Here is a 72,089-nt window from a genome sequence, read left to right as displayed (position 1 = left end):
GGTTGGTGTGTGGCTTCCACACCTAATGAAACCTGAAAACTCTACCGACAATTTCGTCTCTGCCAGAGCGTCATATCATAAATATGACACAGTCCCCTGCCTTCAGGCAGAATAAGGGCACCCATTGTGCTACAGTATTTCTACAAAAGATGCATCTGGAAGAATTGGTGGTGACTTTTCGAAATTCTAAGAACACGTGAGCACGTGCTGCTAATATACATTAGCGGTCACGTACGCACCAGAATTTTGTACATCCTTAGCCTCCATGAAAGTCTAATGAGACAGCTGTATAGCAAGGTGGCTGCACTCATTTAATTACAAGCTTAACAATCGAATTGCAACGTCTAAGGACAAAAAACAAGCGTCCTTGAAGAACAAGGTGCTTCAGGTACTCGAGAACTAACAACAGAGAACTAACTGTTGACCATTATCAGCTCTTCTGGTAATCATCAGTAGTGGGGCCACGCGTGTAACATCTGCTTAGACCTGGAGAATATGCAACGCTTGAATGCGGCCGATGTAGTTTACCGCGGATTTGTGCACCGGCTCAAAAAGTATGACGCCGGGATTTTCAGTGGTATAATCACATAAATAGAGGTCGCTCTGCTATCACACGTTTCCATTACTTAAAGTGAACTTAAACAAACAACCTAAACAGAGCAGGGGGCCATCAGTGCCGCAATAGAGCGATAAAAGACCGCTTTCACTGATCAAAGCGTCTAAAAGAAATTGGCTGCAATCTACGCTGTTAATGTGGTTGGAAAACAAAGCATTAAACGACACCCACAACAATTGCAAATGCGACGTCATTTCAATTCACACTCGTGGCTCTACAAAAAGCGAAACCGGAGATTCTGCCAGCCGTTACCTGGAATTCACATGTGGCGGCGTCCCGAACGCACAAGCAGCGTCGGCCACGGCCGGGCTAGAGCGGTGCACGCCGCTGCTATGCCCGGCCATGAGTCGGGAGAAAGAAAACAGAGAGGGGCGTCTGTCGAAGGGCTAGACAGCGGAACCTAGCCATCCTGATGTGCTAGCTCGGGCCTACACCACCGCGCGAAAGAAGCGCAGACACCGAAACAATTTGGCATGTCAGCTTAGTCATCCCCTTTTATACCGATTTAAACAAGTTAGTTTAGTAAGTTTGACAATTGGGAGAAAGCTGAGAAAACTTTTATAATCGCTATTTATCAGAACGGATTGCTACTTTCGTGTTTTTTAATTATTCTTAAACCACAACCGAATTGGCAATCACTAATTTCGAAAACGGAGTCCCATTCTTGCCAAGCAGTGCGTAAAAGGTAGCGTTTCTCTAGCGGCCAGATGTCTGTACGTGGTTTGTACATTTTTTTTCCGCCCTGCAAAGCAATCCTTAACGTATGTTTGCCGTACCAGTACTTAATTCTTTCGGGTGCGGGTTACCCTGGAGGTGAGGTACTGTCGAACAAGTTAATCAAGCCGTGCGAAGGCACCGCGTAATGGACGCGAAGCTGCATCAAAACAGGCCCAAAACAACGGTCCCTAAAGCAGGCGACAAAGCCGTACCGCCGAAACGCCCCTGCCGGCGAGCAGGAACTTATGAGCGGAGAACGCTGGGTAAATTCGCTGCGCCATCTCTAGTGTTCTCCGTGAGTGAATCCCTCCGGTCCCACTCCCTCCCCCCGCCACCTCCTCCAACCCGTTGGGAGTTTGTTGTCCCGCTTGCCACGAAAGAACGGTTGGCTGGTAGAGCTAGAAAGCTTTGCTTTAAAAATGCAAGCACGTAGAGAAAGTAGCTTCAAAGAAAAAAAGCATGTTCTGCAGTTCTTTTGTGATAACGAGTCACGCGCTAAGCGTCACACTTCCTGAGCCGCTGCTCAAAGCTTGGCCTAACTGCACTGCGGCGGCCGAAATGGTTGAGCTATCGTTCGGTCATACGCAGAACCTAGTCGCTTGGGGCGCTGATTATCATCAAAAGAGTTGAACCCCCTCTCTGGTTAGTTCCATAGTGCCTCGCTGAGCGGTGCCCACGTCGCGAAAGGAGCAGTTCCGCCCGCCCCTCGTGTGTTGCCCCTTAAATTGAGAGTGACAGTATGCAATTTTCATTTCGCCCGTAGTTTCACGATGATTTGTTGGTAGATAAACACCTCGACCAACTAGAGGACTAATGGAAGGAAAAAGACACATGCTGTCGCAATGCCATCATTGTTGTCTTCATGAGTTTAATTTATGTTATTGCTAAAGAACTTGTTCTTTCCTGCGCGTAATAACCATTTCACAGCCGGGGCTCCCGAAATAAATGTAAGCTCGGCCACATCCCTACGTCGCCCGCTACAATTGGTTCCTACGGGATGTTATCAATTAGGATTACTGACTAGGAGACATGAACGCTACCCACTCTCGCAGACCTTACGAAATAGATCCCGTTTAGCTCTCGGAAGATCCCCGCCGTATGGTTCCTTCCCACAGGAAGCCATTTTTACGTCACAGCATCCATTCTCAGTGTTCGTGTTACCAGGCAGCAGTCACCGAAGGACCTCACTGGACAGATCCAGCGTCCGACACATGAAACGCGCGCATACGTTTTTATGAAGGCCACGGTATCGAAACACAACAGAAAACGATCGCAACGGAACGTTGAGACTTGGTTTTAGCGGTAAAAATGGACGAACACAAGAGTACAAGACAGGCGCTAAGTAGCACTGGTTTTATTGCTAATGACGAGCAACAATATATGTAGCACAAGACAGAATAAACATGCAGAGATGAGCTGTGCGCACAACTTCACAAACCACTTGGGGCGGCCACGGGAGGGCTGTGTCAAACCAACTCATTTCGCAGGCATACGAGATTCTGACACATCGCTAACACAATCGCATCGTTTCTAATGCAAAGGAGTATATGTCTTCACTCCCCCCCTACCTCCCCCCCCCCCCCAAATTTTTCATTCAGGTGAAGCAGATTTACTCGGCGCCGCTCCGGGGCTCCTCCTCGCCACCCCCAACCCCTCTTTTACAACGGTTATCACAACCACGCTTTCCCTCGCCACCACTGAGGCCTCTTTCACAAGTTGCGCAGGCGGCTGACAGCAGCTGTTATCAGACGATTGAGGAGAACCAACACCAGCTCGAATGGGTGTAACGACGCCCATAAGCCGTCTTCACCACCGCCACCGATGTTGAAGTCCCGGCCGTTGCCGCTTCAGATTGAACCTCGCCCACTATCCGCGCGCCACTGTCGGTTGAAAGCAACTTACCCCGTCGGAACGCCGGCGTAAGCACATTATTCTTCTTTAGCTTGAAAGCCAAATTAAACCATTGTCGCGTCGGCGGCTATCGTTGACAAGCTGGTCATACTTCTTCTGGCGAAGAAAAATAATACATCTTAGTTTGGTCGCATATAAAGTCTTTCTCTCTACTACCTGAAGTCCAGGAGCACCAGACGGTGAGACGAACAACGAACAGGGGATAAGAATACTAGTAGTAGTCAAACGGCATGTCCAGGGGACGGATAACATCCTGGAAGTAGCGACACCCCATTTACCGAATTAGAAGTAACATTAGCTGTGGGTAACCTTAGGAAAGATATAACGCCAGGACCGGACAAGCTTAAAACCACTGTTATCTAAGCAGTCTTCAGGAAACACAAACAGTTCTTTTTGGATTTATTTAACGCCTGCTTTATGAACGGTTATTTTCCAGAAAGATGGACGGAATCAAAGGTAATACTTATCCCCAAAACAAGACCAGACGAGACATGCGAGGAAAGTAAATTTCGCCCAATAGCTATTAATTCCATCCTAGGTAAAGTTCTGGAGAAGTTAGTTAAGGACCGACTATATCCCCACCTCTATAAAAATAACCTTTTTAGTAAATATCAGTATCGCTTTACTCATAATACATCAACAATAGAGGGTTTACAAGAAATAAAAAAGAGGGCTACAAGAGCGAAACTAGACAAAACCAACACCTTAATCGTGTCTTTGGACATTAAGAACGCATTCAACTCTATTAACCCAGTTATAGTAACAAAAAAAACTAGAAGAATACAAGTGTTACAGTGATTTAATTAAACTAACACATAGTCTACTTACAAGGAGGAAGATTGTCTACGAATCTGACAATATTAAGGTTAAAAGGCATTAGACGTGGGCTCGCCACAAGGCTCATCACTTAGCCCACTTTACTGGAATATCACCATAGCTGATTAACTAGGCAAAGAACTCCCATACGAAACCTACATCCAAGCTTTTGCAGATGATATAGTAATCATCGTTCAGTTTAAATCAAGAAAAGATGCAGAAGAAAAAACAAACAGAGTATTAAAAATAACTAATGACTGGGCTGTAAGCAAAGGAACAACAATGAATTATGACAAATCACAAGCAATGATAATAGGAAAACAGTATGGAACCCATCCACCTATACTCCAAATAGGTTTAAGCAGAATAAGAACAGTCAACGAAATGAAGTTACTCGGTGTAAAAATAGATAATAAGTTAACATTTTTACCTCATCTAAAATATCTAAAAGAAAAAATAGCTAAGATAACATACCACCTGAATAGGACGCTAAACTACGACAAGAGTTCAAAAAGAGAATTAGAGCGAGTTATGTATAAGAGAGGCATTGAAATAATTCTTACCTACGCAGCACCGGTGTGGTACAGTCAGAAGGTAGCTATTTTAAGGAAACTACAGACGATCCAAAGGTTACCGTTACTAATGATAACGAAAGCTTTTAAAACAACATCAAACCTTTCCTCAAGCATTATGGCAAAAATCCCGCCAGTGTATCTAACAATTGAAAAAGAAATTTCACAATATGGACCACTAAAGGGGCAAAACATTTTCACGTGACGACAAGCTATACAGAAGTAATCAAATCAGGAAAAATACGATTTCTGGACAGATCACCCAGCAAATAAAAGCGGTATTATAATCACTCCCACAGAAGAAATAGTAGACTACCGTATATATACGGATGGTTCAAAGACGAAGTCAAGGGTTTGACGGACAACCGTCTGGTCGGGAGGGTACATTTGAGAGAGAAAGAAGGCACCGACCAAGTAACGAAAAAGAAAAAGAAAAACTTAAAAGACGTTTCGGCTCCCGCACGGGAGCCTTGTTCACAATGAAATTTATTGCAGAGAAAAACGGCCTTAAGTAGGCTTTAAAACATGACGTAGGCAGCGTGCATACATTGGGTGCAAGGTTCCGATGTTGCGATTGAGGGTGTTAGGCGTCTTTTCAGTTTTTCTTTTTCTTTTTCGTTACTTGGTCGGTGCCCTCTTTCTCTCTCAAATGGTTCAAAGACGGAAAAAGAAGTAGGAAAGCGTTTGTAATATTGAAAAATAACAACCATATAGTAAGAAAGGAAAACTTTGAGCTTCCAGAATACAGTTCCAACTACGAAGCTGATCAAATAGCCATTAAAAAGGCAATATAATTTATAATAACAAACAAAGCAAACAAGAGCCATCAACTATTTACCGATAGTTGGTCGGTACTCCAAACACTAAAAAACCCACTTAACACAAATCGAATAATGAACGAATTAAAACTAGTCTTTAGAGAGAATGCAGGAGTAAGTATAAAACTCAGTTATGTAAAAGGACACAGCTCCTCAATAGGCAATAACTTTGCGGATGAACTGGTGAAAGAAGCCGCAAGAAACGGAGAACCAACTTTTGTTCCAATAACAAAATCCTTCATTTCGAAACATTTATATACAAAGTTAAACCAGGAGTGGAATAAGGTGTGGAATAAAGATGGCAAAACAAGTTATACTCATAGGTGGATTAAGAACGTAAATCTTATTCCCGACCACTTTCCTACAAACTTCTACTCTTCCCAAGCCCTGAAAGGGCATGGTAGATTCCCGTTTTATTTTTTAAGATTCAGAATAACACAGGCATCTACATGCAAGTGTAGCAAGGATATAGAGGACTTTGATCATTATATAACAGAATGCCCACTCTTAAAAAAATGAAAGGAAAAGACTCGTTAAAAAACTAGCAGAGCACTTAGAGAACGGGAAACCGGTAATAATTAAGAAAGAGGAGACAAGATTAATTTTAGAAGAGATGGTTTTAAAAATTAACGAATTCATTCTACAAGCATAAGAATGCACCAAACATAACAGAACACGAACACGATCAATCACGACAATATAAAAGATGGGATATGATACGGGGATGGAGCAGAAACACCATTTGGTGAGGCTTCCTCCGCCCACATCTCCAGTCATTCCCTTCTTACACCATAAAAACACAAGGAAACCAATCAGAACACCAACAACACATAATCACAAACCATCAGGCGTAACAGACTTATAAACCCGGTCAAGTCAGGTCATGAACAAATCATGAAGAACAAGACCAACAAACCAAGATCAAAGAATCAAGAATCAAGTAAAGTTCAAGAACAAGAACAAACAAGACAAGACAAGACGTCTACCAAGGATACAAGTCGACAGTGAAGATAAATTTTTAGAACGAAGTGTTCTTAAGGTTTAGTGTTTGTTATTTTTCTTTTAATACTTGTAGAGTTTTCTGATTTTTCGTTTCAAACCAAGAAATTTTCTTTTCATGTTCAAAAAAAAAGCCCGCTGATAGTTTTCCCGTTCTCGGGCGGTGGTCGCTGATCTATCTTCTCTTCCCCATTACCCCTTCCTTTTCCTGCCCCAACCACCTCTGTACCACTACCTCAACACATATTTCTACCCCCTGCCCTTCCCTTTCACTCCCTGCGATACATAAGTGATGCAGGCTGGGAACCTCTTTCCCTCTCAATGTCACCTCACCTCACCTCCATCCGCCAGTATATTTCACGCCTAATTGGGCGTCTATCCCCCGTTGCCGGTTGCAGGTATACGCGTGCACGGAATGGGGGAGAAGGGGGTGGGGCATGCACGCCCAGCAGGGCTTAATGCAGCTACTGATCACATAACCGTTGTGGTGGGACTATCGGCAGTAGCGCCCAAGCGCAACAAAATGGAATAAACGTGTTTCCAATCCACCCCGTCGTGGTGGTGGAAGATTTAAACGTGGCAGACCCATGGCTGAATGCGCCCACTCAGCTGTTCTCAAAAAATGAGCGGTTTGGGTCTGGGTTGGTGTGTTGCACAGAAAGAGATGCCTACGACTGGCAGCGAAAGGGAAAACCACGTGTGGTTCCAATACTATAGAGGTCGAAGCCCTCGAGGTGTTCACTCGCTATGGGACGGACGCATGTCGCTCGCTTGGAAGAGCGGAAACGTAAGAAACATCAGTCCGAACCCAAGGGTGAATGCGAACGAAAGCCATGGTGAGCGGCTGCCGCCGCCGTTACCGCCTCAAGTTCAAGCTGGACATGTAGTTGCGAATCCCTCCTGGATGAACTGGCCCGCTTGAACCACCAACATGGGCCAATACCACTCGTCGAGCTTAAAGGACTTGAAGAGCGACACGTTCGACAGTATCTTTAACTTCTAAGCAACTGTGCATGACCGGTTGCCGGTGTATGCGTGCATAGGTTGGGAAAGAAGGGTGGTGGGGTGTGTGTGGGCACGCGCAGATATAGGTTTCATACCCTTACTGATGACATGTTCATTGTGTTGGCGTGATGTTCAACGTGGCCGTCAAACAGCCAAATGCGAACGGTCCGGTGTCATACGTGGTAGACTGGATTGGATTGGCTTGTTACACAAACAGTAAGATGCCTACGATGCGGGAGGGAAGGAGATAGCTCTACGTTTGTCCGCTAGGATAAAGCTCGGGTCTTTTCCAAATTTCATTCATGTAATTGGCTAGGAAGCAAGCTCAGTCTTAAATTGCAAACAAACATGTTTTGTTTCGTGCAATCCGTAAAAGTCACGCTGCTTTGCAGGTCATCCTTCTTTACAGAGTGGAAGGGCACTAAATGTTTTTGTATAAGGCACGCCTGGCATGACTTGCATAAATGGAAAACAATTTAGCTCATAGATGTAGTTGGTGTACTTTGAAGCCTACTGCGTGAACTGCGAAACTTTCATCAGCCGTTTTTGTGTCCCGGGATAGACTCCTCGCGGAGTCTTTTTGATTATTTCTTGTAAGGTCGTTCTTGAAGCACGCAAAAATCCCCACTCCGTAATAACAGCGGCTTAGTGTTTGGCGCACTACAAAATTTTTAATGTGGGGTTAAAATTTTTATCTCTGCGCACGGAGTGAGAACAACATAGGAGGGGCAACGGCATTTCTTAGCGCGGGCTGATAACGTCCCAAGTTCTTGGCCAAGGCTAATTTGCGACACCGGGTGGGGGCGAGGAAACGGCACCACAGCCGCTATGGGGATTTTACTTCGAAGCCATAGTGGCCGCTATGATTTTGTCCATCAGCTGCCGCTAACGTCCGCTTCACCTACGGAGCTAGGAAGCATTATAGACCGCGTCGTTTATATTGTGGCATTATCTGGTCACTAGTCCGCACCCTCCGCAATGAGTCGTTCAACCACCGATATATATTCTCACTCCGAGTGGTTGCGGTACGGCAGATTTTAGGCATCTTCTGCTGTGTCTAAATGCAGCTCGAATCTAGAATTGCTTGAGCAAGTGTACTTCGGCGCGTACCATCATGACGTTTTCTCATGACGTCACAGCGAGAAGGGTACTGACGAAGTGCTGATGCGGGTTGTGGAGTGACGCACGTACGTAAAAACGACCGCATTCAGGTTTTTGCTAACAGCCGAGCATTGCGGATATCCCAGAATAAAATACTGTGGCAATAATATAACGGGAAGTAGGGAGATTCACCTCTGGTTGCCGGAGGCGCAGACGCCGATTAAACCAATGGAGTGCTAAATACGGCGCATCCGATTTTCAGCATCGCGTGTGTCTTAGGTATTCCTTTCCCGGTGCTCTTTTTACGAGGCCCGTGTGCACGTGTTATAGTGAAAGCTTTCCGCAAAAGTGAAGAAGTCATTATAGGTCATCCCCTGTGTCACTTTAGTTTGATCTACCACTTAATGAAGCAGCACGAGTACCGACGACACCCTCGCACGGTAGGTTATGTGGCGCCTGCGCGTAGCAAATTGCGGCAAAAAATGTCGTTAAGTGCTCGTTCTACTGTGGTTAATTTATTAATGTTGCCAAGAGTGCAACCACTCTCGTCAAGGGGAATGCAGTTCAGCGGAACGTAGACGGAGGTAAAAAGGTGTTCAGCCGTTGCTCTGCCGCAGTGGAGTGGGTTTCAGATGCGCCGATTGACTACCAAAAATTTATTATAAATTACCGCTCAATGGCGTTGCCTTAGTGAAAGTGGCAACATCCTCTCCAACGCGTTCCGGAAGAACACGGGGCACAGGTCTTTCAGTATATACACATGTGTGGGTCATTGGTTATTGACCTTTTGTAACCCCCCACCCATGGGTCACCCGTGGACAACCTTCTATCACATCTGGTCACAGCTCTACACATGCTAACAGCGGGTGAGGATTTGTAAGAGCTGGTGGGGGACACCAGACCCACCAATGGCGAGCGAGTGTGTCGTCACCATGTTCATACAAAACACGATGGAGAGGCCACTGACTCACAGGAACTCACCCACCAATCAGTTGCTCTAACTGTGAGCATCCATTGTTCCGCATGCCTTTGGCCAGGTCTCCTCGGGTGTTCCTGGTCCCACCTCTATATCGCCCCCTGAACAGGATACGGCACTGCCCGGTGCAAGTAAAAGCCAATGCTTGTGACAGTTTAACGCGTGTAATTTCGCGCTTAACAGTGAGCGTGTGCTCACGTATCCTCTCCTACCGGGAGCCAATCAATTGGACGTTTGCGTGCACAAAGTTTTGAAATACAGCACGCAACGCCCTACTAGCAGAGCAAAGTCGTGCAAGGTAAAAACGAAGTGGAACAATCCTGGAAGCAGCAACGCTGTTTCTTATAACGATAGCCTCATTATTGTGCATAGCTTCAATGCGCACCATCTCCCGTGAAACCGCATTGCTGTATCACCATCACTTCGGGGGGCAAAAGAGAACGCATGACATGCGAAACTACCCTCTGATCGCTCACCAATCATGCCTTTTCAGTAAACACATGACGAAAAGCTAACCAGAAAAATGCTTTACTGAATGGTGTAACAACGAAGACATTTCAATAGACCGCCCCTCAGAAACACCACAGGGAGTTGAATGGTGACAGAGAAACCAATAAAAAATATGGTGTGTATACTATCACAACCGAAGTAAAATACTTGAACTTGCAGAAGGCGAGGGTTTAAAAGGAGACATTATATGAACTTATAAATTTAACATATTTGACAGCCCTTGTTATGCATTGTAAATTGCGAAGGTGGAACAAACTTTTTTTAACAAACGGTGCGGGGGTTGGAGCTGTTTCTCCGGCGGGTGGAATACTTAATTTTATCTATCTCTTGAACGTGGCTGCCTTCCGGGCACGAGAGGCCAGAGTCTTCCACTCGTCGAGTCGGGATGTGGTCAGTGCAGCCTCGCACGGCTAACTAATTGTGGGAAGGGTTGGAGGGGAGCTATGGGGTGTTCTGCATCCCGATGTCATGTGAGGAAAATTGGTTGGTGTGGTTGGTCACGTTGAGTAAATTCAGTTGGGACCATGAGGTGCAGGGATGCTCTGTACGATAAAGTGTGTTTTATGCGGCATAAAGTGGCCTCATCTACATTGGTGAAACTTTTGCGAGGAGAGTATATAGCGTCAGAGTGGGCAATGGCGAAGGATGTCACCGAAGCGTGGGGGGTGCAGGTTCTAGCGCATTGTACGGTTAGATATCTTTCTCTGGGCCCGGGTGTTGGCGCACGGGCACCAGTGTGAGCCGCCCCACTCGCCTACAAGGACTTGTGTCGAGGGGTCCTGGAGCTGTGAACTTCCGGGAGTGCGTTGAGTACATTGTAAGTGCGTAGTGCTATTTGGATATGCAGCCTTCAATAATCTCACAGCAGCTAATTTGAAAGTAGGGGATCGCTCTGATAAATTCTGTGCCGGTATCTGCTACTTTGGCTGGCTGTAGGACTCTGTTTGGATGTACGAAGTAGCAGAGGAAGCTGAGCGTGTAACTCCTTAAGTTTACAAACGCGAGGTCGCAGCTTTTTTTGTAGAGGTGGACGGTGGTGTTGGTGAAGCATGTATAGGGCCTTTTTGGTATTCGGTGGAGAGGGAATTTTCCCATGCTTAGCCTCGGCCTGCATGTTGCTTGTAAGCATCTCTTGAAATATCGGATAGATGTTCAGTTCTATTTTTGTGAGATTGTATGGTTTGAGTCGATGGAGGGATATCGTAGCCGAATGTTTGTAGAACGTGCCGGCCGGGTATGTGAGCTTTAGATGTCCTACTCGGCTTGCTCCATTGGCCTCAACGAGTTATTTCTTAGTATTCTAGACCCGTAGTTGGAGGAGTGGTTATTTCGCGGTGGTAGTTGGAATTTCTAGGGACTAACCTGGTGACTTTTTAAAACTTAATGTCGGCTTATGTACGTTCATACGGTCAAACTGAGAGGCAGGGGGAGCCATATGTGCTTGCACCATTTGTACGGTGTCTTTTCTTCGAAACATTGGCATTGACTCATGATGTCGCAAATGATGGGAGTCGTTTGGGATACCATATATGTTTCAGTTTATATATGGTATGAGCCCGCCCCCGTCCGGTTGCAGTCTAAGGCTGAGGACACGTAGAGCGATTACCTTGAGTAAAGGGATGCGATAGATTGTTAGGGCAGTGTCTGGCTTCTGGGGGCGACATCGGATATAGTTCTTGTTGGGAGAATGAATAAGGCTGATTTCTGTAGTGCATATTGGGGACCCGCCAGTGTAGATACGTTATGGTGGCGGAGATGGGTTCGTCAAGTGGGTCTTGGTTTTCTGGGGAGACGGTGGCAGCCAAAAATCCAGGGTTGCCACCATTCAGAACACACCACCATACCACTTGCCACCATAGCTAACTTGCATAGTACATCATAGCGCAGGATTTAAGCTCGGTATGGTGGCGATTTGACGTGAGGGCTCGGAAGATGCCGGGTTGATAAGGAGAGATAATATGGCCGATCTTTCGGGGTTCCGCGGGGTAGTATGAAAAATTTGTATTGGCCAAGAATCCGAACCGTGTGCTAGGGCTGTGGATCGTGTATGAATGCATGCATCAATCGATCAATCAATCAATCAATCAATCAATCAATCAATCAATCAATCAATCAATCAATCAATCAATCAATCAATCAATCAATCAATCAAATAAAGCTCTAATTAAAACAACATGTGCTGTTTTTGGGCACCCCGGATACCCGGATCGGGATACCCGGACCGGGATCACCTGGCTGCGCAGGCTCTCTTAAGAGGCTAAGCTAGAACATTCGGTACTTGCTGATCACCCGCTCCGTCCATTGCAGTATGAATGGGTTTTGGATTGGTTGCAGATTTGCGGTTTGTGAGGAAAGCTCAAATATTTCAGGTTGCTTGGAATCATTTGGTAGTTAGCAGTCATTGAAGAGTGGCTGCTTGTGTTACTCGGTCGAATGCTCCCGTTACATCCAGGGAGAGAATGCCACTGGGGTGTGTATTGGTCAGCTGGTAGACAGCTGGCTCTCTAACAGTTTCAAAATATATCTTATGTTGATAAGTAACAGCAGAACGCAGGGATAGAATCTGGGAAGTGGTTTGAGCCGTCGAGTAGATTTGTAGTTCTGGCATAAACCTACGCCCCGTATCCTTGACGTTTTGTGCTAAAGCGGAAAAGCATGATTGTATATTTGAGATCGCCGGACGCGCTTACTTTGCCTTAACGGCGTTTTCGAAGGGGTTATTAATATCTCCGCCAGAGGTTTCTTGCATCGCGATCAGTCTGAAAGCTTTCGAACGACCTTTATCTGTTTCTTGCGCGTTGCGCGGCTGCTCGTTTCGTTCGGCGTCTAATGTTGAGCTAGCGGCGACGCTAAATGTAGTCTTTTGTTTGTTCGCCCGTTTGGTGGCGTTCTTCGCTCTATCTCTGTGTTGTCTTTGCTCGGATGACCGCACCTCGCTTATGCCGAGTTAGAGCTCGCAGTGTTGAACTCGTCATCCTGTGGAGCGCTTCCAAACGGTCCAGCTCCACCTACAGCGCAGTTTAAGCTTTTACTTTGCAACGCTTCGTGCTATGGAACACCTCGTCGTATAGACTGCTTCCGAAGAGCCGTTAGTGTTACGGATGCCGCCTATTCTCTCGACGAGCCATTTTTACCTTTCCGCTTAAAGGGCAACATGGCAGATAAAAAAACGTCGGCGAGACAATATTTTGTCGCGTTATATAGGCAAATGAATTGTGATAATACTTTTGGTTCATCGGTCTTCTGCAACACTGCTCGGGTTGACGGATACCAACACCCTCCTACAAGTACACTTGCTAACGGCCTTTCACAAATTCGAGGATTTGGTGAAATATACCTCCTGGGTGACAGCGGTTGTATTTCCACCTTAACCTGGTCCATATAGAACTTTTCTAGGTGGTTTTTACTTAGCCTCATGATAATCAAGAGTAGGCGCACAGCTGGAGCTAATTTCACGAAGGGTCGGTTTATTTACTTGACGTCAGCGTAGTAAAAATAGTTTTCATATCAAGAAATCTTGTGGGTGTTGCAGCTTCATAGTCTCTAGGAATACTCTGCCGTTTCAAGGTCTTTTGAAGTATCGATTTCCGCATTGTACAGTGAAAGACCATCGCCGGCTGCTTTAAAAGAACGTGTGACTTCGATTCCTCGTTAAAGGAGCCATGAAGAGAAAATGCAAGTTTGTTTTATTCGAAAGATTTCGTATTTTATACTGCCACCCGCGCCTGTCCGCATAGAAACGATGCTCTATTCACTGAGAAATTATTCAATTTAGGTTAACATTTTGATTTTCCTGCTAAATCGTTTGTTTTCTGGGTCTGCAGTGACATCACAGGAAGCGACCGCTCTGCAGCCTAGAGTACCTTGATTCACGCGTACGCCGTACAGGGTAGAGACTGAGACTACCTGAGACTACCGCAATCGTTGCGCTACCCATAAATAAGCAAAATGTTTATTAGTGGCACCCGTGATCGTCATTGACGCTTTTTTGAAGAAAGGCGTGTCGTCTTTTTTATGTGTAAGGCCATGTGAAGGATGGGCGAACCAACCCCTCATGCGCAGCAAGTCGCGTCGCATAGCCGTATCTCCACAAACACGTGCGAGTACGGCCGTCCAGCGTCAGCCACCATCGACGTTGCGTACGCCTGACGTTGCGAAATTTTAAAACGCTGACGTTAGCCAAAATAAACGCTTCCGTGTTTTTTCAGCGTACTAAAAAGCAGGTACAGGGTCATAATAAGAGGGGCTATGCACATAGTACTGTACAAGGCTCACACAAATATATCGCTGAGTACTGCGCCAGGTATTCAACCACCGAAACCGAAGCGAACTATACATTTGGGGTCGCCGGGTAGCATTCTTTTTTAAGTACGGAGTGGTCTAGTCGCCGGCTTGTCGTCGTAGCCCGTCTCTAGTAACGCGTAATACGTTACGTCACGGGTGACGCACCCAAACAGGTGCTTCGAAAAGATCACCGCCGCTCCCGGTCTGAGTCGCACCTGGTGCACTCGCGTTACGAAAACGATGTGAAACACAATGGGCCCCACAGGACCGGGTTCGCTGTGTGCAAATGTGTTTTGGCTGGTCTTTGCACGGCGCCGATTCTAGGGAGGCTGCAGTTGCTAAACCGCAAATAAGTACACAGTAATATAAAATGAAGGAAATATATCATGAATTGACCCGTTAAATAACTCAAGTAATGAAAACTCAATCCAGTATTTATTTATGTGCGTTTTCAGGTGCAACGGCGCTTCTCGTGACTACTTGCGGTATCAACGCCAGGCTGGTACTGAAACTATTCAAGAGAGGACGAACAGCCCTTCTAGCAAATCACTGCGACGCAATTGAAAGCTCACACGTGCAGTGAACGTGCAGTGAAAGCTTACACGTGCAGTGCAGTGAAACGTGCAGGCTTAATTATGTTCTTTGGCGTTCAAACATGACACTACAAATTTTTTCAGTTAGGTTATTATACACGTTGGCAGGCCTCTTGCTAAAATTTTTGCCCCGAAATTTAAATCACTTACACTGTAAATTGCGCGGAACAGCCAGTGGCGCCGACACCTGTTTTTATGTTTTCGATATTTTCTACCCTATTTTACAAAAACCACGCGTAAGAGCACTCCGTTTGTGTTCTCAGTGAGCCAATCTATCGATCTAGAGGACCTTGCATTTTGACTTGCGGGTTTCTTTATAGACAAATTGGGAACTTCGTACATTTAAAAGGCTGCTCTCAAACAATCCACACAAAATAAAGCGTAGCGCCGGCAAAAATGCAAAGTTTCTGATATATCACAAAAGTACTCGCTGTCATAGCATGTAAGCACCACATGTGCGGGAGCCCTTATCTTGAAGCATCGACTGTCGACCTTTCCACACGTGCGGACATGACACAGTTCGTAGACTTGTATTTCCTCTGTGGCAGGGTATTCCGAAATGCTATGAGTACGACATTAAGGATCCGTTATCGACCTCTTTAAATAAGGGTTCGTTTTTGATTTTTCCATTTGTTAATGGCTGCCATATACGCAAGAAGGACTTCCGGTAATCAAACTTATGGAGCATCCGGTTAAAATATTTTTCCAGCACATCCGTCCAGCCTAAATCAAAAACCCCGTTTGCGAACGTTCTCTCAGCGCATAGTTCTCGTTACTTGAATCAAGCTGCGGCAGAGGGAAATTTTCAAACCTCAACCAACGTGAAGCCGAGAGACAGCACGGATGTACACCTCCATTTAACGTGTAATGATCACCAGGTATGTGTTGCATGTCATTCAATAGTTTCAATCTGCGCAGAAGAGAGGCTATATTTAAACAATTACGCTCAGATACGTTTTAAACGTGTTCTTTTAAAACGCGTAGTTTGCTAATCCAACATACTATTCCGGACTCCTGAGTAAGGTAGCTTATGCGTGCTCTGATTGAAATGAGAGCCCTCATGTTTGCTGCGGAGACTTGTTAAAATAGCCTGGCTGCTTTACAAGATCGCACATTACCTCCGCGCGAGTATCTAGTATATTTTCTGCTATTTCACGCATATTTTAAACACGATAGCAATTACAGACTTATCTTCCCGGGCCTTCCATCTCTCTTCTCGCACGTCTACAATCTTGAGAGGTTACCTGAAAAAAAAAAAACACCTCTGCATGACTGGTTGTCGGCGTTGCCAGGGAGCAGAGTTTCTACAGGACCTTCGCGACATTTGTAGGGCAGTCTTCCATGGAGCCTACGATACGGTATAATAGGTTTAGGAACATCTGTGCGAGGTGGCTCTGGTTGAGATATCTATAGTTGAGGCAACTATCGCGCGTTTTTGGTTTCTTCGTGCCTAATGTCATCCCTTTATAAGAGCCTTTTGTCTAGTGAATCTTGTCGATTTTCTTCCTAGTAATATTGTTTCGTCTAAATTTTCCTCACGACCATCCTTGTGGGGTTTCATGCATGAGGTGTGTTCTTCTTCCACTGACTGTTTGCGGTGTCGCGCAAAACACTAACCAGATGTAATATCAGTGTTGTATCCTGAACCCCTCTACAAATCTCTTTGGTATGGTTTAGCCGGTCATGATGTCCTAAAGCAAGCTTGTAAAATGCCTCTTTCACCATGTACAAAATCTTTCTTTTTCAAGCTACATACGGAAACCTTGCCCGTTAAAACATAACTGCGCAGTGGGAACATTTTTTTGCCCTTGTTAACTGTAGACTTTCGGAAGTTTCCGAAAGAACTGAACATTGTTTATTGACTGCCAAGACACTCATTTGTTCTGGTATGCGCTTCAACGGACACTCTGACATTATTTTGAATTACCACTCCACACTGTGCCGTACTTTGTAACTCCCGGTGGTGATGTGCCTTATGACCTGTTTTTTCCTATGGTTCTGCACATTTTATGGAAAACGCGAATATTAGACAGAAACGCAGAGCCGATAGTAACGCCTAAGCTGCACCTTATTGAAATAATAGTCAAGGTAAAAGGCTACTATGACCAAAATTATTGGACACCTGACTGGTGCCCGGTTTTGCCTTTCTCTGTATCACTGGCCCCTCACTAGCGGGAACAGTTGTGAATGTGTCTCGCCGAATTCAGGATTACCCGTTTTAGCCTTTATAGTAAGCGCCAACAGTTGTAAAACAGTTCTTGTAAACATGTTTCCCTACATTTGAAATGAACATCCTAAGAAAATAAGAAAAATAGGTCGCTATGGCCGAATGGTCTGGAACACTGGGTGCGTTCTTCTGCAATTCCCGGGTTTCAACTCCCGATACCGCATGTTTTGCTTGTTTGAAGTTATTTTTTTTGTTTTTCGGTAATGTTTTCTATACTGATTCACAATTTTTCTGTGCAACCTTCATAATCCACGAGCGAATTTGCAGAATGCGTGCATACTGACACTGACGCCCTGGCGAGATCTAATTGGCGCGCTGTTTACGTAAGCACCGACTGCTTCCGGGCACATTGCCGAATAAGTTGAATCTCGGCATGGTGCGAACATTTCTTTTCTGAGACAGGCACGAGCTAGGCACGCTGAAAAGGTGGGGCAAAGCACCTCGAATTAGAGCATCTCTGTTGAGGCTTAGGGCGTTGAGCGAACGGCCTGTGACCGTTTTGATTCAAAGCCGTGCTATCAGGCTTCTCTCACGCATTCTACAGCCGACAACATGACAGATGCACGGTATACCCCGATTATTGAGCTATGGGGAATTTCCTAACAAAGATTACGTCGGATGCCAAGCATGTTTTTTTTTTCAGAGAACCGAAACCGAAACTGGTTTAACTTGCGATCTAGGGCATCCCCTATCACATCGCACATCGCATGCACGTCACTGCTGTTGCCACCCCCGCAAATTTCGCATGGTTTTTTTCTTCTTTTAGGCTTTATAAATTAAATACTGCTTTATCGACCGGATAAACGGTGAAACTTTGCTTACTTGAGCCGGTCTACGCAATGCAGACCGAAGCAGAAGTTTGACAATGTCGCTTCAGTGTCTTTGTAAAGCCAGAGTGAACACCTGGATAAAACTTTCATTCCGGCTGTGTGTTGGGCCCACAACGTTACAATCTTTGTATGTGGGTTAAGGCATCATTACGAGCAGTTTTATTCTGTCGTTCCAGAATGATTTTTGTGTGGATGTCATTCCTGAGCGTCACCTTGGCTCAAAATTTTGGAAACTACAACGTTCCGCCCCACATTGTGTTCATCCTGGCTGATGACCTGGTAAGCAATTTACGAAAATGGGAGGTGGTCAGCATGCGGATTTTTGTCATCTAGAATGTTCAGTCTTAGGTTTGTTTGCTGGACTTCTTTCGAAACAGTGTGATACGAATACGGGATGTTGCCTTGTCAGAAAATGTTTCTGGGAAAATCAGGCTCACCATAGTGCACTTGTTTTTTTCCCGACAGGCTTCAGAGCCACTTATTGCAAGCTTCACTAGTGGATAAAAAGTTTCAAGCCACTGGGAAATATCACCTATGTAGAAAATATATCGCATAACGTTTTCTCTCCTTCGGAGAGTGCCTTGTTTCTGTTACCAGTGACAGAGAACTCAGTTTATCTGAATGGTGCCATTTTATCGGAAAATGATAGGCGTAAGATGCTCCTCCCCAACAAGTCTCAAATAGTGGACTAAGAGTATACAAATCTGAAAGTATATAATTTGCATCAGGTACTTTTATATTCTCTCTTGTGGCCTTTAGTTGCACATTTCTGAATCATACTTATATTATAGCCTACAGACAAATAGAAATGTGGTGCTCATTTTTTGCACCGAAAATTTGATCGAGAACAGAAAATAAATACAATGAACATTCCATTATTGCGCAACTGCAGGCTTCGCAGGGGTTGCCCTATACCCAGCCCAGCCTATACAGAGTGGGGCCTGTAATGACCTTGGCCTGGACTCTGCCCTATGCGGCACAGTCTAGGCCCCGTGCTTTTTGACGTCAAAAAAAGACCCCTTTCTGAATGGCTTCCAATGTTTGCGACGAAAGTGACAGCCAATAAAAGCACGTACTGGCACAGCTGGCTACGATTGAGTAAACTTGAGAATACAGCCAAGGTTGGCTCTGGATGCTTAATGACAGGCTTTTCAATGTTAAAAAATAGAAGGCACCCAGCACAGAGAAATGAAAGCTTTAATTTCTTGTTTTTTGGCAAACAATGCGTGGTTCGTCCTCCTACAGAAGCCGGAAAAGATAAAAAATATACGATATATGAGGTAAAACAAAATGTTAATCCGTCTATGGTAAATACTTCGTGTTTAAGAACAAACGGCCTTAACTCTTGTTCAAGCACAGGAACTTTTAAAGCAATATATCAAGCTGCGTGGTAAAAATTCTCACGTAAACTTTAAATACGCTGGATAGGATACCAATAACTTCATTATTTTTATTATGATACTGGTTACCGCCATTTGCAGTCACATTTACGATTCGCAATGCAATTTTTTAAGAGAATTGTGAGTTCGCGGAACACAGCCGTTGCTCTCGCCTCGCGCATACTATTACACCTGTCGCATCAACAAGTGTTGTTAAGACGAACAAAATAATCGATATCGTAGACTGTTGACAGACTTATAGGCCTTTAATAGGTGTGATGCTTTCGACGTGCATTCGAAATTGACCGTTTTTAAGCGCAACACAAACCGTAATGCAAGTAAGATAAGCCGTTGTGCATTTTTTCTTGCCGGGACGTTTCTGGAAGAATCTTGTTTATCAATAACAGAACCAGCGGCTGGCAGTCCTACCCATAGGTGTGCTAAATAACCGCTTTATTTCTGCCCCGACCTGCATCTGCCTAAATAGAACTGTGTGTATTTAAAGCTCGCAAATTTAAAGCAAAGAATTGTTCAGACACGCCCGTATTCTGACCCATTGCGCAGGGCTGGGCAGACACAAGCCTGCATGGGTTGTCGCAGATACCAACGCCCAATTTGGATACTCTTGCCAGTGCGGGCATCTTATTGAACAACTACTACACGCAACCCCTGTGCTCGCCGTCCAGGGCATCGATAATGACCGGACTCTATAGTGTCCACAATGGTGGGTGGCCAATACTCCGCCTTCAGTGCTTACCCGGCAATACGACTGTTACGTCGGGAGACACGTTTGCTTTGTTTCAGACTGCTTGTTCTCAACCTGTGTGGCCATTGAAACCGACAATTCTCGGAAACCGTTTTACTTAGCCGTTGGCGTCTGTATTGGGCGTGAAATTTGTTCCGAAGCATTCAATAAATGTTGAATGCTTCGTGCGTCAGTGCGCACGGGCATGCTTTCAGAACTCGGACAACAAACATTCATTTTCAGGCTAGGGTTCAAATCCTAACAGCAATCTATTCCAAGTGCGAGATCTAGAAGATACATCTCGAACGATACATTTCGAGTTAAACGGACAAAGTGGCACAAGTGAGGCAGAAACATATAGCAAAGGAAACAAAAGATAGGGGTGCAGAGAGGGAGGTCTTGGTGCCTGACATATTTTTCCTTCCACCAAAACGCTACTTGTTGAGTATACAAAATTCGGGTCTTCTGTTTCGAGAGGATCAGTCATTTTTTTCATACCAGCGAAGGATATTCAGATCATCAACAGAGAGGTCAGCACTCCTTGCTCTCAGTAGTGGGACGGCTCAACGAAGAAGGCGGTGCATCCTAGATCCGGAACAGGCCAACCAGTTACAAAGGTATCCCATACGCGCATTTTGGGACTTACAATCCCCCAAAATAGATCAGGCCTCCACACCACAGCCCCCCTACAAAGTACGCTCAGTCAATGGTTTACTTAATACACCGCGTATCAAATCGACGCTTCGGATTGCAAGAGTCGGACACCTTGCGCACGGTGCACGCCATGCTACTCAGCCGAATCGCCTACGCTGCACCATACTTGGCTCTCAAAAAGAATGAGAAGGCACGATTCGAATATCTTTATCCGACAAGCCTATAAGGCTGCCTTAGGATTGCCCTCCACGACGTCGACAAAGAAATTACTTCAGTTTGGATTGCACAATACCTGGGAATAGAAATCGTCTGGGGTCCAGGACACACATCACTCGCCGGTAATGAGGCGGCCAATGCCGCTAGCCGCGCGCACGTACACCGGGCCATTATCTACGAGAGACAAACATCGCCTGCTGTTCCCAAAGCAGAACCTCTCGTAATATATGGACATATTCTCGCCCACTACCGTCAAAGCAGAAGAATATCCCCGTCTTTACATATTCAGTTATCGAGACAAGAAGACACCAGCCTGAGAAAAATACAAACAAACCCTTATACTCATTGCACCCTTCTTCACGCCATCTACCCCACCATATACCCGGCCACCTGTAATTTCTGTCCCTTGCCCGGCACCCTATACCACCAAGTATGGGAGTGCGGAAAAACCACAGACCTACACCCCAAACTTTCCCCCTCTTACGAACAGTGGGCAGCCTGCCTGAAAAGTCCGGACCCTGGGACCCAGTGCATACTGGGGTAGAGGGACTGGACGGCTAGCCAAGGCTAGGGCATCCCGGACTAGGAACATCCCCACCAGGCGGGTGCCCTAGTAGCAGCACCAGCGCTCGTGAAATAAATAATTATTCCTTCTCAACACCAATCACTGAATGTACCCTGTCTCTATTGACCCGGCCAACTAAAGTAGTTTTACAAGAGCGAGAGAGGTGTATTAAAATGGTATTTTTAAGAGCTTTTAGAGGTAAGAAAAACGTCGCTAAATGTTTTCCTGTGGCTCGTAGTTCCCCATTAACCACAATATCTAACCATTTACGATTGATAAGTTTGTATACAAGACATACAGTCGAGGTTGGATGTAGTTTTGCACATATTGCTGAGGACTGTATTGAAGCAAGTCATAAATTCAACATGTTTGCTCTGAATTGTGTGAATAGGAAAAATATGGCAACTGCAGGTTTGTACCGATTAGGAAAGTCATACCTGTAGGCTTACTGAATGCTCAAATTCGGCGAAGAAGCTTCCTTTACGGTGCGTAATCTTAATGTTGCGAAACGTTATTATTACAGGTTTGCATTCCCTTCCCTTAGCGCCTGCGCAGACGGCAGGTTTGCCGTTCAAGTTCAAGCTTTTACCGGAATATCTCAAGAACCTTGGATACGAAAGGCACTTGGTCGGAAAGGTACAGAAATGTAACATTTATAAAAGTGTGCAGTCAAAAGCGAAGACCGAAATGGAAACCTTTATTTGCAGAGGCGATATTATGGCGTCCGCGCAACTATGAGCGGTGGGGTGGCAGTCATTTCGCCTCATGGATAATTTTTGCTATAGTCTTACTTGTCAGAAACGCCGTTCTCAAAAGGCAATTTATAGTTAACCATTTCTAGTGGTTTCGAGTTTCTTGTCGCGTGGAAACAGAATTACTTTGGCCACCAGCGGTACTCTGATATATCATTTCAACAAACCAGGTTGTCCAGACTTTTTTGCTGTACAATAAAAGTAATGCTCATTGTAAGCCACATATGATACGCATTAAGGTATTTATTTATTTATTTATTTATTTATTTATTTATTTATTTATTTATTTATTTATTTATTTATTTATTTATCTATACAATACTGCAGGCCTTGGGCGGCCCAAGCAGAAGTGGTTTGTTTATACATCAATGAGGTAAACCAGTTGTAAACAAGAAAAAGAAAGAAGAGGAAGAAAAAAATAAATTAAATTGTAAGCATAAAGAATTATGCAATTAACAATTGAAGAAAACACAAGAGAACAAGAACGGGCGTATCAGTCCATATTTCAGATATATTGCTCATACGGAGGTAGGAAACGAGGCAGCAAAAAAAAAAAAGCGACGCAAGGGAGCAATGATCATACACAGCAGCACAGCTTTTACACAACTAGATATGGAAAACCAATCAGGGGATGTTGCCAACGTTACATTTTATTCTACGAGCAATTCTACAAAAGCAATCGAACAAACATCGAGCAATCGAGCTTGCATGGGGCAGAAGTAGTTTAGTGAAGTGACTAGTCAGTAGAGCGTCCGACAGGTTGCCATGCTCAACAGAGAAGGCAGCGGGGCAGTGTTTGCTATCTATCATCTGTATTCAGTGCCCACACACTATGGCATGACTAATGCACACAATGCTAAACAGGTTGCATTCATGCATAGAGTCCAGGAAAAACGACATACTGCAACTCTCTGCCAGCAGCAGCAATTTTTTAAAAAGAAGGTTTATTTCATAAACGCAATACAAAGATATCCGTATACTGACAAGGGTCCCAGATTCAAGAGACTGAAATGGGACCACCCGCTGCGGTGGCTCAGTGGCTAAGGCGTTGCGCTGCTCAGCACGAGGTCGCGGGTTCGATTCTCGGCCGCGGCGGCCGCTTTTCTGATGGAGGCGAAAAGCAAAAACGCCCGTGTGTACGAGATTTCGGATCACGTAAAAGATCCGTAAGTGGTCAAAATCAATTCGGAGCCATCCACTACGGCGCGCCTCATCACCAGCGTTGCGTCGGCGCGTAAACACCCTACAATCAATCAATCAATCAATCAATCAATCAATCAATCAATCAATCAATCAATCAATCAATCAATCAATCAATCAATCAATCAATCAATCAATCAATCAATCAATCAATCAATCTGAAAGGGGACCCTCGATTTTGAATACATACAATAATTGCACTGAAGCAGCGATTGGGCACAAGAGCCCATCGGATCAGTACGCAGTGTAAACTGAAATGGAAAATAATCCAGTTGTGTACATACCTACATACCCTCAAAAAGGTAGCGCGACCTCATACAAGTAGTTAAATCATTTCGTGAACAAAAATAGGAAATAAAGGCATATGAGAACACCAGGATATTACGCAATAGATAAAAACAAAAAACAAGGTATTTATTAAAGCAAAAGAAATTCTCTGAGATTTTTTTAAAACAAGTAAGGGCGGGGATGATCTAACAGCTATTGGTAAATTATTCCAAAATGTGACAGCTGCAAAACCAGAGGCTTTCTTCCCGTAATTAGTGTGAACCGTCGGTAGCAAGAAATTGTTATTGCTTGAAAACTCAGTGCCGCTTTTGCTGGGCAAAACAGTAACATCGATAAAGTTATATGAAAAGTTGCAGTGCAGCATTTTATAACCAAAAAAACATTCCGAAGCTATAGTGAAATAGCGCTTTGATTGATAGTATGTTATTCTCACGCAGTAGCCCTGAGACAGAGGAGCGAGATGAACTGAATGCTATAATGCGAATAAATTGGTGTTGAACATGTTGCACAAATGTAGCGTGAGAAGAGTACGTGTCGCCCAAAGAGACAATGCCGTAATGAAAATGGCTGTTAACGAAAGCAAAATGCAAAGAAAATAAAGTTGTATGAAGAAAGAAGCGGCGAGCCTTAATTAAACCTCGTATGCCGAAAACTGTTTCCCGCTTGAGAATAGAAAAATGAGAACAAAAGTTAAGGTGAGGGTGAGGAAAAAAACGTGATGGGTTTCTGATAAGACTCTGAATTTAGTTTTTTTTTTTCAGGGTTACTCACTAAAAAGTTGTCGCGGCACCACTTTACAATGTTAATTAGTACTGCATTCAAGTATGACATGAAGCAATTTAATAATTTATCAGAGGAAGGAATGGTGGTATCATCCGTATACAAGACGCAATGAGAAGAATTAACGCATTCCGGAAGGTCATTAATATACAAAATCAACAGTAAAGGACCTAAAAATGACCTATGGGGCACACCTTCGTTAAATGTTCTAGTTCCAGAAAAAGCGTTATCCACATATACAGAGTATTGTCTGTTAAGTAAATAGTTTTCCAGATACATTAGTGGTGGTCGTGCTATGGCGTAACCTTCCAATTTTTCAAACAAGATATTATGCTTAATCGTGTCAAACGCCTTTGTAAAGTACAAAAAAGCGAACCCACAAAATGTCCAGTGTAAATGGATTTTTGATGAAATGCTTTAGGGAAAGAAATGCGTGGTTTGTAGAACGTCCAGACCGGAAACAGAATTGACATGGAATCAATAGATCAAATTTATTAAAATAGCTATTCAGACGCTTGCAAATATCTGTTTGATTAGTTTGCTCAGAGATGAAAGAATGGAAATTCGGCGGTAATTGCACATTGAAAACCGATCACTTTTTTTGAAAACAGGTATAAGTTTTGTTTTCTTCGGGAAGGATTGAAAAGGGCAACACTTATAGACAAGATTTATTTTATGACTGAGTGTATTTACGACTAAATCGGAAACTAACTCCAAAGGACCAATAGAAATATTATCTAGACCTGGGCTAGTGTTTTTCAGCACTTCTGCTGTAAGTGGAAATAAAAAGAACGATTGGCTAGCACGGCGCAAACAACGTTGTGCATTCAAAGACTGGAGGGTACTGTTATAAACGGACGAAAAAAATCGCAACAGGCATTGGCAATGTGAGTGGGTTCCTCCAAGGTTACTTCATTGGGGGTAATGTTTGGTATTAAGAAATTAACTGTAGCCGTTTTAAGGAAGGTATTCAAGAGATTTCATTGTTTTCTGTGGTCCTTTTTGTGTCTAGAAAAAAAGAACCGCTAGCTAGATCCGCTAGAACCGCTTAGCTAGATATGAACCGCTTAGCTAGTGCTTTGAAATCTAGAACCGCTTAGCTGGATTGGAATCAAAGGGCTGTCTCTCCGTTTACTCGTACAGATTATCTGTTTTTTGTATGCTTACTAATAGCCCTTTAGCCATCCATGGATTGTGCGGATAACCGAATCTTTTTTTATATTCAACCGTTGTGGTACTGAAGGGCTAGTTAAAATTACTTTTCTTGTGCTCATGTTTGACTTAATTAAACGCGGAAGCATTCAATATTGCGCTATTTTTAAGTTGTCCTTACGTTGTAGTACAATCGCTAAATTGTAACACGTTCATATCTTTTCTTGTGCATTTGCCTTTCCCTGCAGTGGCATCTGGGCTACAGCAGCCTAAACTACACGCCCACTTACCGGGGTTTCGAAAGCTTCTACGGCATGTACACTGGTCCCACGGATTACTACAATCCCACCATGACATGGGTTGGTACATAGAATCATGAGCCTCTATTTTGAAATTTCAGAACTCCATACTCGAAGCACATCACGCATTTTAGGGCATATCAACTGCTAAGTATCCATGGTCCGGCCTATAGAACACACCTAACGCTTAATTTGGTGTATAGGCTAAATCTGGCGCTTGTGCACCGGGTTTTTAGGATGTACCTGAGGTTTGCATCGCTTTTTCAAGCAGACTTATTCATAAATAAGTTTATTTTCAATAACGTTTATGATGCACCGCAATTTGTATATAAAACACGTTGTTTATAGAATGTCTATGACCCTATTTGTGATAAAATTTGAAGGTTTATCGTAAAACCGAACATTTTCCTAGGAAATAGGCCTACCATGAGCAAACACTCAAACTAAATTGGGCTTCTTATTACCATGCAATGCTGCTGATGTACTATTGAGCATCTAGTAATGCCACGCGTCCCACGCAGCAAAAAAATGAGGCTCGGGTTGAGGCATTCGATGCCTGCACAATATTTTTCCAAAACCAAACCTTAAACATACGGGATCATAGCAAATGAACCAGCATATCACACGACGCAAAAAGACAAGCTCAACCCCACACTATCAAAAATCTAGTCAGAAAGTCACTATAAAGCATTAACTGTCTATGCCAAAGTGGAACAAGTCCTACCGCCTGTAGCACGACGAACCCGCTGCTATGCCGATGACGTAACCCGGTGAGTTGGCTGCCTTACGCGTAGACGCACGTAGCAGCACGTCGCGATGGCTCGTGCTGGCCGCTAGTGGTCTGGGTGACCGGGGTGCGATGCCACAGGTTCCTTGAGGAGCACGGCTCAGCAGGAGGCCAGCAGTGCCAAGCCGCTGGTAATAGGTGGTTCCGAGCTGCCCGCTGCCAACGGTGCGATGCCGCTGGTACGTTGTAGGGCACAGCCCGACATGTCGCCGTCTTTGCGATGCCGCCGGTGCGCTCTCAAGAGAGGCCACTTTCAGTGCTCAGGGGGCTCAATACCGGTCCGCAAGCTCATCCCGCTGTTGGCACTACCACCTGGTAGCCCCGATGCTCGACCCGAACTTGCGACCATTCCTCCCAAGACCTCGTTCCACCCTCCCTACTCCAACCTGGTCGTCAACCTCTTCAGCTCGCATTGTACCGTGTGAGGCTCCCATTTGTTGGTCCACCTAACTTCCTCCATCTCTTCGATTGCCCTGTGTATCTTCTTCATTGGTCCCTTCCGAATCCTTCTAACCATCCCGTAAGCTGAACCTTCTTTCTCGTCGTCTTTTCTTCAATCATCTTATTCTCGGGGCAATCACCCTTAAGTATGGGCTCGTCGTCCTTTTCTAACCCCACACCTTCTTACCACGTGAAAAGTAACTTCCTATGTTGTAGTTTTTTTAAGGTTGTTTTCCTTTCTCTGCAGTTTAGTTTCGAGTACTCCATCTGGGACTAATTCCAAGGGAGCTAAAATTTTGTTGATGCAAAGAGTGTCAACGTAGTTGCCGTATTTTGGTTTCCTCGTGTCGTCTTGTGCGTATCGTTACAAAGGTTATGGTATAGTGTTTAGGGAAAAGGAATCAAACTGAGGCTTTACGCAGCAATGTTACATTTGCGCTGTGACGCCCTTCGCAGTGATGAAATGCACTAAAATTTATTATATACGACACTCTTCATTCTGAGACAAAATCTACATACATTTCCGCATAAGATAGAAAGCCTTAATTAGCGCACTGCCCAAAAAACCGTCGTCGTTGTGGTATTTGTTACTGCCCGGTACGGAAAATGGCCGCCGCTGGAAAGAGGAGATACAAAACACGTTTTAGTTAATACGTCATTTGAACTCGTGTCTCCAGAGTTGGAACCAAGTCTCTTACCACTGCGCTATATATGCGCCTTCCAAAGAGCCGGACAAAAATTAAGGCTTGTTGCGTGACAAGTCTACGTATGACACCACCGTCGTTATACGTATGACACCGCCGTTGAACAGGTGCTCGTCAGCGCAAGAAACATTTTGCGCAATAGACTATGAAATAAAACCGAAGAATGAGACGCAAAACCCACGTAGCTGTAAATACGTCTGTCAATGTAACTGGCGCCAAAAGACGACGAAACCATATCGACGAGAAGGAGGGTGACAAACAGGAAGAAAATCTTTTCTTGTAGCCTGCCAAAATTAAAAGTGTACTAAGAAAGAGACGCAAATGCGCTATTCGCCCCGAGCGCGAACACAGTCGGCCCCTGGCGGCGGCGGGACGAACCGCTCCTTGTGTGGATGGCGCTCTCGCGTCGTCTGCTTTTTTACGTTGCGTGTGGCGCAAGACGCGCGCTGCACCCGACAAAACAACCAATATGTGTGCTCGTTTGGCACTAAGCAATGACATAGTTACCTCTGCTTGCGCATGTCCTCTAGAAACGCAATAATCACCGGCCGTTGCGGGCTAATGCGCTGGTTTAATTACACGAAACATCTTCGCCCTGGTCACCGCTTGAGTGTGAAACGTGTTATAAACATTGCTTCCACACATTGCACTTTTCTTATTGTTGAGTGCAGTCGTCTGCTATTTCGTGAACGTCGAAGGGTGCTTTTTGAAGGTGGCGTGAAGATTATTTAAAGGATAAAAGTTTAGTACGCGAAACGTGTAAGAAGCGACAAGACCTGTGCATACGCGAGCAAATTCCAGACCCTTGTAAAATTGTGCTGTGTCCTTACAGAAATAAGAAACAAACAAAAACATTGCACACGACTCGTGCGCTATCGCCCATACATTACCGGACACGTATTTTACACCCGCAAGCGCCTGTGTGATCGTGTCCTTCCCATACCTTTTCTAAAATAAATACTATTTTTGGAAAGTCGTTGTTTATATTGAGGAGAAGGAACAAACATTTATTCAACTGCATCGAGTTGTTAATTTTACTTATTATTTAAGATACGTTTCTATGGATGCGCAAGGGTATTTAGGGGGATTCTTCGGTAAAATTAAGCAGTTCTGAGTTTGCGTCTGTCATGTGGCATTTCGTGTGTCATGTTCATAGATATCATTTTCAAATCCGACATGAATCACCTTTTCCAAACACGTGTCTCACTCAGCATAACCAAATGCCTAATATGGTCATTAAGGTGGACCTAAGTTTAAAGAAAGAGGAGAAAACGCGTAATATATTGCACGTTGTTGCGCACATGTGGGAGGGGTGTGTGCCATGACTCGATGTTTTTTTTTTATTTTTCCCACAATGCTTACTTTCAATACAATTTTGAAAAAGGCGAGCCACAATTCCAGGACAATCCCGGACCAAAGGGGGGTTAATCAGTTTTAAAAATACGTACTGCTTTTTCACCGCTACAGAACACGACGCCTAGGGTAGTTTTGATTGTAAGTAATACTGATAACCATAGTTTGGCTTTTCGCGTTGCATGCGTTCTCTTCTCGCTGCTCTTGCAATGTTGGCAGGACCCCCCCCCCCTCTTCCCGAAGAAAAACTAAATGCACAGAATTTCATTTTTTAACCAATCCTCAAGAAGTATAATGCCAAGACAAAGGCGATATTCAGTTTACAAAACAAAGTAGTTACCGGGAACCCGTTGCGCTGATTCGCAACGAGAAATAAAAAGGAAATGTTTTACTACATCTGCAACAGCACAACTTCATTTATTGCCATCTGTAGGGTTCGTAAGCGACCTTATACGCAGGAATGTAAACCTGCTTGTCACTTTGCGAAAACCTAGCTAAACATGAGATGTTGATTGTACTGCGTGCGTTGACAATTCATTCGCAAGTTCACTTGCGACGAAAGCCGCAAATAATTGATCCGAAACCGTTATTCATCAAACCTTCCTTCAGAGTCGTTAAAATTTCATTTAAAAGACCCGTTAGAGCGGTTACATATATATTTCTGCGCTGATCAAAATTCAGTAATTTTATGTTGCATTTTGAACACACAAAAAATATCGCAAACTCTTAGAAAGAATTTCGGGGCAGTTGAGTAGTGTTACCATTTCAGGGCATCCCACAAATGCAACAATGCGTCAGGCTACCAGTGAAAGCGATTGAGATTGCCGTTGTAAACTGAATTTCAGAGATCGAGGCTTTATGATTTGTTTCTATTTATGCTTTTATTGAAGGCTCAAAGCCATAGTCTGGACAGATCGAGCTTGCTACGAGCCACAGCGTACAAGTTCATTGTCAAAATTACGGCCATTCTGAGATTCCCGATGAGTCGTCGCTTTTTTGGCGTAGTAATGAAAACTGACTGCCGCTTTCATGCTATACTTTGAACGTTGAGGAACCGAACTACAGCATACCACTCTTCTTTGCACCTTTCGTGCGCACACACGGCGGGAAAAAGGCACGAAGCGCACTCACAGTGTGCATTCTTACGGGCCGCTCATCGGAGCATCCACACTAGCAGCGCGAAGCTGTCGCCACCTACATGTCGAGCTCGCGGCGAATAGCAGCAAAGCGGCTGTTGATGATTTGCGGCTGGCCATCCCTCTAAATCCATGCAAGCAGGTTTGAGACTTAAGGGTACTCTGCAACAGTTCCAAAAACGCTTTCAATCCTTTCTTCGCGTCTGGAAGCACTGTGAAATCTATAGTTATTTCCACCACGGAACGGCGCTGCATTATTAGCTCTTCTCAGCAGATACGCCTTCCATTTCTGCTTTGGTTTTTGGCTTCCTCTCAAAGTGGCTATGAAATGCGTTGATTCCTGAAGCTGCATGAAAGGCGACCAGTAGACCCGACACCTCTGTACTGACGTAATTCCAGTGATCGAAGAACCCCAAGACCAGGAAAGACAGAAAAAGTTTTTGAGCAAGTTTCGAAGTTATCTGAAGGGCATAGAGTCGTAATTTTTGGCTGAGATACTTTGCGACCCCCAATAAAAGTACTGGATGTTTTGGTTGTCTACGCTATGTCATCAAATGTTTAAGAATTTCAAGGTAAGTTGGAAAAGAGTTGCAGGCCCCCTTTAAGTGCCCCGAGAATTTTTCGTAATGCCACCCATAAAGAAGCACAGGCACGGCTGGCAAATAAGCCCGTTACCTCATTCTAGGTGGCTGGGGAGGGTGACTCGCGTTATTTCGCACGTCGTCATGCAACCATCGCTTCTTCGCTTCGTGCATGCGCTACAACAACCCTTCGCCAAAGTTCCTGACCGTTCGCTTTAGTTCTTTGTGCGTGGCCCGAAAGTTTTACTTTTTCCGGGGTGATGATTGCATGTTGCGGTTGTTGAGCGCCGAAATACAAGCCTCATGGCACAACGTTTTTACCCAACTATGTAATGTGACCAAAGACCTGTGTGTCCTATCGTAAACCTTTAGGTTAAATTTGAAGGGTGATATGCTTTGATACGGTCTCACGTGGTCATGGCACTGCTACCGTCCTCATCAGAGAGAAGGCTCCGGCCTTGCAAAAAATGTACAAGACACGCGGTGTAAGAACGGAAATCGGCGTTATTAGTAGTTTACATTTTTCTAGCCGTGTTCGCGCATTCAGTCTCTTGGAAGTCATGTGGCGCACAAGAACGAACCTTTGCAAAGTTGATACTTCACTCCGGTACATCTATTGCTCGAATTAATGTTGTGACTCGTACGAAACATGCCGACAAAGAAGCTGCAAATTGGACCAACCTGAACAATTTTTCTTCAGAGGGGGTGCTCACCGTGTTGTGACAGGTTGTATGGCAAAGTGTTTCTCTTATAAAAACTTCGGTGAACATGATAGTTGTTAAACGTGCACATAGGATTGGTCCAGCGTGGTGCGAAGGAAAATAAAAAAGACAATGTGCATTTGCAAAGTTCATGGTGACCGCCAAAGCTTACTGAACGCAATGCGGCAATGATAGGTCCAAGCCTCACGATGCGGGGGGTTATAAATAAGCAGGGGAATGTTGTCCGCAGCTTCACAAGATTTTTGCAAGCTTTCTAGTGTTCGCAAGAAGGTTATACTTGTCTCAGATGTCCCGAAGGTCGCAACTTCATTGCACCGCTAGTTTATCCACAGTGTTAAAAGAAGTTTAGGGCCCCTTGCAGAAGTAGGTTCCGCAAGCCAGGAAATTATGTAAGTTAGTATCTCGGAATGACTAAGCGGCGACCTATGACCATCAGCCTCCTAAGCAAGCCATTACAGACCTTTTCTTGAAAATGCACACGGTTGTTCCCCGTCACCCCGAGGTCGGTCGCAACCGAAGGGAAATCAAAGTGCCGCATAGAAACTTCTCGTTTTTGCTGACGCTGAAATTGTTAAATAAGCGCGTAAAGACAGCACGGGCTGGGAACTATCGGAATGCGAGCTATGTAGAAATATAAGTCACCTCGCGGGCCAATCCATTGTGAGCGTGTATGCTCTAGGAAAGTTGTACAAGGACCTTGATGGGTTGGATCTTATTCAGACCCGTAACGGTATTCATCGTACCGTATTCATCAGCCGTAAATACATCAACAAGAATCTTAAAGTACAGCCATCCCCTTTCAAGAGGAATAGTTCGGGTGCATGTGTGCTTTTGTGATAGCTTCGTTGTAGTGGGTGTTTGTACTTCGTTGAAAAGGCATCCCACGTACGGACGCTAGCACAAAAGCACGGCCCATGTATTGCCTATAAAAGTAAGATCCGCTAGTAAGCTTGTCAATGTCCCACGTTTCTCTTAAATAGAATCCTTGAGTGCTCCCACCGGCACGTCGTGACCTCTTTGGTACGCTCATTGCGGAGGCTTCGGTCCTGTGGGCCGCCTCGTGGTTTTCATTTGTGATATACCAAACAGGGTTTAAATAGAGGGAGATGTCTTGCCTGCAGTATTATTGCGGTGAACTGCAGAAAGCTTTAGGTATGAAGAACGTCAATTTGCGATATGTGTTGCTAGTTGCCGGAGATGTTCGAAGACGTCACGTCAAAGCAAAAAATTGTTGGATGGGCTTGTTCATTAGAAGCTATGGATAGGGGAACCGTTGGAGGATATTGATTTATTTTAGGGTTTAACGCGCTGACGCAGCGCAGGCAATAAGGCGCGCCTTAGAGGAGGGCCCCTGATTAATTTTGACCACATGGGGATCTTTACTGTGCGCCGAAGTCTCCTACACACGGGCGTTTTTGCTTTTCGCCTCCATCAGAAAAGTGGCCGTCGCGACCGGGAATCGAGCCCGCGTCCTCGTGCTCAGCAGCACAACTCCTTAGTCACCGAGCCACCGCGGTGGCGTCAGAAAAATACATGAGGTAGAGAGTGTAAATTTGCACGCGGTAGGGGACAGGTTATGAGTTATCCACGTGCAAATTTGAAACAGCTGGAGGAGAAAGAAATTGTTGCGAGTGTGCAAGAGAGCTATAGGCATGTCTTCCTGTGTTCACACGTGAATAACTGCTACGTAGATTTTGAAATTTTACACCATTAGGAGACGGTCACGGTTCATGGCAGACTGGAGTTTCAAACCTTGGTTAAGGAGGTGCTAGAAAAGATATTAAACTTATGTTTGCGGCATTTTTATGTCCGTTATACCAAGCATAACAGATCTTTGTCATTGCCGCCAAGTATAGGTGGAGCAGACTGTTAGAAAGTAAATTATATATGCCGTGTAGAGAGGCCGGCGAATGGTAAAAACGTAAAAATTTATACTTCATTACGACCTGTTACAAATTCTCAACAGGAGTTTTCAAGTTCAAAACCATTATACCTCATTTCTTAGGCGACATAAGCCGGTTTAAATAGGCATTATTCGCATTTGTAAGGCTCGTTTTGAGATTCCTCGCTTACTTTCTCCACTGAGACACGTAAAAAAAGGTAGAGGAAGACTTGGCATACAATCCAAAAATAAACATTGAACTCATTTTACGTCAACCCGCACTGGACAGCAGGAACACAAAATAGGCTTGGCGTGGGTAACGCAGAATCTCGGAGTATTTCAGTGGTCATGCGGCACGTGCTTATTTTTTAGAGAGCAAAAAAACTTTAACATGGTTTTGCAGGGAGTTATCAATCGTCAAAGCTGAATAAGGGCGACAACATGTGGTGGAATGTTCTAAAAATGACGCGCGTTGCGGAGTAAATAGAGAGAGATATAAAAGGAGGTTCCATAACTACCCAACATAAGTATTGACGTCCATTCCGGGTATTTCGCCTAATGGCCGTGTTTTACTTGTTTTGGTGGTGCTGCGTGGGAACATAGGCGTATATTTATGTAAATTAGATATTAATAAATTTAGGCTTTCTCATGACGCAATGGCACTGTTGTGCCTGCAGCTAAATACGATGTGATCATTACGTTCCTTTAAATGCAGGTTACCACAGTTTCGGGGATTTGAGGAGGGAACAACTTAACTCCAGTCAAGCCGCACAGTACAGGAAATATTCACTAGACCGCCTCCAAGTAGCCTGAATTGAATTTTAGGCCACTTAGCACCCCTAACATGTGGAGTTTATAGCTCAACATAACTGATATACCTCCCTCATATAAACAGATAACTGTGCAAGTGCGTTTAGATTCATCTTCGCTAGGCGGAAAAAGACACGGACGAAAGACTGGGGTAAGCACAGACCGCCACTCGCAACTGAAATTTATTTTTGAAAAGAAGAGGCATATATACACACTCTCAGCGCATGTGACACACTGATACAAGGAATTGCATCACATGTTATCTAAATATGCTACTTCTCGCTGCTATAGTGCTAGGGGCGGCTGGCTGACGCCTTTGTCGCCACGTTTTTTTATTAAATGCAGAGCATTTCTTTAACTCACGATTTCACCCGTTCTTGGCGTCCGTAGTTGTCCGCATCGCTCGCCTCGACATGCCCGGCTCAGACGTTTCGCTATCGGCGCGATCAACATTCGATAGCGCGCCCAGGCATGTTTCAAGGACACTCTCTCCCGTCTCTCGGACTCAACGTTCGCCGAGGCTGCCATTTTTACTGCTGACGCGCTCTCTCGTCAGCAGTTGCCACACGTGCAACAACATTAACGTAACGCAAACTACTTAACGTCGTGCGTCACCAGAAATGCTCTGCATTTGATTGTGCCCCTCGCGAGGGGGATGTTTCTCTGCGTCGCCATGCGAACAGTTTGCCACGCTTTAGTTTCAGTTCCGTATCTCCCCGCCGCGGCCGTGGAGAGAAGGCGGCCGGCCGCGACTCTCACCACCGCGGCGCTGCGGTTGCGAGTTGCGCTAGGAAAGCGCGCGTCGTCTGCTAGCGGGGAGCGGAACGCGTTCCGCTCGGCATCTCCTGTCTTCGCCACTTCTGGCTGCGCATTGCAAAAGAAATAACTTTTACGTAGGTTTCGAGTACCTTCCTGGTTGTTTGACTAGTATGTTTGCGAGAGTAGGTGACAGCGCCGAACTTTGCCATGCATCCACCCTCATCACAATGGTTTTTCAACAATGAGAGTTTGTCTTTGCTATTGATGTCCCGTTCATGTTCCTTAAGTCGGGAAAAATAAAAGAAACGGGCGCACGTGTCGATTGCGTGTGCGTACAACCTTTCACACGGGCTGAAATATGTGGCTGCTAAGTATGGTGTAAGGGTGGTATTTAAGGCACCAAGAAAGTTGGGAGGTATATGCGCAGTCATCAAAAAGAAAGTGGAAGTAAAGGACGCAAAGCCAAGCGATGGATGCCGCACAAAACATCGCTCCCAGCATGTAAGATGTGCCACAGGGGTGGTTTATGATATTGGATTATCCTGCCGAGCGAGCTATGTCGGACAAAGGGGAAGGCGGTCAATGTAAGACTTAAGAAACATGAACAGGCCATCAATAACAAAGTCGTACTCTCACAGTTGGTGAACAATTGTGATGAGTGTGGATGCACGGCAAAGTTTGGCGCTGCCACGTGGTCGTACAAACACACTAGTCAAATAACGAGGGTGACACTCGAAGCCTACGTAATCAAAAAACGAGAAGACAACGGCGTTAGCCAGCCGTCCCTAACACCATCGCTGCAAGAAGTAGCATATTTAGATAAAAGCACGGGATGGAATTCACAGTATCAATGATTTGTGCGCCTATATTTTGCCTTACTTAGTTGCGGTTGATGGATTAACTCATAGTATTTACTATGTCAACCTTCAGAATGCCCAACTCCGAACGTTTAAGAGCGCAGAAGTTCTTATCAGTGTATGGCAATCGAAGAAAAGTAGCAAGAAGCATTACGGCCTTCGTTTTGCACGATCGGTTTGATTCAGACACGCATAATTTATTCTTATGGTGTTTTTTATTCTAAGGGCGCTCACAGAGGAATTGATTTCTGGAACAACAAAGAACCCGTGACGACACTACATGAGAAATATGTCACAAACGTTCTACTCGAACGGGCAAAGGATGTTATTTCCAACAGAAATAAAGCAAAGGTAAGTAAAGGCCTTCGGATAGATATATCAGTCTTCCTTATGCGGAGGTTTTCTGGTTCAGTGAGGGGTACTTGGGCAGCATAAACCAGGCGAAATTTCGCAGTGATGCGGTGTAATGCGTTCCTCACACCATGGGTACAAACTATTGTAATAATTTGAAACTAGAGGTAAATGTGAAGAACCTAAACATGGCATAGGCGGTAAGCGAGCACCTGCCCTTTGTAAGGACAATGTGATTTATTCTTCTACAGTTCTACATACAGATGAAGCTATGGGCCAGTTCACTACCTTTGTGTCTCCCTCTTTGTGTCTATTGTTTTGTACCACACAGGAAAGCTTTTCGATTTTCCTATTGTACCCGTTTTAGTTACAGGCCACCTTTTAGTTACAGAGCCGCACTTTTGAAATTAAGGAAGGCGTAGTCAACGCGTATTGAACTGTTCCCATCCTCACGAACTCACGGAATCCGAGAACATTTCGCCAATGCAGCTTCGTCGAATTCGTTTAGTCGCAGGCGTGAAATGCTTGAGTCTTAACGGGCCACACGATTTGTGATATTATTTTATCTTGCTAATTGTGTGCGTGTTGCCAATAACGGTGGGTCATAGGCTCACTGTAGGTCCATTTTGGTGAGGTATGAAGAAAGGAGCAAAATAATATAGTTTACCTTAACGCAGGAATATGCAGCCGCATAAAGTGCAAGAAAAGAAAACCATTTACTAACAAAGCAATGAAATAATACAGTAAGATGGAAGTGAAAAAGTAAGCCGATATTCATAGGATTGCGCGTGGAGCCTTTATTGATTATTGATTATTATTAATTTCTGCATGCCGGCACGTCTCATACGAGCTGGTGTGGACCGGCTCTCTTGATACAGTATTGAAAACCGGTAGCAGGCGCGCACTGTCTCCGAATGACTTTTCGAATCTACCTAGAAACCAATTGACCTTCCGAAATATCTTGGTTTCTCTTCGCCATGACTCCGTGCATCACATGCGCGTGGAGCCGTTTCCCGCTAGATGAAACTCAAGGTTCTTATAGCAGCCACCTTTCGCCTCCTCTTGTTATATTTGCGGTGGAAGAGACGAAACATGATAAATTATACTTCCGCCCCATGGACTCTACAATGCCGTAAAACTTCATTAGGAAGCCCTAAAACACCGAGATTACCTGCAAAGACTGGAGGGCGAGTTTTTATGATTCTTGTCCCTTATAATGTTGCCCATCTCACTTAGGCCGACATGTATCAATATTGCGGCACAGTACTTTGTCCAGCGCAATAGCCTCGTTTTTTTTAAATGGGAGTGACACCTGCAATGTGTACTGAACAAGTGTTCATTTATAGGCTGTGGGGTTTAAATGTGGCAAATTGTGACCTATTGTGACGAGCCCTTTAAACAATGTGTTGTGGCTTCGGTTTCGGTGTCGTTTGTGTCATAATAATAAATTTCAGCCATCTCAGGAGTACCAAGCCTGATTGAGAGCATAACGTGGCATCTTATGTCTAATCCTTGTGGATTCTCCCTGTTAATTCCTGAATATTGGGCGTGTTCTTAAATATTTCTTAAAATGTTCGAAATCACAAAACTGCTGGTGCTTTGGGCTCGTGTCGGTTGATTTACCACCCAAAAGCCGCTGGCTGTCTCCATGTCATCGACATTCGTCTACGAAAACCTAAAACTCTAAATAATTAAAAATAAACGTCTCTGCCGTAGAACGAAGTCCCTAAAATACAGGGCGAGGAGATAATAGCTTTTAAGCACCGTAAGTACAGGAAAAACGGGTTAAATAAGACCTCAGTGAAATGAGAGTTTCAAATGTGTGCTCTGAAATCTCAAACCTGTGTCGTATGTTGTAGAGTTCATTTATTTGGCGTAACTTAACTGCATTCCCTTAGCTGCATTCCCTCCATCTTGATGAGAAGGTTGCCAGCGGCAAGAAATCCTTTAAACGTAGAAGGTTGATATCCATGAAAGCATAGCTTAAACATATTTCGCTTATTGTTATAAGGTACCATGTAACCTACGACGAATGGTACACCAAGCAGATTGCGATACTTTGTAGAACAAAATGGTCGCCAAATTACAATTGTCTCAATTATTCGGGTTCAAAGCTAGTAACGCTAGTGATAGTTGTATAAACACATCTTCCCATTTTGAGGCAGTTGCAAAAGAACTATCCTAGAAGCAACAACAGTGGCCTGCACAATCCCGAATTTCGCTCAATATGTCTGCTGTTGCAGCCACTATTCCTCTACATGCCGCACCAAGCAACTCACAGTGCCGGGGGTTTCGAGCTTCTCCAAGCACCCCAGGAAAATACAGCGAAGTTCCCCTACATCGGAGTTCAATCAAGGACTACCTACGCTGGTGGGTACACCAATTATTGAATGTCCTTGCACTCATGTATGCGTGTATTTTTGTGAATTCCGAAATACTTCTTGGTGGTGCCTTTCTGTGGTAGCTGATGGGGATTTAATAATTACTATTGAGCAGTGTTGTACACGTTCCTCAAAAATAGAAACGATAGCTCGTTCCTCGTTCCTTCCCAATTTTGAAACAAGTTCGCGTTACAAGTTCCTTTACTGCGAAAGGAACGCGTTCCAGTTCCACTTCGAAAATTGGAACGTGCCGTTGCATTAACGTTACAATTAGGTTTTAAATTAAAATATAGTGTCGGATAATCCTGGGGCGAAATCAAGTGAGAAATTTAAAACACACACCGAAATAAATATATTATACGAATAATAACACTGACGGCAGGAGATTATCTGGAGATAAAAATAATCAAAAGAAAATCTCCCCGGCGAATTTCTTAAGGCAGCACTGGACTAACTCCAGCGGCTCTAGGACGTTTCGGTGCAGGTGGTTTCGGCGTGGACATTTTGGTGTACGGACATATCGGTGTACGGGCGTTTCGGTGCATGGACATTTCGGTGTACGGACATTTCGGAGCGCAAACTTTTTGGCGACCAAATTATCCGGTGTTTGCCTGTTTGCGACAGCCGTTATGTTTTTATTTCCGCTTACCGTGGGTTATGAACAACAATCTGGAGCAGTTGATTTATTTTTTTATTTTTTTTATAAGTTTTACATTTATATATTTTTGTTTAATACCTATTTCTGGGTACACCTGTTATGCAGCCGATTGAATTCTTTAGCGCAGGTTTTTGTTTTTTCATTTACGACAGGTCGTTAATTTATATTCGCTCTTTTTAGCTAGGAGAACTACCCGGTGTTTACAATTGTCCGACGCCTTTTTTGTATTCTTTTAATTACACAACCTAAAATTACATAAATTAACGGCAAACTCCCAATATCCCAAACGTAACGCCCCCGCACGGCGCACCTTGAGTAATCTTGGCGACGGTGTTGGCGACACCGCGGACCCCGAGCCCCCACACTCACGCTGTAACCGACCGTGGTAATGGGTTTTAAGGTGAAGGGTACAAACCTCAAACGGTGGCCGTCGGAGCCCAGGTCAAGCTCCGGCGGATGGGCTCCCTGTCTGTTCACCAGGCAGGGAGCTCCGGGACCTCTTTGACCATCAGGGTAAAGTCAAAGAAGAAAGTACCCCCGTCCCCGGCTTCTATACTATAATATATGGCATTTTCTAACCCCCCCCTCCCCCCCTCCCCCCCCCCCCCAACGTGATCGGCCCCCGAAAAGGGGACGCACCGAAGTTTCTTTTCCTCCGTTGCAATCAATCTCTCTCCTAAAGCCTGATAATTTCTCACGGTTTTTGATCATGGAATCTCTTGACAAGACAAAGCCCATCACTTCCCAGTCTGTGTTTGTAATCTCCAAGTTTCTTCAAAGCCTTATCGGAAAGTCGTACAATGCTAAGAAACTCACAACGGGAGAAGTTTTGATAGAAGTAGAAAACAAACAACAATCCTCTAACCTCCTCAAGCAAACGCACATGGTAGATGTTGACATCAAGATCACGCCCCATTGCAGCCTCAGTAGTTGCCAGGGCGTGATCTCTGATCGGGATCTAGTGAATGAGACTGAAGCAGATCTGCTCGAGGGCCTCCGAGATCAGGGCGTGACTGCAGTGAGGCGAATCACCATACGCAGAAATGATGAAATAATTCCTACCAAGCACATAATCTTGACACTTGACCGCTCAAACCTTCCTGAGTCGGTCAACGTAGGTTTCTTGAGATGTCCAATCCGACCCTACGTGCCGAACCCACACCGCTGTTTCAAGTGTCAGCGGCTTGGGCACGGCGCAACCTCTTGTCGTGGTAAATTGACGTGCGCGAAATTTGCAGCACATGATCATCTAACTGAAAATTGTAAATCCGAGAACTTCACCTGTGCGAACTGCCAGGGACCACACGCTTTCTATTCTAGGAGCTGTGAAAAGTTCAAACAAGAAAAACGGATCATTTCTTTCAAATTCAACGGAAACATCACCTTCTCAGAGGCGCGAAAGAGGTTCGCCTCTTTCCCCCTGGGGAGGTACGTCGACGCAGCTCGGCGGGGGCGGAGCGGCGTCTTGCTTCGGCGGGGACCCAGTACAGAGAGTGGGACTTGGTCCCGCCTCCGGCCCCCCCCCCCGCCCCCCCCCCACCCCCCTGGTTGCCTCTTGCAGCCCACCCGCCTCCACACCGCTCGCTGGGCCAGCAGCGGCTGTGGTGGCATGCACGTCCGGTGGGAGTGATGCTACATCCTCCACTTCCGCTCCACCGTCCCAAACCACATGCGAGGGCACGGAGATGAAAAATGGGGAGCCAGCGGCAGCTCCAACCCCCACCGCACCGCGTGCGCCATCAGAGGCGTTTTTGAAACTCTCGTCGGCTGCGGGCAAAGAAAAGCGTGCACAAAGGGTCCGCGGTTCAAGAAGCCTGATCCCTCAGGTGCTCCGAGGACAACCGAGGATGAAATGGACGTCGAACCATTCTTCTCTGCGGTGCACCGCAAGGAACGCGAACCGACGAAAAGCCTCCCGACAAGCCGAAAAAGGCGAGAGTCACAGCCCCGAAAGACGACTCATAAACAAACATACACACTCCAGTAGCTCTCACACTAAATAATGGGAAGAGAAAACATAATTCAATGGAACTGTAGAGGCCTTCTTAAAAATCTTGACGATGTATACGAAATACTGCATGCTAATCAGACAAGTGTAATGTGTGTTCAGGAAACACATTTGAATTCCAAGCACACAAATTTTTTGAATAGTTACAGGGTCTTCAGAAAGGACAGGGATGGCTGCACACTCTTCTGGCGATGTGGCCATAATTGCCCGGAAATCCTTAGCCTGCCTTCCTGTCACTCTGAACACTGTACTTGAGGCTGTAGCAATTCGAACAATATTATTTAATAGGTTGATAACGGTATGCTCCATATATATTCCTTCTGATCTTGCACTTTCGAGCTCTGACTTTGAGGCGTTGGTTGACCAGCTGCCCGAACCATACATCTTAACAGGCGACCTTAATGCTCACAATTCTCTATGGGGCTCTTCTCGTACGAATGCCCGGGGTCGCCTGATAGAGAGGTTTCTTACATCCTCTGGAGCATGCCTTTTTAACAATAAAGAGCCTACATACCATAGCATAGGACACAACACATACTCATATCTTGACTTGGCTAAGGGCGCTGCAGTTCTCTTTCCTCTTCTTGAGTGGGGTGTGGGCACTGATCCATATGGCAGTGACCACTTCCCCACCTCACTAACATACTTAGGTAAAGGCCCATACAGTCCATCTTCCCATAACAGGTTCAATTAAGCACGAGCTAACAGGAATACATTTACAGAGACATCCAAACTACACCACACATCCATAGGACACCTACACGTTTTAGAAGCTACCCAACTCCTCACGGCACACATCCTCGACGCCGCCGTAAAGTTCATTCCCCACGACTCTGGTGCCCCGCGCCACCAGAGGAGGCCGTGGTGGAATGAGGACTGTAGGCGGGCGCGAGTGGCCCAGAACAAGGCGTGACGTATCCTTCCTCGGTATCCCACGTCGAGCAACCTCCTCTTGTTCAAACGGACCAAGGCGTTTGGAAAACGTGTGCGCCGTGGGGCAAAACGAGAGAGTTGGCACTCCTTCTTGACATCCATAAACTCGTACACAGACACACACAAAGTCTGGACACAAATACGTAAGCTCAAAAGACAACAGACACACAGCCTGCCCCTGGTTAGTACAACAGGGGACACACTGGAAGACCAGGCTAACACACTTGCACAACACTTCGAACACGTGTCCAGTTCAGCACACTACACACTTTCATGATACACAAAACATCTGCGGAAAAGAAGACACTGCGTGATAGCAACAAGTCGCACACTTCTTACAATTCTCCTTTTTCAATTCATGAGCTGAAGGCAGCCCTGACAACATGTAAGCCTTCAGCTCCAGATGCAGACAAAATCACATACACCATAATACAACACCTACACTCAGACACCCTTGAAACACTTCTACATCTATACAATAACATATGGCTTTAAGGGCACATTCCTCGCTCTTGGAGGTAGGCCATAGTAGTGGCTTTCCTGAAGGAAGGGAAGGACCCTTCCTCTCTCGCTAGCTATTGGCCCATCGCCCTTACAAGCTGCCTGTGCAAGCTTATCGAGAAGATGATAAACAGGAGACTTGTGTACTTTCTTGAGTACAACGGTCTTCTCGAGGGCTGCCAGGCAGGCTTCAGGATGGGGCGATCTACAAATGATCAACTTGTCAACCTTGAATCATACATAAAGGACGCTTTCATTCACAAACAGTTTTGCACAACGGTGTTTTTTTACCTTCAGAAAGCCTATGACACCGCCTGGCGCTACGGGATCCTCAGCTACCTGAAGTCTTTCGGTGTTTCCGGCCATATGCTCAACACTCTTGCTAGTTATTTGTCCGAAAGAACGTTTCGCGTGAGAGTAGGTAACGCACTGTCAAGGATTCATGTGCAAGAAAACGGCGTGCCGCAAGGTGGAGTTCTAAGCTGTACTATATTTATAATTAAAATGAACTGTCTTGGTAAGGCATTGCCATCTACCATTTCTTACTGTATGTATGTAGACGACGTACAGATATCTTTTAAATCTTGTAATATGTCAATCTGTGAACGTCAGGTCCAGCTTGAGTTAAAAAACGTTCCCGCTGGGCAGACAAGAATGGTTTTAAACTGAATCCAGAAAAAAGTTGTTGTGTTGTGTTCTCCAGAAAGCGCGGGATCCGGATTAGGCATAATATTCAATAACAAGCTAACATTTGTTCCACACTTGCAACATCTTAAGCAAAAATGCCTAAAAATTATGAATATGCTCAAATTTCTCTCCCACCAGTCTTATGGTGCAGACAGGCAACTCATTCTGCGGGTTTATAGCGCCCTAGTGGGATCCCGCTCGGACTACGTCAGTGTTGTATATGGGTGCGCAACAAAAACGGCACTAAAAATGCTGGACCAGGTGCTGCATTTAGGGCTACACCTCGCATGTGGTGCTTTTCGCACTGGCCCTGTCCAAAGTCTGTTACGTAGAATGCAATAAATGGTGCCTAGATCACCAGAGGGTGTACATGGACGTTTAATATGCCTCAAAAATCATGTCTATGACAAATCATCCTTTTACTCCGACCATTAATAATGCATCCCCACAGCAACTCTTTTTAAATCATCCATCAATCTCCATGCCGTTTCCTATAAGGCATTCACAAGACGCCCATCATTGATTCACTTCCACCATGGCATCTCCGCCCTGTGTCATGTGACCTGTCTTTTATGCAATTTAACAAGAACAGGTCACCAAGGACTGCTATACTGCAGCATTTCTTGTTTGTGCAGCATAGGTACCGCTGTGAAGAGTTTTACAGTGATGCGTCCAAGACTGCAACTGCTGTGGCTTGTGATGCGCATGGGCCAAACTTTCACGTCAGTAAAACGATGAACATTTGTAGCAGTATATTCACAGCGGAAGCATACGGTATTTTAATCGTAATAAATCACATAGTCCGACATCAAATCCTAAAATCTATCGTGTGCATGGACTCTCTTAGCGTTGTCCAAGCACTTGCATCAGGAAAGCATTCTAAAAACTTTGTGATCAATCATGTTTTTAAGGCTATCATGTCTGCATATGCATCAAACCTTCAAATAACTTTCTGTTGAGTTCCAGGGCACTCTGGAATTGCCGGTAACGAAACCGCTGATCGAATGGCCACTGCAGCTACACTCTTGAATACAATGGACATAGCAACAGTGCCATACACAGACACGAAGCCACACATCAAACACCAACTTCGCAACAGATGGAAAACACACTGGAGTAAACAAACAGATAACAAGCTACACGTTATAAAACCACGCATGGGACCATACACCACTGACACACGCAGCCGATACACAGAAGTTGCCCTTGCTAGGTTACGGATAGGGCACACACATGCCACACACTCGTATCTCCTCACGGGGTCTTCAAGACCCCAGTGTGGCAGGTGTGGAGGGGCCCTATCCGTAGTTCACATACTCATCCAATGCAAAGCACTTCACAAAACACGACGCAAACACTTCCCACAGCTATACAGACTAGACGTCCCACTACACCCAGCGTTTTTCTTGTCTGACGATCCCATGTTTTCTATCAAGTGCGTTTTTAAATATTTAGAGGAAGGTCAATTTTTAGACCTCATTTCATTCCACGCATGATCACTCCCTGGCGCTATACACCAGCCATTTTTTGTGACTTTACTTTTGTTTTTGCTGACTTTTCTTAGTGTTTAAGGTTTCACCCCTCATATATGACTATTGTTTTGGAGCTCTTTGCCCCAGTTGGCCTTGCGCCATAAACATCCAACCATCATCATCATCACCAAACGTAACGAACATTAGCTAGCCGCGCAAAATGACGAAAACATTGAGAAGGGTATTACGTAGGCTGGGCTGCCTTGCCAAAATGAATTTGCGAACACTGGTCTAGAATATTGTCGTGGAGGAACAACGGGCCTTTTTGAAAACAGCCGCTGCTTCTAATGTCCTAAATGCTGATTGAGCGCGTACGGGTTGGGCATACAAATTGCACCCATCCTGTTCGGGAAAACCTCCCTTCGTTTTATGTTTACATGCCTACATTCACCACATTTTAATTCTTTGTTTAGGAACCCCCCCCCCTCCCCGCCGGCACGCTCAAATCTCGACGAGATTTCTTTTTCAGTCATATTATTTTCGGTTTCCCCAGAAATTCCTACAGGCGTAGGGGAGTTCACGGTCTCCGAAGCCTCACCGCAGTGATACAGGAAAAAGCTTCACATTCCCCAGGAGCTCACGAAACCTCCATAATGTGCAACAAAAAGCCACCCAAAAAGCGGCTGAGAACACAATGGCCAGTATCGTTTGCTGGCTACGCCCTTCCGCGTGTTGCCGTCATACCGATGGCACCCCCACTACAGTAATCGCTCTTTCTTTGCCTTCAGTCTCCCTATTGGGAATAACTCTTCAAGTCGTGCATATCATGGACACCCCAGGCACACATTGCTTTCTCCCATTATAAGGAGCAAAAAAATTGAATTTGCTAGTGTGACGAGAGCGCCAACAGTCGTCTTCAAGTTTTCCAAGTCCTGTTGACGCAATGGTGAAGCACAAGTGACACCCCTCTCTCTCTACCAAGGGCGCTGGTAGCCGGTAGGGCTCAGCCTTCCTGAGCTCCCCTAAGTAACGCCACCGTAAGTGCGATCGTAGGTTGGTTAGTTTTAAGTAGAACCGACACCGAATGCAACGAATACGAGATTGATTCAGAAAATAATGAAAACGGAATTCACACGCGCTTAATCTACCTCCTTTTTCTGTTGTTGATTTATCGCGTATGTTTTGCCGTGGGTCGGGGGGATAAAAGCAGCAGCATCTAGAACCGTTGGTTGAAGTGAAAGCAAAGCGCTTTGGTAACACCTAAAGTAGTAGGGTTGTTCACGTGAATGTTAAAATAAAAAAAAAGGTTGAACGGATGCAAATTAACAAAGTTAATTTTTACCATCTACCACAGAAATTGGGTTTTACGTGGCAATGCTCCGCCAGGTTTTAGCGTTCGTTTCCACACACGGCGGCGAAAGCACAAGTTTCGAACGTAAAATCAATCCAGTCACGAAATTAAGGTATTAAAGCTAAAATGTTCAAAGAGTGCCTGGGACATCCCGTGATTGAAAAAGTCTGGGCCAGGACGTCATGCACCAAAATGTCCGTGCACAGAAATGTTCGCACCGAAACGCACTGCACCTAAATGTCCCACACCGAAATCTCCGGATGCCGTATTAGACATTTTCCCGCCAGGGACCAGTTCTATCGGACAGACGCGCGTCCTGGCCTCCCCAGGCAAACGATGAAAAGTGAAAAGAATTCTCACGGCTACGCTATTCACCCGTCGAACGCCACGAAAGTTCAACCAGCATGAAAGCAAGCAGAAGCTGCGGCCTACTGCGTGGTTATTCGTCTGCCTTTGACCTTCGAGAAAGCACCTATGGTTGAAGGGTGGGCTAATTGACCAGCTTATAGGAACAGAAACGCAGTAGCGACTTGAGGATTTTTGTACTCGAGCCTTGGCATCAAAAACAGCCAAATCCTAGCGATGTAACGGCAGGAACGCCGTTCCTGCCGTTCCACCAAAAACCTAACGAGTTACCGTTACAGTTCCACCGACCCGTAATGGAACGGCGGAGTTCCTCCGTTCCTCCAAAAACGAACTAGTTCCAGGAACGTCGTTCCTTGTAACGCCGTTCCGTACAACACTGCTATTGAGATAAGAGAGGTGAGTTGGCCACTCTGGAGACGGGAAAGAGGAAAGAAGTGTTGGAAATCAGTAATTTTTAGGCGGGTTCATTCATATGGTGACAGCAGGGGATGGTGCCTACTATCTATCGAAGGCGAGTGTACGCCCCAACTCACAGTATTAGGCCAGGCCACTCTTGACTGTGAAAACACAATAGAGCACGCAATAAATTACTCTTTTTAAGGGACAGAATAGTTGGTGCGACATTTCTTGGTTGGAACCAGCACGAATAAAACGAAGACAAAGCTAGGAACACGAGAGCGGTGGCCTAAGGACAGGATTAGGGAGAAAAGCTCAGAGCAAAATATTACGCGACCCTGCTAAAGCTGCACAGTTCCAATTCAGGTGTTTAAGTTCTGAGACAAAATTCTGGCGACAATGTCCAAAGTACGTTGGGGCTACAGAGTTCGAGAAAAACTATTTCCACAGTAAGCTGGAAGTAAAAGCGGCATCAGCGATGGTCTTGTAACAACTACTTCTGAGGAGCGGCATTGGGCGGGAACGCTTTACAGTTCAAATGGAGTATTTTCGGCAAGAACGCCTAGCATGAATAGTTTAAGGCAGAAAGAAATGCCAACAGCGGTGCAAAGTTGGGAATATTCTAGGGAGGACTAGTCTGGGGGCTCTCTAGCACAGAATTATGAGCAGCTTGCCTTCCCACCCCCTAGTTCGTGTGCACTGTAACCAAAGCTATGCACCCCATCGTTATGTTTCGCCCCCCTAGTTATACCATGGCCCGAGTGTGATGAACGTCAAGGCGATCAGAGTACGCCCTTCTGATTTTTCAGGGGTGGGATGGTAGTCATTAAGGAGGTGGATTGGGAATGGGTGGGGGGGGGGGTGGAATCGGGGGAAGCGAAAGTTCGTGGTTTCACGTCTCCTCAGAGTCGGAGGAGCTTAGCTCTAGGAGGTGCCAGGGTGAGGTTGGCCACTGTACTGGTTCGGCTAAGCTCAGGACGCTGTTCCCAAGCCACTCAAAGCCACATGTATCGTCTTGAAGGCTGGTGCCCGTGAATTTGTAAAGCTCGTTTGGTTGTCTCCATGCCATGCATCAAAGGAGAGCATGCATAACGGGTACGACGCTATCTCGAAGTATAGCAAATCATTGTGTAGAAGCTTTACTCCATCGAGCACAAAAGAGTAGTAATAGTTTTTGGGAGTACAGTACAGTGAGTAGCTCCAGCTCTCTACATAGGCAGTGTGAGCCAGAGTTGATGTTGTTCCTGGGTCTCAAGAAAGCCTGAAACCGAACTGAGGGGCGGATATTGCTCTGAAGCGAAAATTCGTTGGAGTCCCGTGATTGTAAAGAGAGACGAACATTGTAGGACTTGCGGTTGCTTCATGTGAGAAACTGCTATTCCTAAAAGAAACCGGCCTTGGTAGATGTTTCTGTGGTGCCCGCGCATTTTTTCTTATGGACGGGCAACACAGATAAATTTACCAAGGGCGACTGCCCGTATCAGAGAACGGCAAGCAGCCCAGCTATCAACAGCATACTTACTCCGTTTTCTAGAGAAACGATCGAGCATTGAGTTTCAGTTGCGTTTTTTTATTTATCTACTGTCTTGCGCTGTTTTGGCTTCCCCCTGGAGCTCCCAGTTGTATAGCTTTCTCGCACTTCGATCAGATCGGGGTTATGGCAGCGCAAATCAGGATGCAAGCGAGATGTCGGGTTATGCACATCATCAACGACTAAAGACCCGTTTTTTCAGCATCCAACTCTAAACCTGGCACACGGATGATTTGGGAAAGGCTAGTGGCTGCTACTTATGGAACTGTAGTGGCAGGTATGGTGACGTCATTCAGGGAAAATGGCATGAGTCGGAAACAAATATATCCTAGCTTCACAAGTACAAGCACACACCGACTTCAGTTTCTTATTTCGCGACACGTGTGAGCCGCAGCCTCCAAGTTTCCTTGATGCGTGCCAAATAGCTCATATCGAAGCGTAAACAAAGGTACAGCACTCGACCAAATTTCCTTCTGCACCCAGCAGACACCTCACCCATTTGCCCTGTAACTGGGTCTCCGTGGAGGCGGAAGTGGGTCCCCATGCAATGTTCCGGTGCAAGAGGTGGCTGGCTTCATCTCACTGACCACACAGGGAGTCTGAAGTCGTTAATAAGGGTGCGCTTGTAACCATGAAATCGCGAGAGGTACCCTCCAGTAGTCACGACGTGATGGCGCGCCGGTATGAGAAGCTATCAGTAGAAATTAAGCAACAATACAGCCGCTAAGGCGAAGAGAGGCAAAACACAAAAATGTATAGAATTTGGCATAAAACGGCTAGGAATGTTGAACGTGTTAGGACGTTCAGAGTATTGTTTCTTTTGTGCCACCATCAGGAGGGGTACTCTCCCTGTTTAGGTCTGTTTTTTTTTCCTCCGAGCAAAACTGTGTCTGTTACCAAGCTATACTGCTATGCGAAGTTATGCGTTGGTCGCTATTTTGTGCTCAAAATCATTGCGGGGATGCAATGAACCACGCATATAGAAGACCTTCAGCAAGTATCAGCAGTTCTGCAGTTAACACACTGGCGTTCTGACTCACCACCAAGGCATCCGCTAACAAAAACTTTCGCGGCGGACCTAATAAACCAGTTATTATATAAATGTATAAATTACCTATGCATCCATTGTTCCAAAAATATATTATGAAAAGATTGTGTGTAGTATTGTGTTTCCTGGACCAATAAGCGTTACAGTTGAACCTGGATGTAGCAAACGTTTATGTAACGAATTCCTGGATTTAACGAAGTTTTTCAATTTCCCATTATAGCCCCATTCAAACCCATGTGTTAGCGACCTCTATGTAACGCAGGCGTTGAGGCGGTTAACCATGATGTAACGAATTCGCTCCGCTGACGAGCCATTGTTTTTTCACTTTTTCTGAAAAATTGGCTGAATTAATGCAATAATTTAGTAGTACTTCGCCGGCACCGTAAGGTACGGGGCGTATCCAGTGTCAGTGCGGGGTCGGTTGGGTGCTAGACCTGCCTGTCGACGTGTTGTCGCGAGTCTTCACTGCTTTCTGTGGCGTCCATTCGTGGGTGATGGCTTCTGCTGCCACAGAACGAAATGGTTTGCATTTCCAAGAGAAGCTCGCCAGAAAGAGAAGACGAGAGAAGCACGGCGAGAAAGAGGAACGTCGCCGCCCGGTACCGTATTCCAGCTAGCGCCCTCTGAACAGTTATGAGTGCGGCAAAGAGCATCAAGTTGCCGAAAAGGCGCCTTTTTGCGTACGTTTCTTCCCTGAAATAGTTAAAGGCACAACCAAAATTGTCAAAAGCTGTAAGTGATATTTTAGTTGCGTTTGGCAATACTTGTGTAAGTGTCCTTGCTTCTCTGCAGTGCTGTGCTGCGACTAAGTTTGTGGGAAAGCAGCAGGCGCAAATCACGCAGTTTCTTACAGGGAAATAAATCCTTAGGAAATAGTTTACCATCACTGATGTCTAGAATTTTGGATTGATTTCTGCTCCCCTCACGCGACCCTTTACTCGAAACCTGCATGTAACGAATACCCGGATGTAACGAAAAACTGCGATTTTTTGTCAACATCGTTACATCCAGGTTTAACTGTATTCTCAGCAGATTAACATTAAAATAACCGTTCCATACTTTGCTTGAACAGGAATGGTTGATTCTCTGGACCAGACAGTAGGTGAACTGCTGGAAGCCCTGGAAAAAGCTGGTATGCTCAAGGACACCATACTGGTATTCGCATCGGACAATGGAGGAGACCCCTACACTGCCACCGCGAACCAGGGCTATAACTGGCCTCTGCGAGGAACCAAAGCCACGCTCTGGGAAGGCGGAGTGCGTTCAACGGCCCTCGTCTGGAGCCCACGACTCACGAGAAGTTCCAGAGTCTCTACGCAGCTGATGCACGCAACAGACTGGTTGCCTACGCTGTATGCTGCGGCAGGTATGGGCAAAGTCCATAGAAATCTGGTGCTTGAAAGGGGCACAGGAGAATTATTATAGCAATACAAAGCCTCTGTTTCGTGCATAATATACTCCAGATATAGTTAACTCGCAGCAGTTAATTTTCTTGCGGTTTTGTGTTTGCAGGCGGCCGTGTAGGGGATCTCGGGACCTTGGATGGTGTGAACATGTGGCAAGCACTGTCGCAGGGTACTCCGTCTCCTCGAACCGAACTACTCCACGAAATCGATGACTGGAGCGGAGCCTCAGCCATTCGCTTTCAGAACTATAAGCTTGTGGTGGGAAACTATGGCAACAAATTCGACACACGCTTCGAGGTTCGTAGCATTGAAGCCTTCCCCTTCGTTAAGTACCATTTTAGTACCCGTCACGTACCTGTCCTGGGTAAGGCCGAAAGGGCCGTAGCAGCTGTAATGGCGCTTCAGCCGGTCTATCGGTCACGTTGGGTGTTTAGTGTTTGTTCTAATACCTATTGTTGTTGCATGCGTTGTTTTTACACACTCTGAGTTTTCAGGAGGACGCGGCAAAGTACCTGTACTTCACTGCTAAAATGTAGCGGAAACAAAATATGGTTTGGGCCCTACGTTATATGGTCTGGGTCTACGTTAATAGCTCTTTGGCGCCGACGTTTTATTCATAGAACCAGAGGCGATATTCCTACGTAGACATTAATGGGTCATTTAAACATCACGAGTTCAACTAAGGGCGACGACGAAAGAACGGTTTGTTGGCATTCTCAGGCTACTGGTTGTTTTCGTTCAAACGAGGTCATTTCCTTGTAACATCACTCCTGCATGGTCCTGATGACGCTAAAATTCTCCTGGAACCCACACGACTTAGCGGCAAGATCAAGATCAGCGGAAAGATCAAGCTGGAATGTCTGGCTCCACCGTAAGGTTCAGTTCAGCAGCATCTGAGCTGTGACGACCAATTCTGATCGGCTGCCATTTCGGATGGGCTGTAGTTGCTACCAGAGACCGAAACAATGCAGCTGCAAGGAGTGTGTACAGCGTCTGAAGGTGCTGCCACTGCTAGTGATTATTTTTCGCCGCTGATGGAGGTAACCGCCGAGCCGACAACAAAGTGACCTGCAGACGAGCCACATACTGATATGACACCCTTCTTGTGTTGCGGCGCCTCCTAGCAATCTGCTTCCACTCTAGCTCCGATGAAAGGTCCTGCCACGTCCCCTACCCTGCGGAGGTCTTTAACACAATCCAGATACGAACTTAACATTACGCCATGGCAGAACTTCAACATCATGAACCCGCCCTCAAAGATTTTGCAGAAATCGCTAGATGGCTGCATCGGAACGACCGGATTTACTTGATCGGCTTATCAGTGACCTACATACACTGTGTCTTCGTGGGTGACGTCTCTTAACGCAGTGTCTAAGTTGTGGTGTCTGCAGTACATAGCTCTCTCTGCCGGCACGAGTGTTAAAGTGCAAGCACCCCTGGCGCCACGGACTGACATTCGATGTTATGTAGTCACGGGCGTGACTCCGGACTCCTGGGATAATAACTTATTTTATGAAAACGTGAGCTCGTGAAAAAAAAAATTAGTTTGACTGTGCAAGTATTTAGGGATTTACGAGCTCCGGAATAAGAGTTTTTAGAGCCTGAATGTGGCAATTTTGTCTTCAATGGAGTTTCTTTTTCTTTGTAGCGTCCATTACGCGCTAGAACGCAACAACGGTGATGTCTATCGCAAGAGGAATTTCCCAGATAACTAGCCGTTTGGTTTCGTTCTTTATGCCTTATAGGAACTTTTATGTTGTTGCGTCAATTAGCACCGCAAGGACCGAATTTAAGTCGGAAATCCAAACTGCCGAAGGCTGAAGCAAGAGTCTACTGCAAGTCAGCCAAAATATGAAGGCAAAGCCCGCGCTACTAAAATAAAGTAAACTGTGCACCCCGTAAGCGATGGTAGCGCAATTAATTAGGAAAAAAAGGGATAGTAGCGCAATTGGATAGACGAAGATTTCATCACACGAGGGACAACGGTTCGCGTCAGACCATGGCAAGCGTTTTTTTTTTAATTGGTTGCACATGGTATTGTTCCCCGCTGCTGCTAACCGCTTTTTGCCATGCCTCATCCTGGCTTTAAACGAAAAAAATATTCAACAAATTTAAGTTGAGAAGCCCTGAGAATAGTAAATGGTTAAATTACCCGGAGAAACGAGTGCTAACTTTTATTTTTGGCTTCAGATATTTTGCTTCCGGTTGACCGATTTTGAAGATTTGCCACTTGCAGCTTTTTTATTGCTTAACGCTCACATGCAGATTGTGGGTGGAACAAGGCCCCACGGAGACTTGAAAGCGTTGCGGCAAAACTCCAAGGCCGCAGCGGTGCTGAAGCGTTTCTACGGAACACAGAACCCGTTGCTGCAGCCCAATATCAACGACTGGAGCGCGGGAGGGAACGTGTCGTGCGGACAAGGCAACCCCAATCAGAACTTTGTGCAAGGTCAACGGTACTACCTGTTTGATCTGTCTTGTGATCCATGCGAATTGCACAACCTGGCTTCTACAAACCCCCAGGTAAGATGCCAAACTCTGAGAAGTCCTCGTGGGCACTTTCTCCACGATGCTCCAGAACAACCAAATAAAGTGGCCTATTTTGGAAATTCGGCGAATGACGGGGAGGAGTATTAAATTTGAGGGAAAAGGGCATCTGCACTGGGACATTTCGCAATGCAAAACACTTTGCATGTCTTACATGTTGTCCCTGAGCACACGCCTTGCCTCGTTCTCCGGATCCGAATTCTCCGAATCCACACACTAGGCCACTAATTGGTGAGGACGCCCTCCGGGAACTCCTTAGTCAGCAGCATTGTCGCGGAGTTACGACTCCAGAATTGGAATGACTCCGGATTCACTCTACCTTTTCGAGATGCCCGAACGGAATGGGAATAGAATAAGTACAATGCTTAGAGGATTGGAATGAGAATAGAATTAAGCGCATTTAGACCACAAATGGAATGGGAGTGGAATGGTCGTGATGTTTAGACGACACCCTAACCATCCCTGGTGCCTTTCGGCTGGTAAATAGCCTGCGATTGCATTTTCGAAGCTTGTTCATACACTGAGTTGTAAGCAGTGTTTTAAGGGCTTTGCTCGGCGCCCACTGCACCCGTTTTTCAGCCTTTGTTGGCACTTTTCACTGCAGAAAAAGGTATTTGTATAGCTCACATCGGCTCCCAACTATGCAGTTTGGTGGACGCAAAAAGTAACCCGTTTTGGTTACCTTTTGCAGCAGAAAAAAATGTTCAAAATGTAGCAGCAGAAAAAAAACGTTCAAAGTTTGGGGTTTTTGCAGCACTGTTCTTTGATATTGTTGCTTTGTTCTTGTGGCTGCCATCGGCGGTTTAGTACAACGCTGTCAGAGCCTAGATATTTCATCTGAAGTATGTACATACTACATGCAACTGATTCGTTGCATCAGATTCACTAAAATACCTTTACTACCGATTTTCTGCTTACCCACAGTGTGCAAAAGCAAATTTTTCATTATTGTGCTTCAGTAACTAAACAAAGCGTAAAGTCCCTGTTCTTGAACTAATTAGTCTGTGGCAAAACATTTTGATACCTTGTGAGCAAATTTAGCTCCACGTATGGTTTCGAAGCGATTCACTATATATAGCTCTGCAGGTTTCGGTAGAGATTGATGAGGAAACAGGGAGCTCTTAGTCGATAAAGTGAAGTCCGAGAAGCGCCACCGACTGCTGGCGTCACACGGCGAAATGTCCCGAGCAAATAAATACGGATTTTGCTTCCTTCGGCGTGAATCATCGCGTCTTGCCGGTGGCGCCGTTAGGTCCGGTCTTCCTGCATTGTTAGGGCTTTTGTGGTATAGCTTTCTCTGTACAAGTGGCGCCGACGATAGACGGGCGTCTCGGGGGCAGGCGCCATGCGTCTGGCCCACCAAGCGGGGGAACGAAATGAGAAAAGATTGGGTATGAGGTAGGGCAGGGTTAAGGGTGGGTAGGCGAAGGGTCCGCAGCCAAAGACGCAGTGTTTCTCGCCGCAAGCTGACACTGCGAAAGCTTCCAGCTAAAAATATAAAGTGTCCGTACATAAAATGACGAGTGTCGATGGCCTTCTCCTCACACTCTCCATACCCGACGCAAAATCAGCAGCCTTGTAACTTCAGGCTGACCTGCTAGTCATCTTTCGGAATACGCCAGCGACTTGTCATCCATCTTTCCGTCTGTTGCGGTGGGGCCACGGGGCTCCAGCAACGGCGTATAATGTTCAAATATTAACAACGCCCATCCTCTCCGCTTGCCTTCCCCCTACACCTGCAGATACTATGAGATAGAGTTAAACTGAAACCAAGGCAGCAAAGAAAAACAATGTGGGTGAGGTCCATGTGTGCCCAGCCCCCACCATAAGTGCAAGAGCAAGCACTGAGCTTCCAACATCCAGCTCTTGTACGGTAGTTGGCAGCTGATATATATGATTGCACAAGCTATTGTGTTCGAAATGCCAAAGAGACAGCTGCCAAAGGGCGTTTATTTTTAGCAGTTCCGGCTCCAGCAGCTCCCCTGGTTGCGAGTGTTTGACAGCTTTCAGAAGTGCAACGCCGTCCTGGGCTTCGATCAGAGTTTGCGGCCATCTCCTCCAGTTGATTTATTGATTGATTGTAGGGTTTAAACCAGCCGACGCAACGCAGACGATGAAGCGCGCTGTACTGAAGGGCTCCGGATTAATTTTGACCTCCTGCGGATCTTTGACGTGCGCCGAAATCTCGTACACACGGGTAATTTTTCTTTTCGCCTCCATCAGAAAAGCGGCCGCCGTGGCTGGTAATCGAACCCCAATCCTCTTGCTCAGCAACACAACGCCATAGCCACTAAGCCACTGCGGCGGGTCATCTCCTCCAGTTGTTCCAAACTTGTTCGTGGTTTGGTTGCTCTGTTTATGGGCACGTGGCCTCTGGGCCTGATTAAAAACGTATCTGATTACTGAAGCCTTCGTCGTCAGCTTGAAAGTCGGGTTACAGGCACTATTCGTGCGACAGCAACCCAACTTACCACCACCCGAAGACGCCTATCAGGCCTCATTTCAATATTTTGATCAGGTCCTGATACATGGGCTGTTCGTTTGTGGAAACAAACTTCCTGACCATAACGCTTTATTTTCCAGGGTTTCCGTCATGAAATGGTTGTCTTTAACATTATGGCGCGCAAGTGATGTTTAAAACAGGTGACCCGAGTACTGTAGGCCTAACAAAATATCAGAACCGGGCATAATACACTGAAACCTCGTTTTAACGTACTTGAAGGGCATCCGTAACTATTTTGTTATATCAATTATGACAGTTTACGGAATGTAGGCTCAGTTCGGTGCACAACTATAATGATACAAAGAAGGACACCACCTCGCGGCCCACTGCACAGCATTTCGACGTCGCATATAACGGAAATTTAATAGAAGACAAACATTTTTCCTCCGCAATGCGCCACTGCCTATTTTATTGTTCGCTAGACATCGCTGGAAAAGAGTCCGTGATGCTTCTTTGTTAAAGACATCGCAAGCGAAAGACTTCTTTTCAGTAGTGGCCACCGCGTTGATGCCGTTTTCGCCGTCGCCATGGACGGCGAAGAAATGACGCAGGTCACCCGCACCGAGTGCCTGCGGCTACCTTGCCACGCCGAACGTATGTGCATGGGAGACTGCGGCGTCTTCGGCATCGCTAGCGCCGGTTTTCTGTTGACATCTTCCGTAGTGATAGCGTAGTGATCGCGTAATGAAATAGAGGGAAACCACCTTGCGACGCTTCTCACTGCCGTCAGGTGACGCGTCCACCCCCGTGTCCTCCCGCTGGCCGAGCGAGGAGGATGGCTTGCTCAGCCGCGCGTGGCGTGGCTGGGCATGGTCGTGAGGACGCGGCGAATTTTCAAATATCCGCTTCGAACAAGCGTCGAATTCCGGGGAATACTCACGCACCATGGCCGGGTTTTTTTTTTTTAATTCAGAGCATTTGAGTAACTCACGATGTCACCCGCGTTGGCGTCCGTAGTCCGCGACCGCATCGCTCCCCCTACACTATATAAAAAAATAATACTTGCGGCGCCAGGTTTCGATCCTACGACTCTGCGGGCGGAACGCAAGGTGCACGGTACTCTACCAACTGAGCCACAAAGCCGACACAGAACGGAAGGTTACGAACTTGCCTTATATCCTTGACTCATTCAACCGTCGGCCAGAGGTGCGCCCTCTCCCCCGCGTCCTCCTCGCCTTCTCTCCGCTCGCAACACCCTCTTTCGCCGCGTTCGGTTCGGGCGCACAACAGGTGGGGACGTGCGCAACACCCTCTCTCGCCGCGTTAGGTTCGCGCGCAAGAACAGGTGGGGCGCTCGCATCGCGCTCTCTCGCCGCGGTCGGTTCGCGCTTAAACCACATATGTCGTTCGCGCGCGCTGCGGTCGCTAACATCTGTGGCGTGATCGTGACGTCAGCATCACGCGTTCGCGTGGTGGCGATTTCGGCGCTATAACACTCTCTCGCGAGGGGCATTGGATTGGATTCGATTGGATTGGCTTGGATTGGCTTGGATTGGCTTGGATTTGGATTGGATTAGATTAAAGTGGATTGTGTTGGATTGTGCTGCGTCATATCCGCGCCACGTTGCGTCATAGCCGCGGCAGAGGGTTCACGGCACGTTTCACCATCGACTTCATCGACAATGTCTACGCTGGAAGACAACAATTGCAACAACAACAACCAATACGTAATCCATACGACTTGCAGGCGCCCCCCCCCCCCCCCGCAGAAATGCTCTGCATTTGATCGTGCCCCTCGCGAGGGGGATGTTTTTTTTAAGGCGGGGAGGGGGGGGGGCGAACAAACACTTCGTTATATTCATTGACGGATGAATTTACTTTTTTACAAAGATGCTTCAAATGCATGGTTTTCTATGGAGATTTCCAGGAGAATTTTATTTACTTCGGTATATTCATTACTTTGTTATATCCCGTCGCGTTGTAACAAGATTTAAAGGGGCACTGACACAAAATTTTGAAGGCGAGATAACGTCGGAGATAGATTGGTGGGAACACATATACTTCATCTGCAAAATATCAGCGGTGAATACAGCCTAGAACATATTTAAAATCAATTTTGAAGTGTGCGAAACGCAACCGAGCAGCCAGCAAAGGACCACGCGCAATTGTAAATAAACAACATCCAAACACGTCACGAGTTTGTGTTTGCCGCTTCCGCACTACCGGCGTTTTACGCGGGCTCGCCCGGCTCGCCGCTCCAATCGGACGGCCGGAGGGCGGAGCTTCTGCTCTCGAGAACGAACGACCCGATCGTTGGCGGCGGAGGCGCCGTGATTTCGTCAGCTAATCGGGCAGCTGGCCGCGACCAAAGTTCTACAGCGATTCCAGGCACTCTGTTTCTATTACTGTTTATTACCATTGGATGCGAAAACGCGCCGGAGGCACGAAAAGCCCACTGAGCTAGCCGCACGGTCGCTGTGCAGGCGGCGGCCACGGCCGCGAAGTGGCCCAGGCCGGCGCAGGTAGCTCGAGTGATAGCTTGTTACCGCTGCACGAAATTGTCCCCAAGTCCCGACCATAGTGGCTTAAATGAGAAAGGAGTTAATGATGCGATGGCGGGTTGCATTAGAAATTGTCATCTGCACCGCTTACGAGAGCGGCACTCGAATATCCGCCGCAGTGCTGAGCCGAACACATCTGTAGGCGGACCTGTAGGCAGACCGGCCGGCTGCTCACAGCGCGCGTCTTGCCACCCACCGCCTCGAGCGTCGCGCGTCGTTCTTTAGCCGCGGTAGCATTTGTACTCGCAGCGCCTGCGTCACATCCACGGTCGCTTTTTAATTAAGCGCCTCACGAGATCAGTACATGGGAGCATTCGCAGAAACTGCCGTCGATGCGGATTCGACAGTACTACGGCGACTCTGCTCTGTGATATCCCTCCGGCGGTCACGTGGTCAGCTTTGTTCACACAAAATCCACAAAATCCATCGTTTCGCGGCACTCGCTGAAACCGAAACTGCGACTGGCCGCATTTAAAATCCCTCTAATTAAACAACCGTCGCACGCTGAAGAATATGAGGTTTCTACAGGTTATAAGTAGGTCACTAGCTACTTATCGCAACGAAAAAAACAAGATGCTAAATTTTTATGTCAGTGCCCCTTTAAGTGTATCAGCAAATACGAGTACTAATATGTTCAATTTTTCAAATCTCTTGGTAGAAAGCCGAGCGCTTTATTCGGGTATAAAAATGTGCAATAAAGTTTCAGGGCAAAATTAGAGCGGTCATTATTTATGTCTGTTTTCAACGGATCGCACTGCAGTAATGCCACGGAAATAAACAAGCGAAATGAATGTCAACGTCGAAGCGGTGGGGACTTTTGTACAACAAATGCAAAACTGTTAACCCTGTTCCGCCAAGCTGCCCTACCGTCTGTGGCATTGGTACAATCGCATGCCACAGTGCTCTAAATTAAATTGATATCATTCAACTAAGCATTTCAAGCTCATATAGATGTAACGAAGGTAAGCGCGACATACTTGTAAGTTAAATACAACATACAAATGGCGCTGGTCTGGCAACATGCACGCGAATCACATAGTAATATAACACCCAACAGGCTGTGCAACGAAACGGTAAAAGCAGCCATCAATGTTGTAGCTGCTTCCTTTCGCACCGCTAAAGAAGAAACGATTAAAAGAGGCTGAACATCAAATACTGCAACAAGTTGCTGGAACACTGAATGCTTTTTGCATTATAAGCGCGATTGTTCTGCACGAGATACGCCACCAAGTTGCTACCACCCACCAATTATGCGGATTAGTGACACTTTTTGCGTAGTTTTGGAGTTATCAACGCGTATGATAATGCCAGCTTCATGTTACGTTGTTCGGTAACCCGATACACACCACGAGGCATATTCCACGTTGAAGAATTAAAGGGACCCTGCAACACTTGCCATCGACTACTAGTAATGTATTTTGGGATAAAGTCTATTGTTCCAGAAATCTCCTCCCGCAAGAATTATGAAAATCCGTTCACCATTAACGAAACTACGCGCGATGAGAAATCGCGCATAATCGTTCCCTCTCAACTCGACCGCGGACAACGCGACGAAAGCTGCGCGCTCGCTCCCGGAGAGGGGGGCGGCTCGCGGCGTTCTCTTCGGCGGCCTTCGATATATCACATGCCGGGTGGTTTTCTCCTTTTCTCCGCAACGCGGAGGGGTCTATTTCCGGTCTGGTGCCACAAAAAAGCAGGCATGGGCGCGTGGTCACAACTGCGCGCTCGGGCTGGTAGGGCCTTTTTGAAGCAATAAACGTTTGTAGTCGAGTGGTCCCGTTGAAATGGAAGTATTGATCTCATCACTCAAACTCCGCGCGCACTCAAAACACAAAAGAAACGGCAAAACTGTGCCTACAGGTTCAGGCATAGAACAAGTTCGTACACAGCGATGACGACGACGGAAATGGGGCAATCTAGCCGCGAAGTTGACCAGTGCCAGCCGATCGGGCAGCCATGGCCTATGTGACGTCCCTTAAGCCATGCCAGGGGTTGCATATTGAGACAACTGAAGAGAGAGCGGTTGGTGTTTCCGCGTCTTTCACATCGATTTGCGCGCTCACCGCTTCACGTGCACGTGTAATATTTGGCTCAGGTATTCCTGGCAGTGTAATCTAAACGTCGCGCAGGTTTATTTGCACTGCTCAAAGAGTGTTGCAGGGTCCCTTTAAAGGAATAGAATTGAACTTCTTGTCCATTCCAGGAGTGCGAATGGGCTACGTTATGTCATTCCGTTGAATTAAAGGGAATAGAATTGCGGCAAGCTCTGATTCCTTGGAATAGAATTGGAATTAGATGAGGACGCCCATTCTGCAACACTGGTGCGTAGCAAAAGTGCAATGACTAGCCAGAAAAAGGGCTTAGCCGAAATTCGCCAAACACATCACACTTCAGATATGATGTGATTGGCGTGCACCGGTTTTACCATTTTATTGCACGTAAAACGTACCCAGCAAGGGCGCTGCTCAATCAATAACTATATTTACGGCACCGTACGTACGAACCCCTTGGTGAATTTCGGTCCTCGTTTGAAAACCAATGAAAACGGGGTCATTTCAAGCTAAATCGACATGTCCGTGTTTTGAAATGGCCATTCTAGATCTTTCTCGAAATCACCGAGGGCAAATCCAGTATTCTTTCAATCATTTCAGTCTGTATTTTGGTGGGTACAAGGGGATGTAATTCAGTAATATTTACAACTTCGTTGTTAACTACCTGGACCACGTAAATGAAACGCAGCCTTGTGATGGAGGCATCCTGTCGTCGAATGTCAGAATGATTTATTGTCGGCACACGTACGTTTCGGCATACGATTAAAAGCTACGTGTCATTCACTTCAAACTTGTCTTAGCCTTCAAACTTGTCGGCACGACTGATGTCGGCGCACGCTGTTTTGTTCAGAACCTAGCCTCTAACTTATCCCCTCTAATATTGTCTGGCGCCTCTCCAAGCCGCGTAAAACTTGTACTAACTGACTAGCTTCATGATTGCTATCGCTACACTTCTTCGCAACTCCCCACTGTACTATTCTAGTTGCACTGACACAGGTGGCAAATTTGATAAAAACAGCGCACTCCTCTTAGTAACCGAATCAGTTAATTATGCAAACTCCTCCGAGGGAATTACTCCAACCAAACTAACATCAAGTGCCGCCTAATACATCATTTCTATTTCCGTAGAACAGGAATTCTGGATATCACTGAGCCAATTAAAAGGACTTGTTGATCCAACCGATACCTCGTTAGAGCTCAATACCATTAAAAGTACCATAACTAGTATCCTAAGAGCTTTACGAAAGAAAGCCTTCTCTATATTCGCATGTAAACAAAAATCTCGAACATGCAAAGAGAAAAGTACAGAGCATTTAAAATATTCCCTACTGCCTGCCTAGAAGCCTGGACCAGCACACTGTGGCACAATGGTATAAAAACGAAGTAATCTCGCTACGCAGCATGTTTTTCGAATGATGGAAACCCACAGCGTATCTGTTTTCGACACCGTTCATTTTTGGAGGAAACTTTTCTGTTCCATTTTCCTGACCTCATGGTGTTATCTTCATGCCCTCCTGGCTTTCTTTGTTTTCAGATTGTTTCCTTTCTACTGAGCAAGCTGGCTGCCTACAACAAAACCGTTGTGCCAACAATCGACCCTACTATGGACAGCAGGGGTTTTCCTGAGAACAACAATGGACTTTGGGGCCCCTGGATTTTCTGACGGAGCTCTCCACCCGTCCTGAATTGTTACGCTTACTTGCCGCGGAGAAAATGCGAACATGAATTCCAGCCCGTAGGAAACATGAAGAATTTTGTTGTGCTAATTATATATGGAATGTTTTGCGAAAGGTCAATCTTCTGTTTATTTGGTCGTATTATGAGCCCTTGCAAAAAGCACCGGCATAGGGCATATTCATATTTTTGGATCTCTACATCTGTTTCAGGAAGCATTACCCTATCCTTCAATAACCTGAAGAAAACAGAACCCCGTGTATTGTATCGAGACCGATTTGTATAGAACGTTGTAATTACCGATGGGATGTTTATTTTACACCAATGGATGGTGATTGAGTTCGCGGTGCATGGTGCAAAAACACCATAAGGTTACTCTAGACATCGAAAAGCAGGCATAAGAAGCTTCAGACACGCCAAATTAAACACTTATTTTGGGTCGAAATGGCGTAGGAGTATATACCTCCTTCGCAGAGCCGGTGGCATCAGCATATTCCTTGATCAAGGAATGGCTACAATTTTAAAAATAAATGATTTAACCGCTCCAAAGTCTCGTTTTTACAGGTTTGTATGAATCTAGCGATTCTTTGAAGTACTATTATTTATGTAAGACGGAACCGCAACATACATAAGGAGTAAGCATAGGAGGCCATTGTCCGAAATTCGACTTTGTCAGGCACAGACAGTGGATACCACTATAAATAGCAAAAAGCACAAAAAGGTTGAAATTTGTGCAGTGTTGCGTATTTCGACTAATTTGAAATTATTCAATCAATTGGATTCAAGACAACATTGAGCACATCAGTTTTGGGGTAGGAATTGCTACCGAGCCCCCAGAGTAGGAGTCGAGAGTGTTACCACAGTGATGGGTCATCAGTTATTTATTGCCCATTTTGGACATCATGAGAAAGTGTGCCACGTGTTTTAGGCAGGGTTGTTTTTGGCAGAATAGCACGCCTAAAAACGGGACTTAGACGGGCCTTTTCGACTTGATGCTGCCGTTTGGATGCACACGGCCGACACTTCCACATCTCTACAACGCGGTCGGCTGTCTCACAAAAGCACTGCTTCGCAGGCTTTGATCAACCTCTCAGTAACAGACCTTCATTCTAGACTTCCATGTTTCATGAAAGACGTACAACATCAATATGCCTGTAGGCCCTCCCTAATCGTTCTCATTTGCCAGAAACCGTACATCATAAGGATTCAGTCGGAGATAATTCTTCAGTGTGTTTTCTGTGATCTTTTTTTTTCAAACACCATACATGGAACCCTCCGGTACAAGGTCGCGGAAAGGAGCAGAGAATTTTTCAATAAAACGGCATGGCCCTAAGCCGCAAGAGGTAAGACTGGAAGCGATGTTTTTCTAATGACCCGCCATAGTGGCCACACAGAGCAAAGTCTAAGCGTGCTTGCAGTTCTTTTCACGGGGAAAGGCGACTGAATTCACTCGTAAAACTGAACGCATGCCCGCACTGTAGGGCTCCCATCAGGGCAAGGCCTGGGCAATAGCGTTCAAGTTGCGAACTATCTGGTGTGGTAATCTAATTGCAATGGCAACACTGCACAGGAGGCTGCGTTGCCATAGTTGGAAGACACTGGGCAGAGGGGCCAGGTTGTTAAATATTTGCTCAATCAAGAGAGCTCCCCGCAGCAAACTTGCTTCAAAAACCACGTGAACCGACCGCGAAAGGTCATTGCCTTGTTGGGAGTGGTCTCCTTGCCACGTCGCCAACATGCCGGGCGCTACAGCAAAGGCGCAACGTTCCGGCTAGAAAGAAGGACTTAATTTTTGGGTACCGTGCAATAAAGATCGATACTGCGAGACAATCGGTGATGCCGGCGCTGCTCGTCAAAGTCTTCTTCCCATGCTAACGGTGTGACCCCGGTGGCGGGTCACGCAGCTTTGCTTACCCGCCAGCAAGGGGGCACACTCGTTACCAGGATGCCCTACGTGACCAGTATGCGTTTGTACTGCGACTGGACTGCTGAATGTTTGGTGTATGAACTACACAAGCGTTTGCCTTGGTTGGCCGTGGAGTGCTTACTGAGAAGTGGAATAAGAGCACGGAGAGCTTCGGTACAGTTCGTGAAAACTTTGCGCTGATTAAAATTTTTCAATGGACGTCTCAGAAAACTGTTTATGGCTGCCCGTCTTCATCTCACGGACAGGAACGCGCAGCCTTGTATCTGCAAGCACACGCTGTAAAATAGATAATCGGTGTTGCCCGGAGTGTCTTCTTTCGATGCCTTTTTTGTGCGCAGCACACGTGATTATATAAATCTTTATTGCTCGCAAAATACCTCTTCGGTTGAAATAAGGGACTCCCTTTGTCTGCGGGTCTTCGTTGTTCTCCTTTTCTCTGTCTTATGGCTTTAGGCTTTCTGATCTTCTGTCGCTCTATGTCAACCTATCGACCACAGCAATTGGTGCCAAAAGAAGCGTGTATTGCTTACGCAAGAAGTGAATGGCTGCTGTTACAAATTTCTTTTAAATATTAAGACGTCATGCCTACTTTTATCATGGAAATATGTCTTCTTATGTGAAACAGTGCAAAATCTGCTGTTAAGGTTGCTAAACATGGTATCCATTTCTACCACAAGTAGAAAGATAAAATATCTCCGAAATAAATGCTTACATCCCAAGTGTAAATCCAGTGTTACATATACAGGTTCGTACGTTGGGCTAACCAACCTCTCACCCTTTTTTTAGTAAATTGATGCAGAAACAATATATGAATGTTTTGTTAATTGTTTGACTAGTGTGTAGTCATATAACATTCGTGTCAGAGATGACAGGATGGGTATGATTACCATCGCAAATAATGGTTCATCAGCGTGCTTTGAGGAACAAGTGGTCGTCGACATAATTCATCGTAAGTTTTGCTTTCTTATGAACACGCAGTGAAGCAGATGCATGGATCAACCATCTTTACGGATTATGGTAGGTTACTAGCTGTGGGAAAAATACTGCAAAGAAAGAGCTATATAAAATATGGCGATGGGCGAAGAGAATTCGTGAAAAGATAGACCACAAAACCTCCTTCAGAGGTGCATATCAACCTGTGTCCACGTGTGATATCCATGATGAAGTGACGTTCGTGCCATGACTCCGATTTCGCAAAAAACGTCTTTCAACTCGTCCATCTCTGTTATTTCTATAAATTCTATAGAAGTGGGTTTCAAGCCCTTGACCAATTTTTTGCTGAAGCAAGTACGGGATCGAAAAGAGAAAATGAACGACAAAACGGAAGCTTGCGCAGATTTGGACAACAGGAATAGTGAAAGTAGGCACAATCATAATCCTGGTTAATACTACAGTCGACACACTAGCTTCTTTGCGTAGCGCGTATTTGTGCATGGCATCCGCAATTCTCTCTTTTAAAGCGAAGGCTTTCTTAATGGGATCAATGGCGTTCTGTCAATAACTAATGTATTTCCCCATAGGCCGGAAGATTTGCTAAAATATTTGTTGTTCAGTAGGCCACATGTCTATATTTTCAAACGCCGCTCGCGTTACACAAGCAGAATAAAAAGGATTCTATCGGAGAAAAGTAGTCAGTATCGAGGGTGGAAGGAAAAATGGCGTCGTTGTTCGATACAGCGGCACTAATACTTACCCCCATGGGCATAGAGTGAAACGGGTTCGTCAAAGGGCGTATGTATGGCTCGCGATTGAAAGGGAGAAATTTATAATCGGTGCGAAGCTCAAAAATAAATGGGCGCTTTAGACAAAATATTAGATGCTTTAAGAGCTGAGTGTAAAACTTTCACCCTGATGTTAATGGTATTAAGCTAACATTAATAGATTTTATCCTTCATAAGTTATTCGTTCTTCGTTGCGCAAGATTTCATATTTGAAGCGTATTATGCACAAACAGCTTCATATACTCTATGCGTCAAAAATAAGGGGTCAAATTGAACACGCTTTAGGTAACATGTATAGTTTAGTAAAGCCTACAATATAAATGACTGGGGCATGGACAGCAAATGAGTGATTTGAAGTTTTTCAGCTCTTGGTGCAACTAATTTGTAATCACTCGGAGAATAGTGTTGTATATTATTAAAACGCACTTCATACACCGAACATATTGCACAAAACGCCTTTATTTCGAACAATAACTTAAATTTAGCATGTGGAATATTCATTAAAACCGGAAGGACTGCACTTGCTGTTTATACTGACTTTCATGATTACCAAAATTATTTATTTTTAGCCAGCAACAAAACAGGCTCGTGAACGCCGCTGAAGGACAAAATGAAGTGACTGCATCAAAGAAATTTTCTCCAGAGCTCACAAGTTTGTCCGCCCATAAAGTCTTTCACCAAAGTATAATTGCTAGGCTGCAGCCACATGGTGTTGGGTTGGCTTGCAGAAAATGCCGGCCACTGTTGTCCATCATGAGGAGTTGGTTTTCTGCGTGACAGGAAAACTTATATATCAGACAAACATTTTGCGGTTGCCGAGCAAGCATACGATTGGTACCGCTGCAGGCAGGCACGAATAAAATAATACGACACGCAAGGTAAACTACAGAAAAAAGCCAGAAATGGAAACGCTCAATGGTTTGTAAGTGAGGGTAACTTTCAAGCAAAACATATTTCTCGCCAAAATAACTTGTGGCGCCATGCCACTGGTTGTGTTAGACGTTTCAAATAAAATGATTGTGTCTCGATTGAAACTCCTCATTTATACATCTCATAATGGCACGCCTCAAGAATGAACACGCACGCCCTCGATAAAGAAAACGATAACACACCAAACTTATGAAGACGGTATCGTAGGCTCGATTTCTGAAAGCTGAGTAATCTGCCACAGCAGACGGCCGACGATCCAAAATCGGATATAGATAATCGGACGCCCATTCTTGCTGGGGACTTTACACATGGGAATATTTCATTGTGCTTTTGTAAACTCTGATGGGAGTAATAATGATTGTCCTTAGCTACAAAAGAAACAAAGTGGGCGCGTATCTGCTCCTTTCGCCGCAAATGCCGTCAAAAGACGACAGGAGCCTGCCGCACCCGCCAAAGAAAGGCCTCCTTTCTCTTTACCGCTCACTCCTCATGCCGCTACTCTCCTGTCTAGCTCCTCTCACGATAAAGCGGCTAGAGGTTTCTTCAACACAATTTAAATTTACTGAATTCCACTTCTCCACGCTGGGTGCCTCGTTGCCAGCGCCGCCATTGGGTGGAGACACGCGTGAATTGAGGCAACATACACCACGCGCGTCCCGCGTGCTATCTTTCGTTACCTTTGCCAGTTAACTTCTTGGTATGCCGCCAGAAGGGCTAGTGTCGCGGGCAAGCGCTCGTGTATTTTTCTGGGCGTACTTTGTATTTAATGAAGCATTTATGCATTTAGGCGAGACATTCTTTCCGAGTGCCCCACAGCCATGATCGTGTAACGCACTGCATTTCCACAAATATGCAGATTTGGCGGAACTAACACCTTTAATCGTTAGAAAAGGGTAATTGCGGATAATTCGAAAGAGAGATATTTAAAAGCAAAAAATTAGAAAAATAGAAAAAGATAGTGAAAATGGCGAGCAGTGAAACGTCCTGCATTTTTACAAAAAATGCGGATTTGTCGTTAGTAAAATTTTTTATCGTTATAAAAGCGTAATTTCAGAAACCAAAAAATAAGTGAAATAGAAAAAAAAATGGCGATAATGTTGAACCGTGAAACACCCGGAATTTCTGCGAAAATGCAGATTTCGTGGAAGTGACAACTATAAACGGTATAATAGCGCAAAGGAAATAATTGGTGAAACAGAAATTAAGAAAAAAAAATTTTGCGGTAACAAATTCACACTCTGGACAAGCGGCGTGAGAATATTCGCATTAGTAGACAGTTCTCTGAATTTGTGCAGATTCTCAAAGTAAAAGAAACAGTGCAAATATCCCTTCTGTATTGATCTTTTGCCTCAAATATGCGCAATGTTTTGTTTTTCTCAACAATGTCGACAACCATTAACATTGCACCATATATAGCGTTTAAAAATGGTTGTGGCTACATAAACATGTCGTTTGACATCTACATTAACTTTCCCCGAGCGGATGAACCCAGGGAGAAAAAGACAGGTGCCCACACACACAGAGACAGTTCACAGCTTTATCGCCGTATGTTCTTACTTCCGGCGTTTCATCGAGAATTTCGCTGACATAGCCCGCCCAGTTGGCACAGGACCGAGATAATTGGAGAATAATGGGAGAAACCTTTGCCCTGCAGTGGGCGTAGATAGGTTGTGATGATGATGATGATGATGATGATGATGAGCCCGCCCTCTCACGCACCTTCTGAAGACCGATACTTTGTTTTCGTGGGGCTCCGCGCAAGTCAGCGCTTTTGCCGCTCTGAGTGACCGCCAGACCAGTTGTCCTATTTTGGCCCATTTCCATGATTCGGCTCCGACCGAAGTTCCTACTGGTGCAAGTGGGCATGGGAAGTTGTATTAGTCCAGCAACAGGCCGGTCGAACCAGAGTGATAGCGTATGCCAGTCGCCTTTTGAGCCCTGCCGAACGCAACTATTCTAGCAGTGAGCGTGAATGCGTCGCACTTGTGTGGACTGTCAGCAAGTTGCGTCCATACTTGTTCGGCAAATCATTCGCTGTAGTTAGGGATCATCATGCCTTATACTGGCTTTCCTCTCTAAAGGACCCCACCGGACGACTCCGCCGTTGGGTCTTATGACTACAGTGTTACTATTCGGTCGTCTAGAAGTCTGGTCGAAGGCACGAGGACGCGGACTGCCTGTCTCGTCATCCTGTTGACCCACCTGATCCTACAGGCACTTACGACGACCCCTACGTATTCGGTCTGTCGGACTTTCTCAACATTGCTGACCATCAGCGCCGTGATCCCTCGCTTTGGAAGATCATCCAACGCATTATCTCCGAGTCGGACGACCCTTCTATGCGCGCATTTATGCTCCGTGATGGCGTCTTGTTCCGCCGGAACTTTCGCGAGGACGGGCCTGACGAGCTTCTTGCTGTGCCTCAGCATCTCCGTTCTGACGTCCGTCGCGAGCTTCACTACGCGGCTACAGCTGGTCACCTTGTCATGCCTCGGACGTACGACCGCGTGCGTCGGCCGTTTTGCTGGCCGGGACTCTACCGGTCCGTGCGGCGATACATCACGGCTTCTGACCTTGGCCAACACCGAAATACAGCTCGTTTGATTCCAGCCGGCACCCTTCAGCCAATTGGTGTCCCCCAAGAACCATTCTTCCGCGTAGGATTTGACCTTTTCAGCCCATTGCCCTTATCCCGGTGGGGGAACAAGTGGATTGCTGTCCTAGCCGATTATGCGACGCGTCACGTTATCACACGTGCCCTCCCCAACAGCTGTGCCACAGAAGCAGCCGAATTCCTCCTATATGCTGCAATTTTGCACCACGGGGCTCCTCTTCAGCTTCTTAAGGACTGTGGGAGGTACTTCTTGTCTCAAGTGATCAATTACTTCCTTCGTTCCTGCCGTACCAAGCACACCCTTGCAACCGCCTATCACCCACAGGCAAACGGACTTACTGAGCGCTTTAAACAACACGCTCACAGATATGCTCGCCATGTATGTTATTGCCGACCACGGTGACTGCGACGTACCACTACCCTACGTTACTTTCGCTTATAATTATTTTCGCCTCGACACTACAGGCTACTATCCATTCTTTCTCCTTTTTGGCCGCGAACCTACCTTGCCATTGGACTCTGTGTTGCCTAACTCGGTGACGTTAACAACCGAATATGCACCAGACGCCGCAGAGCACGCTGATTTGTCCAGCCAGTTTGCGCTTGCCAGGACATCGACAGCACAAGCAACGCTGAAGGGGCGCAATTTCCAGCACCATCGCGATGTGGCATTCTCACCTGGCACTTTTATTCCTGTGGACCCCATCGCGCCACGTCGGTCTGTCTGAACAACTGCTCTGCAGTTTCACGGGCCCTTGCCGCATCATATGCAAGGTAACTCCTGTGATTTACGAAATTGGACCACCCACACCCTCGCCGTAATCCTCTCATTTAAAGCCGCAACTTGTGCACGTCTCCCGTCTGAAGACGTATCATTTCTGCGACCTCAAGCTGCCCTTAACCTTGGTCCGTCGCTTGCACTGACCCGGTGCTTTCGCTGCCGGAGGTTATGCCACTGGCCCTTGTACCTTGGCAAAGGACTTAACGACGGAGCCAGGATTAACCAGGCGTTCAGTTATGCGACAGACAGACAGGCAGACAGACAGACAGACAGACAGACAGACAGACAGACAGACAGACAGACAGACAGACAGACAGACAGACAGACAGACAGACAGACAGACAGACAGACCTAAATTTTCGTGTTTAAGTAGCTCAAGGAAGACTATCAATTTAAAAAACTTACCGCGCTTCTGCGTGATTCGCTAGAAATATCGGTGAACGGCTAGTCTTTTTCCCCACACCAACTTACTCCTGTCATGAAAAAATCAATGAGGGCTACTTTAATGCAATTATAGCTTGCCCCCTTCGCCCTGCTCGTGCGGAATAAATTAAACCTGAGTTCTGACAGTACGATCACGGTGCATTTACCAGTGCGGGATCTCAGCGCATTGCCAACTATGCTACTAAAATTGTACTAGTGCATGTCGCTTGATAAGTGCGCGTAGCGGCATGTGATTAGAACAGGCACACCAGCGTTGGAGCACTCCATTTTGGGGAACGCAGAACCACTGCACCCCTTTAAGTATTTCGGGGCAAAATACGAAAAAGTTGACAGCGATGAAATTAAGCAAATCCCGCCTAGCAGTTAGAAGCCTGCCGCAGTAATCCGCGCCGAAGTACGAAGAAACGATGGTGAAGAAATAGGCGCAAATACAATGCATCATAAGAGAGATTCTACCTGACTACAGTAAATGCTCTGCCAATAAACGTTTTCTTTCTCTCCTTGATAAGTATCTCCACGCTTGCGCCTTAAAGGAAAGTAATCACAACTTAGTGTCAAGGCACTTTCTTTATGCAGTTAACTTTCTTTACGCAGTTAAATAACAAACGTTCTGGTTGGGGGTAGGGAGATGTGTATGTAAATTTTCGTAAAGACAGTAACAAACGCAGGAGTTGACATTCATAAGGCCTTCAACAGGGCGCGACAATCACAAAGTGGTAAGGATATATTCACACTATGATCAGCAGCAAGCTTCTACAAATGTAGTAGAATATCACGGCAACTTCAATTACTGCCCTCAACTCTAATTAGCTGTTATCTCTCAAACATTTACACACCTTTTTGAAGATCCACAAGGCTTGCACATTGAATACTTCTTTATAACCGTGCGCCACAACCATCCTACCACATAACATTTCAATCCTCCTTTGAACTTCTTACTCTTTGTCATAGTCAAGCCCATCCATTCGCATATGCACCAGATGAACATGTAACTTTCAACACACCCCTTTTGCCTCATTAAATTTTAAGTGATTTCTATCCCAACACGGCATTACGTTACGAAGAATTTATTCACGGTAAACATGGGATCCCGCCGGCTGTACTCTGCATGAACTACAGAGCGTATGGTCCGATCAATCAACAGACGTAGTCGTAGTGACGAGCGTCCATGCAGGTAACAGTGGGCTCTGTCCGGAGGCAAATAAATTTAAGGCGCATTTGCGGAAGCTTGAGAATCCATTTTTTCCGTCTTTATAGAGATTTTGTGCAT

At 45.7% G+C, this 72,089-nt stretch overlaps 2 protein-coding genes across 2 annotated transcripts; both read left to right on the top strand.

The window, feature by feature from the left end:
• Window positions 1–15,663: 15,663 nt before the first annotated feature.
• On the top strand, window positions 15,664–21,530 carry LOC144179926 (arylsulfatase B-like). Its single transcript, XM_077708344.1, has 4 exons — window positions 15,664–15,796; window positions 18,152–18,254; window positions 19,919–20,078; window positions 21,460–21,530. The coding sequence occupies exons 1-4, from the start codon at window positions 15,786–15,788 to the stop codon at window positions 21,528–21,530; spliced, it is 345 nt and encodes a 114-aa protein (XP_077564470.1). The 5' UTR covers window positions 15,664–15,785.
• A 402-nt stretch (window positions 21,531–21,932) lies between these two features.
• Window positions 21,933–62,940, top strand: LOC144179925 (arylsulfatase B-like). Its single transcript, XM_077708343.1, has 9 exons — window positions 21,933–21,945; window positions 22,058–22,170; window positions 25,955–26,065; window positions 36,263–36,388; window positions 38,632–38,758; window positions 50,793–51,086; window positions 51,233–51,423; window positions 53,392–53,649; window positions 62,263–62,940. Exons 1-9 carry the CDS (start codon window positions 21,933–21,935, stop codon window positions 62,389–62,391), a joined length of 1,362 nt encoding a protein of 453 aa, XP_077564469.1. The 3' UTR covers window positions 62,392–62,940.
• The last annotated feature ends 9,149 nt before the right edge of the window (window positions 62,941–72,089 follow it).

The sequence above is a fragment of the Haemaphysalis longicornis genome, unplaced genomic scaffold (assembly GCF_048455015.1).
Source record: "Haemaphysalis longicornis isolate Haplotype H1 unplaced genomic scaffold, Haemaphysalis longicornis Haplotype H1 scaffold_4, whole genome shotgun sequence".
In the NCBI taxonomy this organism is placed as follows: domain Eukaryota; kingdom Metazoa; phylum Arthropoda; class Arachnida; order Ixodida; family Ixodidae; genus Haemaphysalis; species Haemaphysalis longicornis.
Note: the sequence above shows the minus strand (reverse complement) of the source record. Positions and strands in the feature narration are given on the sequence as shown.

What these genes read in the sequence shown, in the direction of transcription:
- LOC144179926 (XM_077708344.1), top strand. An exon ending in TCATCCTGGCTGATGACCTG is followed by an intron (nt 18,255 to 19,918) that starts GTAAGCAATTTA and finishes CCCATTGCGCAG; the next exon opens with GGCTGGGCAGACACAAGCCT. An exon ending in ACTCTATAGTGTCCACAATG is followed by an intron (nt 20,079 to 21,459) that starts GTGGGTGGCCAA and finishes TCTTACGAACAG; the next exon opens with TGGGCAGCCTGCCTGAAAAG.
- LOC144179925 (XM_077708343.1), top strand. An exon ending in CCAACAGAAATAAAGCAAAG is followed by an intron (nt 36,389 to 38,631) that starts GTAAGTAAAGGC and finishes CTGCTGTTGCAG; the next exon opens with CCACTATTCCTCTACATGCC. An exon ending in TGGCTTCTACAAACCCCCAG is followed by an intron (nt 53,650 to 62,262) that starts GTAAGATGCCAA and finishes CTTTGTTTTCAG; the next exon opens with ATTGTTTCCTTTCTACTGAG.